Below are 72,089 nucleotides of genomic sequence, written 5' to 3' on the forward strand. Positions count from 1 at the left end.
GTGCTGCTTTCCGCTTTTCTTCTGTACTTCTAATATCCTATTGCATAGTACATTTCTAATGTACTCTGCCCAGTTTAATGAGGGCACCTCAGTAACCACCTTCGTGCAACCCCATAGCCGAATTTTATGCTCAGCCCGTGTAGTTGGAGCTAATAGACATCCACAAGCAAATGCAACAAATAGTCGCTTGAACTCGTCCCCACCGCTCATGCTTACTAACTCTTCGGGCAGCTCTTTCCATTTGTATGTTCGGCGACTTGGTCCAGAATCTCCACCCTCACTGCTATCAGTATCTTCAACTGGTAAGGGGCCATCATTTGGGATTCCAAGGATTAAACTGATGTCTTTTGCTGTTAAGGGTAGCACACCATCTCTATGTAGCTGAAAGCTACTTAGTGTAGGATTAAAATTGTCGATCAGCCAGGTTGCTATGCCGTTCGGAATGGAGCGACACTTTATTTCCAGCAGCCCTCCAAACCCCAAATCTCTGATTTGCTATTTTTTTGTTTCATCAATGTTCGATGCTAACCAAACCATCTGATTTGGTGAACAACGAATGGTGTATTTCGGATTCTATAATTAAGTTCAAGCACAAAAACTAGTTAGATATACACACATTATCACGTAACAACCTATTTCAGCATCCATGCCTTGTGCTTACCTTAATCTGCTGTTTTTCCGGTATAGTCTTTCCAAGACGCGCCATTTCTCTCTTGTACTCCTCTTTCTCTTTTCGATAGTTCTCTTTTCGATTCTGGACTTCTTCCTCGCTCAACTTATCATATGCTGCTTTAACCATTTTATTATACTGCATTGGATGCATATAATCGTGAATCATGTTATATGTAATTCAACATTTTCTAACACAGATTAATATCAGAAACCTCCCCTAATGTTTGTTCTAATCACATGTAGCATCCTCCAAGTTTTCGAAATAACACATAGCATTCCCGACAGTAGGATGTGACAGGTTCTCCTAATCAAAAGGTGAGAAATTATCCAAAAATCACCAACATCTATCCCATGCCACAAACAACCTTAACTCGTTCAGAGGCAAAAAGAAATTCGGATAAGTATTGTTATACCATAACCAAAGTTGAACGGTCATAATTTAAAAATAATCAATGCAGTATACGGAGACCAATACTCCACTACAAGAACTAAGAAGAAAACTGCATACCAAAAAAGATAAAAAAAAATCAAAAAATTCTTTTGACAAACTGCTGATAACTGTTTTGAATTATGTAATATTCCTTGTACAACGTGTAACTCTAATTGAACAATCTGTAAAACTTACCAACACAAGTACGATTATTACATAATGTACCCATATCTACACTAATAACTTATCACACTTGTGTTGCAAGGATGTACAAGAAGTTTATACAAAATTACAAAATGATCAAAAAATGTTACATTATTTAGGGATGATTGATCTAACAACTGTTCTTATCCCCCTCCCTAATATTAATTAGTCATACTGTTTCCAGTAATGTTAACTTTTGGCAATGGACATAGTGCTATTGCCAAAATCGCAATTCCTAACTACATAATAACACAATCTAAATGTAGTTCAAAGATGATGGGAATTCATGAGTATATACCCTAAGCGAGCCATTTCTACTACATAATGGGGTATTGCAATCCATATGTTTCCAAAACACCATCTACAAGCAATAATCTAGACACTGAGGATTGCAATATTAATAACTTACAAACTCCATTCGACTACGATGCAGAAAAAAGCTATTTATACGACCGCATTTTCCCAAATATGGAAGAGCAAGTTTATTTACAACTACAACCACATTCTGAAACTATTGCTGCCATTATGAGAATCCATACTCACATTTTTTATCCCCGTTCGGATCAATGTAACATTTTTTAAATAATGTGTAACTCTACGTGAATTATTTATAAACCTTAATAGCAGACACGCAATCTATTGTAAAGATATACAAGAAACTTACATAAAATTACAGAATGTTCAAAACGTGTTACACTATTCAAGGATGATTGATCTAACACCCTTCCCTACTTCGCATCCCTCCAAACGATACATATCAGCATACTCCATGGTGTATGAAGATATGTAATTGTGTTACAACCCTGATGGTATCTTATTATTTATTAGATAATCATTTACATATACTAAAAAACAAGATTTAGACCTGTTTTGCTACTAGGAAATAAACTCTTTTTGGGCTATGGGTACAGGTGGAACAAAAATAAAGTCTCTATCCTACAATTCATTTTTTTGCTATCATTTTGAAATAGAGAGGCTGACAATGACACCAAAATTGTCATTGCAGGGGTGCTAAGTGTGATTTCGAACACATGGAGGGTGCTAGGTGTGATTAAAAGAAACCTCAAGGGAGGTTTCTGATATTAACCCTTTTCTAATTGTGCTTTTTACTTTTACCGTGCAACAACTATAAACAATTAATGCTTTATTTAGTTCTTAATACATACCTCTGTTATCTTAATGCCTTTCGCTGGAACGGTGCTTTGATACTCCTTCCTACACACATTAAATATTAACCAATTAGCTGTGCATTCTACTCATGATTATTATTTTCAATAAACATCAATATTACCTAAACTTCATCCACGCATTCAACGGTGGAACTGGTTCTCTAACTTCACTTTTACCCGCTGCCTCTATTCCTTCATTTTCGCCTAAACTCTTGTTCCGTCTTTCGCTTCTTATTCGTGCCATCCTATTCATGCATAACAACAAATACAATAAACATATACCACCGAAGTCTCAAATACGACATACGAGTTACACGCTAACATTTCTACTCTGTTTCTTCTATGTACTTGTTAATCCACACCATATAACATTTATCCAACACTGTGTTCATGCACAATAAATAATACAATCTAACATACATCAATGCAGTCCAAAATACGACATTCCAATTTCAATCTAACAATTCTCTTCTCTTTCTCGCCGGTACCTGCTAATCCACACCATGTAACATTTATCCAACACCACGTAACACTTATCCAACACTTTGTTCATGCACAAGAACTAATACCATAAACATACATCAATGCAGTCCCACGTACGACATTCAAATTTCAATCTAACATTTCTCTTCTCTTTCTGCCTAGTATCTGCTAATACACACCATGTAACAGTTATCCAACACCATGTAGCATCTATCCAACATTTTGTTCATGCACAACAACTAATACAATAAACATACATCAATGAAGTCCCAAATACGCCATTCAAATTTCAGTCTTAACATTTCTCTTTTCTTTCTATCCTGTACCTATTAATCTACACCATGTAACAGTTACCCACCAATATGTAAGATTTATCCAACATTGTCTTCATGCACGTGAACTAATAGAACAGATACACTAATGAAAATCACAAAATGAGACATACCAATTTTACACTAACATTTCTACTCTTTGCTTCTCTGTGCCTGTTAGTCCACAACATGTAAGACTTATCCAACATTGTGTTCATGTACATCAACTGATACACTAGACATACACCAATGAAATCTCAAATATAACATACCAATCTCAGACTATCATTTCTAATTTGTCCTTCGCCTCTACCTTTTGTCATTTTCTAGATCTTTTCCTTATACTATGTACTACATCTCACAAGTTTTGACTTTCTTATGTTAATGCTTTACACTTTAACACACCGTATCAATGTTTCTCCATGTCACTTTTTTCCTACATAACATAATTTTTAGCCAACGTGCTATATTACCCTTCATTGCACTGAATTATCTTGTCACTATTTAGTTTCGCAGTGTATGATACACTCAACGCATTGTACTATCTATTTAGCATTTCGTAATTCAGCATGTACAGCCATTTTTTACGCCTACGAAATCCCAAACCCATTCACACATTTTATCAAGCAGTTGTGCCGCAAGATTTCCCCCTCCTTTCCCACTCTCCTGTTTCAACAATCATATACAATTTTACATAACACTTCTATCATGCTGAACTTTTTTACTTACTATACACAAAAGCGTCATAGTGTACACCAAAAACAACCACAAGTAAGGTCCTTCCACTTTGAAATATAAATTACACACATTACTGTATCATCCCAGGTTTCCACATATTTTACCTTTATGATTTGTGGTCTTTCACTACTCAGGATCCCACGCTCTTCAACTTTGTAACTTGGGTTCACGTTTCTTCTTCTTTTACTAAAGCCGATTCATAACAAATGTGAACTTCTGCCACCACTTCTTCCTTCTGCTTCATCTGCTCAGCCTTCAACAATGCCACAGTTCCACAGCTTGACTCCAATGTCACACTGTTCTTGTCAATCTCCTATTTTTCTCTATTATTTCTCCTCTCGTCTATTGCCCTAGTTTTTGACAGTTATTAATTTCGAATTTCAGCAACTGCTTCGTGGGTTTAGGAGAGAGTCTAAGTGGGAACCTTCATTTTCAACCTTTCATTTTGGGCGGGAGGACGCTTACCAACGTTGCTGCCGTTCCGTAACTTGCCGTTACCCCAGATACGGTTTTAGATTTTTGTTTCCCTTCTCAGTTAATAGAACGGCGTCGTTCTTTGCCCTGCTAAGCACTTGCTGACTTGGACCATTTCTCGCCTCACGTTCGGTTTTGTGAGGGGACCGTTCAGGAGCGGTCCTCAGAAGGACCGCTCCTGCCCCGTATCCGAGTTTTTACAGGAATAGTCGAAGGTGACGGGGAATTTGGACAGTCAGCTCATTTTTTGGAGTGGCTGTGACATACAGGAATGGGTTTGGTTTTATATTTATCATCATTTATCTAATTTAGTATACTTATTTACCCTATTTCAGAATCTGAAACATAAGTAAATGTACTTTCAAATTGGATTAATTCCACTTTGTACCCCCAAAATTTGGGCAATAACCCACTTTAGTTCCTAAACTTCAAAATGCGACACTTAAATCCCTAAACTTATAAATACTTCCCAATTGAGGAAAATCATTGATAGAATCGTGAACGCCGTTAGTGGTCGAAGAGCGTGGCAAACACTAGCATTTGATCGAGGGCAACAATGAATTTTCATTGAAAAACCACATATATAGATTAAAAAAAGGTGGTGAACTATGGAGGGAAAGTTTCCCTCGGTGCAACTGGTGCACACATAAGGTAACATACTTGACCCGATCCAAATCATAAAAGGGCATCGATGTTCTCTATGCTGCAAATAGAGACCCAAGTGGTCATTCTGCAAGCCCGAATATAGGAAGAAGAAATGGAGAACCCAAAACTTCATTCAACAAACAAGGAGAGATTGTGAGGACCCGAAAGTTATCACATTTCATTTATTTATTTTTATATTACTTGCCTTAAATTCTTGGTTGCTTTAATGGTTAAGTCATAATTTTTATCCTTTTAACTTATTTAATTTGGTACATGTTGAGTTTTGTAGTGTATTATGCAAGTATGACCAACTAGTAAGGTGTGTGCAATAAATTTAGTAGACAAGAAGGAGTTGCGTGCAAAAGGGATTATGTGACAAGAAGTGTTAAGAATTAATTGGAAGAACATTAGATATTTTGGTGCTTAGAGACAAATAGAGAAACAAAGAGATAGACATTAACCTTGTGACACCGCGTGTCAACCATCTAAGAACCTCTTGACTTTGTATTTGTCAAGTTTTACTTGTATTTCACCACCAAAAATTTTTCTTTTCCTTCTTGTTGTGGCCAACTTTAGAGAGAGAGAAGGGGAGAGTTAAAACCTCAAGTTCTATCCTTGATCTCTGACTTGATTCGTGGGAAATCCAAAAAAATCCCTAATCTACACCATAAATCTTTGAAGCAAGTGCGGAAGGAAGCTTTTGATGAAGTTCTTGGAGGAAGGAAGATCTTGATTTGCTTTGTATCTTAGAATTTTGAGGTAATTTGCTAGGAAACTTCTCTTGCTTCTCTTAACTTTAAGTTTATTCGATGTATGAAGTGATAGAAGCTGAAGGGAGGATGTTTATGGAAGATTTCATGTTTTGTCAAGTTGGATTGCAATTTCCAGCTTTGGTTCAAGATATATGTAACTTAATTTAGAACTTTATATATGTGGAATTTTGATAGATTTCTTTGCCTAGAACATGTACCATACACCCTATGACATGTTATCTTGATTGCTCGTGGTTTTTCCATGAAAGTAGAGCTGAAAGTTCGAGGTTTTCCTAGAGGAACTTGATAGATCTTTGCTCAAGATACTTGAGAAACCCTTTTTCTTCACATATAGGTTGGATTTGAGTCAAAACAAAGCAATTTAAGAGGAAGAAGGTAATTTTGCCCCAAAAATATTTTAAAGCTGGACACTTCCACCTATAAAACATTTTTGGGGCAAATATTACTTTCTTCCTCTTAAATTGCTTTGCTTTGACTCAAATCCAACTTATATGTCAAGAACAAAGGTTTCTCAAGTATCTCGAGCAAAGATATATTAAGATTAGCCTTGTGACGCCCCCACCTCTCCCAAGGGCGAACCCAAGGGTATCCGCGGAATGCCTGCTCAACTCTCGCCAGGACTCGGTATAATTCGAATTCAAACTTAAAGTCTAATACTAACAATGAAAGTCGAGATAAAGGTCCAAAGTCATTTCCATACATAAATATTCAATCTTACATCACAATTTCAAATTTACAATTACTTTTTCTAAAATATACAACCTCTAAAAGTATCTAGTCGATTACAATCAAAACACTAATACAAAAGTGCCTCAAGTCGGCATTTCCTTAACTTCTTCCATTCCGGTTCTTGTTCAGGAAAACAAACTAATGGGATGAACCAATACTCAGTGAGGCCAAGAAAATCATGCAAGCACATAGTCCATGTATCAATAACATTTATACTAAAAATAAAGCGATAAAATCAAGTAATTCACGATTAACAATTAAACACACTTGAGTAGGATACGGGTGCTCTCAGGAGCTAATTTCCACATGCTTTGCCAATGCTCGATCCACTACCTCCACGAGTTGACACTCCGTCAATCGGACAGGTTTTGAAGTCCGTAGAAGCTCTACTTACTATCTTCAGCCAGCATTCCACCCTCTCGGATCCGTAACCAAACACGTACGAAAAAGGCGATACTTGACGAGTATGTCGAACAAGATCTCAAAAGATCAAGTTTTGTTTTGTTATTCTCTTGGTTTATCAAGTTTCTCAACCAAGCCCATGCCGGCTCGAATTGCAAGATTGGCTAAGAGAATTGGGCGTCCCCATAAGTTGAGGAGGTTCACTCCACTCGACAATACGACACGCATGATAACACGACATGCACACATAAATGAGTATATTTTGCCAACGAGATTCACTCCAATCAACTTTGAAAATCAAGTTTAATGCAAGTAAAGTTTGAGTAAAGGAGAGCGAGTGCGATAAAGTACACACTCGTCTCACCAAGTGATATTCACGTATATAAGCAGATAAATCAAGTAAACACAACAAGTCATGCACTTGACACTCACCAATTCAAAAGTAATTGAGCGAGTAAAGTATTTAGTTGTCCCCTCCAGGATTCTCTTCATGACTCGCTTGAGCACCTGAAGAAATAGTGACCATACATCACTCACGTAAACCCACTACCACGTAACACACAAGAAAGAATATCCACTTGTTTAGATTAAACCAAAGTCTCAAAAGAGAACCTATTTTTCTCGAAAATCGAAGTTCAAAAGTGATGGTTTAATAACACAAGAAAAACTTATTTCCTTCATGAAATTGAGTTTAAAGCGATCAATTAACATCAAGAAAGAATAACGAGTTCTCAAAATTTCATTTTTTAAGAAATCGGCAAATTTCAGCTTTGCGCATCAAAATTAGAAAAATCAGATCTTGCACTCAGTACGTCCAAAATTGGAAAACTTAGCACTGTTGGAAACTAGTTTTAAAGTACTAAAAGTTCCTAGAAGACACTCTTCCAAGATTCTAAATGAAGATACTCAAATTTCAGCTTAAAGTGGCTGACTCGCACTACAAGACAGTTTAAATATTGGTTTTTGGCAAAATTTGGAAATTCGGCAAAATTCACAGAAAATGAACTAGCCTCTGAAATTTGTAACTCAATTAGAATTCCAGCAAAGTTTAAAACGCAACAAACGGAACTGAAATCAGAGTTTTGAGCATTGAGATATAACAGCTCAAAGTTGGTCGCATTTTATAAACTGTTCAGTCATTTTCCAGATTTGAAAGGCTATTTTTGAAGTATTATTTGGCCATCGAATTGGCATTGAAAATACACCAAATTTGGTACACTAAATCTTCCATATATGAACTATATCTCTACCAAATTTCACCCAAAAACTCAAGTGAGAAGATAGTTAACAAGACAACTGAAGTTTGTGAAATTTTCAAAACAAATCTGCCAACTCAAGCTTCTCTTCCCTTTTCAAACACTTTGTATCATGAAATCAGTCCAATTTTTGGGTCATTTGTGAAACCAAGGTCTAAGAAACATTTCACAAGCAATTTTTAGTTGGTTGACATCAAAATCTCAAAATAAAACCTGTCACAAGCAACCAAACCAGTCCGCCAGCATGAAAAGAGGGTTTTCCAGATTTGCTGCAGTTTGGGACTTGGACCATAACTCACTCAATACAGGTTGGAATTGGGAATAGTTGGTGGTGTTGAAAACTAAATTCAAAAGACTACAATTCATCAGAACAACTCATTTTGAAATTCAGTTGGCAAGTGAGACAAAACAGAGCCACAAGTTGCAGCTTCTAGCTTTCCCTCGGTTGGACTGACAGAACAGGACAACCAACTTTGATCAATCACTACAGATGACTCGGTTCGAATTAGAAGGTACATGATATACCGTTAGAAAAATACGGATATCTAGTTTTAGATGCTACTGATGGTACTCAATTCCGACATCCGGACAGGGAGATATGCTCGTTCAAAAAACACTACTAGAGGACCACAGTTACACGTTTTCCAGATTTTGTTCTTGCTAAAATTCAATTTTTATCCAACCAATCCAAATGATATTTTGGTAGAAACTTTATACACACCACACACAACATATATACATCAGCTTCAAGGTCAATTGAGCATAAAAAATTCGAAATCAAACCACTGCAAAAATAGGACAGATTCATTCATACCTAACATCAACTTCCATCGGTTTCCTTTTCACTTTCCTACCCAAATATCATCTTGTTTAACATATAATTACCTCAAACAACATTCATTATCACTATATCAGTCTAATATATCCATTGTGGGATTTCATGGAGCCCACTCCAACATTTAAATTCTAACCACAACAATAACCATGAAGCTACAAGTTTCCTAGCAAAAATAATCCCACTAAAGTTAAGATTAAGTGATCGGATGATTACCTCCTACACTTTGGAGTAAAATCAGAAATTTTGCACCTCTAAAGCCCAAGAATAAAAACAGTGAGATGATGTCCTTCTTCTAGCTTAAGTGATCTCCAAGTTGTTTTGAGATTGGATGCAAAGTTTGAGGTGATTTGGAGTAGAATTTGGAGTGAAATGGTGAAGTCTTTTTCTTCCTCTTCCTTGAAGAGTTTCCGCCAGCACTTGAAGTGAAAAGAGAAGGGTTGCTGGTGAATGAAGCTTCCTTGAGAAGCTTGAGGTTTTATGGCTAAGATTCCTTCAAAAGTCATCTCTTAATAGTGCGCGCACACGCGCGTTTTGTGTCCGTTTCTCTCGGGTTTGTTTCACGTGCACTAAACCTCTAATGTACTTCCTTTAACATTATAATTGTTCACTCTTAGTAGTCTAAAATAAGTTTCTTAAATCTCCAATTAACTGCTCCGGCTCGATATACGCGAACTTCCAATTCGCGCGCAATAAAGCGCAACCTAAAAGGAATTATTGTAACGATAATATAAGTAACTGATGCTAGGGTAATTAATTATAAAAATAACTATTTTAAAACTAACGCATGAGTCCTCAAATCTCCAAGGTCTGTACTCTCAGATCGAATATTGCCTCCAAATGCGTATTCATTATTTCTTACTAAACGAGCTTCCGAAAATTAAATTTACTAACGGAACGTTTTAAAAATATATGCAAGTCATAGTTCCATGTAAATGGTTTTAAAATGGTTGAAATAAATTATTCGGAGAAAATGAGTGAATAAATATTTAAATAAGCTAGTAATATACGATAGAATAAGAAAATTTTCGGGTCCTCACATCCTCCTCTCCTTAAAAAGAATTTCCTCCTCGAAATTCACACTTAGGATAATAGTCATACCCCTTAATAGTCACGCTTATCAGATCAATCAATAACTTATACTCTCCAACCCATATCTCACAATTTCTATTCACCCAATTAGCAGTCAAACTTTGATTCTATCTCATGAATCTAGGGTTTTGTAAAAGTGTGTGTCGTACTATGGCCACTTAGAACCTTAACTAAACAATGGAAAGCAAGAATCATATCTTCAATGACCTTAGCGGGATCGGAAACCTGTTGATAGCCTAATGTATAAATCCTAGCCGGCTCTTTAGGTTGACTGCCTCCAGTACTAGATTGTTTAGATATCGACTTGTCTGGCCGTTGAGCACTACCTTCTTCCTTCAGTATACTCGGACAATTCGCGATCTGATGTTCAGTGCTGCCACAATACAAATACTTTCCTGATTTCTTCCAGCACTCATTCTCTATATGGTTAGGTTTACGACAATAACCATAAATAACTTGAGGAGCCACAGCCTGACCACTTGGAGGTTTCCCCTCGGTTGACCTTGTCCATTCCCTATCGGTTGATCTCGTCCATTGTGGCCTCTGTGAGACCCCGGTTGCCCTAAATTGTGATTTTATGTGAAAATAATAAGTTTTAGTGTGATTTTTATTCCAAATAATCCGAAAATCCCTAATTGGGAATTTGAGAAAACCTAATTGCTCAAAAAAATCGAAAATTTTTTTAAGTGAAACCCTAGATAGCCATTTCTATTGCAATTGCATGTTTGAATGTGTATTAGACATGTGTAGGTATGTGTTTGTATAGATTGATATAGGGTTAAGTGGGTTTAAAAGGTTAGAAAATCCTAAACGAGGAGAAACCCTAGTTAACCCTTGGTTTAACGTGTTTAAGTTAGTTTATACTCTAATTTTAGCCTTGACATAAAAGTGATTATTTGGTTGATTTTAAGTGTGATAAAGATTGATTTAGAATAGGTAAGTAAGGTTTAAGGGTGATTAGTGCAATTGCTAAGTGAGATTAGGGCATTTGGATTTAGCTAAGATTAAGTCCTATGGAGTAAAATGATAGAAAATGAAAGTTATTAGGGCAAGAGTGGAGGATTTGGCAAGACAAGGTTGCAAGGACTTAAAGGCAATTCCTATACTATTTTGTGATTGGTTGATGTAGGAAAATATCTTTAGTTGTTGGATGGGTTTGTCTTATAACCCTTAAGTCATAAGACATAAGGAACCATAAGTGTCATAAGCCAAAACAACAAGAGAAAGAAAGAGAGAGTGAGCCGTGAGAGAGACAAGAGAAAAGGAGAAGAAACTTTGCAAAATTCTTGCACTTGGAGCTTTCATCTTTGGTCTTGAAGCTTGCTAGGAGCATCTTGGAGCTTGGTGGAGGTTGTCCTACTCTTGTACTACATCTTAGTTGGAGGTAAGAAACTCCTCTTGAAAGTTGCTTGGAGGATGAAGGATTGTAGCCTTTGAAATTGTTGATTCATGTTGTTTGGCTTGCATTTGGAGTGGTTTATATGGTTTCTATGGTTTAAATAGTTTATGTTAGATTAATGCTTTGGTGGTGAAATTGAGCTTGTAAATGACTTGCTTAAGTTGTTAATTTCGTTTGTTGGGTGAGGTGTGTTGATGTCCGAAATTTGGGTAAGAAACCCTAGGTTGAGGGGCTGATGTTTTGGGTTTGATTAGGGCTTAAATGATTATGCCTTGGTTAGATATGGATTAGCTTTGGTTAGAGATGTTAATGAATGTAGAACTTGCCTTTTTGGTTAGAAAAGGTTAGGGTTTAGGGGCTATTTTCATGAGGTATTTCGGGAGTCTTGATAGGGCAATTAGGGAGTGCTTTATATGTGTTAGAATGGTGTAGCAATGGCTTAGAAACTTGTGTGTGTGGTGCGAATTCGTTTCACGCGATTGCGCGCGTTAGTCCAGAAAAACAGCAAACCAAGACAGTTTACAACTGGAACTTTGGCTTCGAATTTGACCAGGTTACAAGCTGATTGGGCTTATGACCAAAACACCAAACTTATAGCCCTATATCAGAGCTTTCCAACGCCTTTGGAATTTCATGAATTGGATTTATAAAACCTGAGATATAGCCAATCAAACAGGGCCTGTCCGCGAAAATGACCTTAATCTGTCCGAACCTGTTTTGGTCTAGATGACCTATTTATGTTTGGATTCAGGTTTTCCAGCCTTCATGAAAGTTGTTCATCTTGGAATGAACTTTCTAACTGTCAAGTTTCAGATCAATTGGATATGTGTAGCATATAAAACGGCTAGCACCCTTGAAACTGACCATTTGACCTTGGACAGCTTTCGTGACCCAATTTATTTGGTTCGTTTGGTACTGAAGATCCCAGTTTCAGTTCTTAAGGTCTTCACAAAAGTTATAGTGTATCCTCTTAGCTTCGAAACGGCATCTCATACGCCTTAAACCGACACTAGTAGCCCAACTTATGATCAAAATGAAAAGAGGTAGCAAATCTGCCATTTCCGCACTAACGGCCGTTTCCGTTTTCACCGACCGTTTCCGTTTCCGTCTGTCGTTTCCGCGCGCGTGCGTGTCGTTTTTGCCGGTTTGCTTATGATTTGCTATTTGATAACCGTTTATGGTCTAATGTGACGCAATCTTCTATTGCAGACAGTGACGAGCTAGAGGCGGCTGCTGGGGCCCACTAGCGGAGTGGACGATGCTTTTGCTTAGTTGTAGCTCTTTTGTACTTTTGTAAGTATCTAGGGCTATGTGTCTAAGTCAACGCTCTTATGTGTTATGCTTTGAATGAAAGGGACTTTAGGCGAGGGTGTACTTTATCACACTCGACCTAAACCCTAAAATGTACCTGTACTTATACTTGATATGTGTAAATAGCATGCTGTTGGGACTGAACCCCTAGCGTTTGTAGCTCGGGGTGACATTTGTGATATGTGTGACATGTGATATGTGTGGGGCCCGATCTCAGGACCTAGTTGGACTATTCGAGCCGGCAGGGGCTTGGTCGGAGCTAGTCTAACTTAGACTTGAGATCATCAGGTTAACTAAATATGTGAATTGGTTTGTGAACCAAATATGTGAACCTGTGTGCATGAACCAACCTTGCTCGAGCTATTATGTGTGTGTGGGTGACTGGCCAGTGTGGGTGCTAAGGTGGACGGCGGGTTGACAAGTGGAGCTCTACAGACCGTAATTTGCGGTCGACGGAGTGTCGGCAGGTGGTCAATCATGACAAACTACTTGGCTTTGAAGCCAATCTGTATCCTACATCTGTGTTATTATTTTGCTTTTAACTTGGCACTATGTGTCTTTAATTGCTCCTACCATGTGAAATTTATGCTTTTAACCCTGCGTACTTACTAAGTGTTTAGCTTACCCCTTCCCTTTGTTTCCTTATAGGGGTCGATGCGGGGACCGCATTTGGACGTTCGACTAGTTTAGTTAGGTTTAATACCTTTCTTTGGACAATTGAAATGCGTGTAATAGTAATAGTGATAAGTGTTCGGACCCACCTTAGGGTCCACCTTATGGTTATAGTTGTAGTGATAGCATGAAGCAGTAGTCCGGACTTCTACTTTTGAATTGTACATAGAACACTTTTGCTGCTGTATATGATGTACATATTGAACTTTTGAGCATGTATATAATGTGTATAGTAACCGTTTGGGTGTGAATAGTTGTTATTAGTTTTTGATTCCGAATCCTGGCGCCAGCTAGGCAGACGGCCTGCTAAGCCTTTTGGTATGCCTCTGGGTATGGTGTGGTCGTTTCAGCCTCCTCTTGATTGAGTCCTTTTTGGTGTACTAGATGTCTCTATTCCTCCCGTTCCTTTTTCCTTTTAAGAAGGTGGGGCACCCTTATCTGTTTGTCCAGGAGGATGACTAGGAGTGCCCCTTTTTTTGGCAAGAAAATCCTTAACTTGCAACCTTGCACTTTCGACTCTCTGCGCCTTCTCTAGGGTTTCGGTGAAAGTAGAGATTTGGGCTGCTGCTAACCCCTCTTGAATCTCCACGTTAAATCTCTGTACAAATCGCCTTATCCTTCTCCTCTCAGTGGCTTGGTATTCTGGGGCATACCTAGAAATCTTAGTAAATTTTCCCTCATACTCGGCTACACTAGATGCTCCCTGCTTCACTTTTATGAATTCGTCCTCCCGTTTTTCTTGAATCAAGGGTGGGAGAAACTTCTCATTAAACTATCTTAAAAGGTTTTCCTAGGTCCAAGGAGTTTGTACTCTTTCCCATTTTTTCCTTATCATATCCCACCAAGCACGCGCTGCACCCTCAAACTGAAAGATAGCAAGAGTTACTCGTCTCTCCTCCGCATAATCTAGGGTGGCGAAAATATTGGTCATTCTTTCTAACCAATTCTCCGCTAATTCTGGGTCAGGTCCTCTAATAAACTTAGGCGGATTAAATTTCAGAAACCTCTCCAAGGCTCTATCTTCCCCTCTATCCTGTCCCCCAAGTTGGTTAAGTGGTCCTGGACCCTGTCTCTCAGCTAACCGTTCAAGGATATAAGTCATTCTATTAATGGCAGTAGCCACTTGGTTACCCTCTACATTCTCTTGTTCCTGGGTCGGTCCAGTTGTCGATCCTTGTTCATCCCCTTGAGGTTGGTTTTGCCTAGACCCTCGCCCACAGCCTCTACCACTCTTTCTTCCATCCATAATTCTAGTTATGCCTAGTGCAGGAAATAAAAGTAATTACGCAAGAAAATATTTAAAACAAGGACCAATCATGAAAACATTGGAAATAACAATAATTTACATACATTAACACTTTGAAATTCATACAATTAGCAAGTCATGGGGTATTACAAAAATTTAGCACACAGGTGCCATAAAAATACTTTTAGTCACATACGACCAAAGTAAAATCAAGTGCCTCAAAAGTAGGCCACACAGTCAAACAAAAATATAATGGTCTTGGCACTAGCATCACCCCAGCTATTTCTAACCACAAAAGTCAAAAGACTATCACTCTAGGTCTAGTCCACGGTAGGGCTATCAGGTGGAACCTCCTCCTCAGGATCCTCTTCTGGATCCTCCTCAGTGCCCTCAGGGACTAGACTCTGTACAGTATCCATCACCTCATCAATCAGCATGGAGGTGTCAGCTAGAATCCCGGAAGCCCGATCCCGGACCTCCTCGACTATCCTAGTGAGTCGAGCTCTAACCCTCCGAACCTCGTCACGTGCGGCCTCAGTCCTAGCCATCTCATTCACAACAGTCCCCTCTAAATCTGCTATCCTCTCACCCTGAGCGTTTACCGTATGACTCAACTCCTCAATCTCCTGAAGTAGAGATCGGTTGGTATCCACCAACTGGCGTCGCTCATTATCAAGAGCAAGTACGAGATCATTCGGATAGGCGTACGTCGTCCTACAGTGACAACGGGGAATCCTCGAAGACACGAGCTCCCCTACCACGAGTTCGGTAGTAAATAGGCCTAAGGGGTCCCACGTGGCCATTTGCATAACCATTACCATTAGCAGCCGGTCCCCCATTTTCATTCTCCATCCCTGCAAAACAACTACAATTTTCCAGGTCAGAAACTTAAAGTCACTAACACGCACAAACATTGTGAGAACCCGTATTTTTCATTTTCTAGGTTATATATATATTTTTTTCATGGCTTGTTTTCTGCATTTTCGTGATTAGAAAAATTTCTAGATGAATTTAAGGAGCAGATATAATTTTTAGATGTTTTTTCTAGTATCGAATGGATTTTGAGAAATTAAGAGCGTATACCGGACGTGGGACCCACTAGTGCGAAAAGTTCGGAAAAATTCGACCAACTAGGTTAAGTTTTAGATACTAGAGTTAATTTATCGGGTGTTAAGAGATAAGTAGAGGTTGCAATTTGGATTGATATGAGAGAGACAAGTTAGGTAGGTAATTAATAAAAGGTGACAAGTGTCACTTGGCTATTGGTTGGACCATTTGACTACTATTGCATGTCTTACCAATTGACTTAAATATCTTAAAAATTCACCAAAAATCCCTCATTCTTCTCTTCCTCTTGGCCGAATCTCTTAAGCAAGGAAAGAAAGAAAACTCTTCAAGATTTTGGCTTCCATCTTGCTTCAATCAACTTACTCAACCATCCAACCTTGATTTTGCTCCATAAAACCACTTAAGGAAGTGTTGGTGAGTTGTTGTGTGGAATTATTTGGAAAGCTAAGGTGACCAATAGCTCTCTCTCTCTCTTGTTTTAAGGTAAGTTGTGAAGAACCACCCTCCTCCTTTAATTGATGCTTAAATCATGCTTAGTGGTAGTAGAAGATGCAAGTTTATGGATTAATTCTTGATTTGTGGTTGAAATGATCAAGTTTTATTATTTTTGGGGATTTTTCTGTTTTAATATAAGCATGATTGTGTGGCTATCTATGATGATTGGAAATGGTCTATAATGACTTAAGGAGGTGGGAAAAGTGATTAATTGCAACCAATTTCTGGTTTGGAAGAAATTTCAGAAAACTAGGTTTCTTGAGGGAGCATTCTGTCCGAAATTTTAGGTCCTAGATATAGGCCGAATTGGCCTTGGATTAAAACATGAAAGTTGTAGGGAATGACATTTTATAGGTGCCTACAAAATTTCAGGTCAATCGGAGTAGTGTAGAATGAGATAAGTCGAAATTACTATTGCTGTTCTGGTTTTACCCGAATGTAAGAATTGCGCCTGTAATTGGTTGTTTTGGCTGGAATTTCTTCCAAATTGGTTGTTGAGGCCTTCTGATGCAATTTATCCCTGTTTCTTAGCTTTCAGATGGTTTTTGAATTTCTGGATTTGGACTTGTAGAGCCTGAGTTATGATGTTTCCGCTAGAATGCGTTTTGGTGAATCTGTTTTACGTTTTTGATGTAGTATCTTGCATTCTCGACCCGTTTGAACTCAAAACTGGGTTGAGTGACCTTCTGTGATGTTGTAGCCCTGTCTCTTAGCTTCGAAATGGTGGGTCTTGCACCCTCATCCGATAATCGTAGTGAAATTGGTGCCATTACCGCAAAATGAAAACAAAAACTGTTTTTTTTTTCAGGGCCAAAGCTAGTTACATTTCCGAAATTTCTGGTTTCCTTTAATGTTTGTATATGCTTATGGAACCCTATTGGGGTCATGTTTGGCCTTGGTTTATGACTCGTTATCGAGTCTCATGGTATTTGTTTGCATGTTTTAGGACGTGACCGTGGTGCACAACGTTCTTTTGACGGAAGTGCATGAAACCACATTTGCGAGCTGTGAGTGTTCTATATACGTTTTGTTTCTATGACTATGTGGATTGTTGTGACTATGTGGTTATTTGTGAACATTTGATTAAATGTTAATTGTTTTCTACGATTTCTAAAATGATCTTTTGCTAGGTGAGTGTGTACTTTATCGCACTCGACCTAAATAAATATGAGATTTTTGGTGTTTAAATGTTGAAATATTAATTGCGCATGAATGTAAGCCTTTTGGCTGAACTGGGCCCTTGCCTTTGTTACCGATCGACTCGAGCCAGAAGCGGACTCGGTCGGGCGATTTGGTGACCTGGGTGCACATTTGGTATACTCGAGTATTACCTTGTAGTCCGGTCAACGTCCGGATGGGTGGAGTCCGGTCAACGTCCGGATGGGGGGAAAAGCCTGGCCAACGTCCAGGAGGAGGTAAACAAGAATGAACAAACGAACGTCAAAGAAAGAAACGAGGGGCTTTACTTACAAAGATGCAATTTTAAATAATTGGAGGAATAAGGAAATGAATGGGAAACGAACAACGAATTGCTCCTTGTGAGCCTATATCCTTTTAATGAATGTATTATAATTGCTTTATATTGGACATGTTTTCTGGATTATTTGTTATTACATGATTAATGTCCTTGTTCAATTACTTGTTTTTGTATATAGAATCTCACTGAGCTTTTAGCTCACCCCTTTAGTTTGTTTTCCTTAACAGGGGAAGGCGAGCAAGGACGAGAGCTCAGTTTAGACTAGCCTAGACTAGTTTTTGGTTTTGTAATGGTTCTCGCCCTAGTGCTTGGCACGGGCTGGATGTGTGGTGAACTGAGAACCTTTGTATATTCGATGTTTGTACTCCCTTTTGAGATAGTAATGTATATAAGTTTTGCGTTAAGTTTTGGATCGTCGTTATATTTATTCTCGTGATTTATTTCGATTTTTAATTGAGGATTGAAGTGAACGAGTGAGTCCTGGCGAGAGCTGGGCAGGCGGTCCGCCGAACCCTTTGGTACGCCCTAGGGGGAAGTGGGGCTGTCACAAACATCGCTTAAGGAATAACTAAGTTATCTCATTCTTATTGTCAAGGCTAAAGTCTCTAACACATTTCCCCAAATAGATCTCTAAACGTAGGCTTTGAATTTCATCCCTACAAGTAGTCACTTAACTTTTCAACCAGTCCCACAGTCCGACATCCTAAACTTTTAGGCTAAGATACACTACAAAAATCTAAAACCTAGACTCTGATACCAACTGTGACGCCCCCACTACTCCCAAGGGCGAACCCAAGGATATCCGCGGAACGCCTGCCCAACTCTCGCCAAGACTCGGTACAATTCCAATTCAAACTTAAGTCTAATACTAACAATGAAAGTCGGGATAAAGGAACGAAATCATTTCCATACATAAATATTCAATCTTACATCAAAATTTCAAATTTATAATCACTTTTCCCAAAATATACAACCTCTAAAAGTATCTAGTCGATTACAATCAAAACACTAATATAAAAGTGTCTCAAGTCGGCATTTCCTTAACTTCTTCCATTCCGATTCTTGTTAAGGAAAACAAACTAATGGGATGAGCCAATACTCAGTGAGGCCAAGAAAATCATGCAAGCACGTAGTCCATGTATCAATAATATTTATACCACAAATAAAGCGATAAAATCAAATAATTTACGATTAACAATTAAACACACTTGAGTAGGATACGGGTGCTTTCAGGAGCTAATTTCCACATGCTTTGCCAATGCTCGATCCACTACCTCCACGAGTTGACACTCCGTCAATTGGACAGGTTTTGAAGTCCGTAGAAGCTCCACTTACTATCTTCAGCCAACATTCCACCCTCTCGGATCCGTAACCAAACACGCACGAAAAAGGCGATACTTGACGAGTATGTCGAACAAGATCTCAAAAGATCAAGTTTTGTTTTGTTATTCTCTTGGTTTATCAAGTTTCTTGACCAAGCCCATGCCGGCTCGAGTTGCAAGATTGGCTAAGAGAATTGGGCGTCCCCATATAAGTCGAGAAGAGCCTTAGAATTTCTTGTGATTTCAACAGTTTTGTTAGCCCACTTTCTATGCTTATTCATCCATGAAATTTGGTAGAGGAACAACTCTTATATGGTAGTATTATACTACTAAATTTGGTGTTATTCCGAGGCCGTTTCATTGCTCAACTAAACTTCCAAAGTCCATGACTTGATTTTGGAAAAACCCTTGTTTCCCAAGAAAATTTTGGTAATTTTGAATTGTCATATCTTAGTGCTCAAAACTCCGTTTCTTGTTCCGCTTGTTTTGTTGTAAACTTGGATTGAAACTCTAATGGTGTTCCAAATTTTAAAGGCTAGTTCCAATCAAGTGAATTTTGCCAAATTTTCAAAGTTGGCCAAAAACCAACCTAAACCTGTCTTTAGTGCCCCAGAACAACAACTTTGAGCTAATTTTTGGATACCTTATGTTTGGAATCATGGAAAATTGTCTTCTAAGAACTTTTAGTACTTTCTATGAGGTTTCCAACGGTACCAAGTTTTCTAATTTTGGACCTACTGAGTGCAAGATCTGATTTTTCTAAATTTGACGCGCAAAGCTGAAATTTGCCGATTCCTTAGAAAATGAAATTTTGAAAACTCGTTATTCCTTCTTGATGATAATTGGTCGCTTTAAACTTGATTTCATGAAGGAAATCAGTTTTTCTTGTGTTAATAAAACCTCACTTTTGAACCTTTATTTTGAGTGGCTAAGGTTCTTGGTTTGAGGTATTGACTAGTCCAAATGAGCGTAACTCCTTTCTTGATTAATACGTGATTGTGAGTGAAAAATACTTGTTAATTGCTTCAGGTGCTCAAGCGAGTCTTGAAGAGAATCCCGGAGGGGACAACTAAAGATTTTCTTGCTCAATTACTTTTGAATTGGTGAGTGTCAAGTGCATGACTTGTCGTGTTTACTTGATTTACCTGCTTATATAAGTGAATATCACTTGATGAGACGAGTGTGTACTTTATCGCACTCGCTCTCCTTTACTCGAACTTTACTTGCATTAACTTGGTTTTCAAAGTCGATTTGAGTGAATCTCGTCGACTAAAATATACCCATTTTCGTGTGCATGTCGTGTTGCCGTGCGTGTCGTGTATGCCGTGTGTGTCGTGTTGTCGGGTGGAGTGAATCTCCTCGACTTATGGGGACGCCCAATTCTCTTAGCCAATCTTGCAACTCGAGCCAGCATGGGTTTGGTCGAGAAGCTTGATAAACCAAGAGAATAACAAAACACAACTTGATCTTTTGAGATCTTGTTCGGCATATTCGTGAAGTATCACCCTTTTCGTGCGTGTTCAAAAATCAAAACTTGATCTCTTGAGATCTCGTGAGGCATACTCGACGAGTATTGCCTTTTTCGTGCGTGTTTGGTTACAGATCCGAGAGGGTGGAATGTTGGCCGGAGGAAGTAATAAGTGAAGTTTCTATGGATATAATACCCACCCGGATGATGGAGTGTCATCACGAGGGGGTATCGGATCGAGCCATGGCGAAGCAAGAGGAAAATAGCTCCTGAGAGCTCTTATATCCTTGAATTGTTTCTGTTTAATTTTCTCGCTCGTATTGTTATATATTGAAATTTCATTGCTCTACTTGTTAAATTGGGATTGTTACTTGAACAACGTGCTCGCATGTGTGTTTTTGCCTCACGAGCTATTGGCTCACCCTGTAGATTTGTTTTCCTTAATAGGATTGGACATAGAGCGAACTCGGAGAAACCCCGTTTGATGTACTTTTGGCTTAGGGTTTCTAATGTCATTTGGGCTAGACCTCTTGATTGGATGTATTTTGGGATTTTAATGTATGATTGGAATATTTGATGTACCTGGATGTATATATTTTGGGAATTGAAGTTTCCTTGGATATTCTATGTAAGGTTTGGGTAATCATTTAAGTTGTTAAGTTTGAAAGCTTCCGCATTATTTGATTTGCCTTACCTAGTTGTGATGTCTAGTATTGCATTAAGCTTGAATAAAAATTGCTTGAGTCCTGGCGAGAGTTGGGCAAGCGTCCCACGGATACCCTCTGGTTCGCCTTAGGGAGAAGTGGGGGCGTCACAGGGTTGGCTGGTGAATGAAGCTTCTTTGAGAAGCTTGAGGTTTTGTGGTTAAGATTCCTTCAAAAGTCAACTCTTAATAGTGCGTGCACGTGCGCATTTTGTGTCCGTTTTCTCTCGGGTTTGTTTCACGTGCACTAAACCTCTAATATAATTTCTTTAACATTATAATTGTTCACTCTTAGTAGTCTAGAATAAGTTTCTTAAATCTCCAATTAACCGCTCCGGCTCCATATACGCGAACTTCCAATTCGCGCGCGATAAAGCGAAACTTAAAAGTAATTCTTGTAACGATAATATAAGTAACTGATGCTAGGGTAATTAATCATAAAAATAACTATTTTAAGACTAACGCATGAGTCCTAAAATCTCCAAGGTCACTGTACTCTCAGATCGAATGTTGTCTCCAAACGCGTATTCGCTATTTCTTACTAAACGAGTAAATTTTGGACTTATTTTGCAGTCAATGATTTATGAGATATGGTAGAGATAAATTTTGTTCTACCACTATTTGAAAAATTGATGGATACACAAATTAGAAATCACAGAGTTGCAGTTAAACAAAGATCCAAAACACCACCGTTCACGTTCATTTTTCAATGCTATTTTCACAAGGATAATGGCTTATGATTTTATCGAGAATAAACTATTCTCAATTAAAATGAAAAGAAATGATTTACTATGAATTGGTCGGATTTTGACAATTATAAAATGAAACATCATGAAATCAAGAATTTAAATCTTGAAAGAATTCAGAAGGAGATTATTGATAAGTCAGAAGGTATCAAATTTATTCCTGATGTTTATCAAGAGTATAATTTTGCTATTTTTGGATATATAGATTTTGATAATGTGACAAAATTTATAAAGAACTATGCAGAATTTCATATTTTATGTATAGGTTTAAATATCATAGAAGAGTGTTCCACTTCGAACCTATGAGAAGTGTTTCACTTTGAATCTATGAGAAGGTTATTTGGATACATCAAAATAATCATCTTTTATTTCAGGTTTGGCGCAAGAAATCAAAAGAAGTGATTTGTTCCAAGACTAATCTTTCACTTGTATAAAAAGCCAAAAGAAGAAGTTCATTGCAAGGCTAATCATTAGTCGCAAAGATTCTTACAAAAGTCTTGTCCAAAACAAAGTCTAAAGATCTGAGCAGGCAATTCAATGATATCTGTAGCAAAAGTATCAAGGAGGAGTGTTGAGATATACCAACTTTTGCAAATTTTTCTAGATTCATTTGGTACTAGAATAAGTTACTTAATTGTTGAATAAATGTAGTTAATTGGTGAATAAATGTTGCTGTTATGATATTTGTTAACAGAAAATCATGCGAGTAGTTATGGAGATTTGTTAGCTAGAAATTATATCAGTTTATTTCATGTAAACACTATAAATGGTAAGCTCATAAATGAAAAATATAAGGTTATTTTCCAACCTTCAATATGAGTGTTTTTGCAAGCCTTTTTTTTTTTTTGCAACACTTACTAAGGTGTTGTTTTGTAGTCTATACGCTAAAAATCAATAAGCCTTTTGACCAAAACCTGGAACAAAATATTGAATTCCAGAAATACCATCAACTTCATCACCCAAGAAGCATCCTGTGCAACAGCGGGTTTAGGTAATTACAAGTTAAAAAAACAAAAAGAGTAAAAAGAGGATGAAGCATTGCATGTCAAAGAACAAATCTTCATGCTTTGGGCTGAGAAATAGAACAATTAGATAGTTGAGTCTCTTCCAGAAATAACATTTTCCATGGTCAAGTAATGACCGGCATATCCTGGATCACCGAAGTACTGTTTGTGGAGGAGACTCAACTCATGATAATACAACGGCGGATGTAGAGCTACAATATGCAGAGTTAGCACTAGATTCAGAGCAAAAAGCAGATTAATATGTATACACTATCAATTATAGGACAGATTAAAAAAGCATACATACTGCATTTGAAAAAAATGGTTCAGGAATCATTTCAGTGTATAGATTACTGATTGATTAAGAAAAGGGGTTCGGAATTAGTTATATTTGAGCTAGTTGAAGGTAAAAATGAGAGTCTTGCAGTGCATATATTTCATCCTTAATTGCATTTAAGTACAGAAGCTTATTGCACCCAAAAAAAAGAGTTATGACTTTGATTTGAAACTTGTTTGAATGATACAATCTGCGCCTATTCCCAGAGTAAGACATGATGTGAGAATCAACCTGTAAGAGGCGATATTTAAGATCTAGCAATACGAAACCTATGGAAGAGTAGCATTTACAAGAGAAGAAAAAAAAAAACTCACTCAGACTTAGATCAGACTGCAGATCACAAGTGTATGTGGTTTAGGGTATAAAATGACTATCTATTTTCTTGATATAACAGCTCGGTGTCCTCTTGAAACAACTTGTCCAACCAGGGTGGCGACAACATCATCAGCTTCATGTCCCTCAATTTTCGAAATCTGCATATCATGTCTAACAGAACCTAAGTATTCTGCGCATTTGCAGCAATTTAACAGACCTGAGCCTTGTCAAGATTCTATAAATAGAGGAAATTATAACTGTCTGGAAGTGTAAAAGGTCTAATGATGGGCAACCTAACAATATTGCAGAACTCATTATATTTAGCTGTCAATGTGGCTGAATAGATAGGTCTCAGAAGTTCACGAGTTGGAAGGACTTATTTTTTAGGTACAGCATATTTTGCAAAATCATCTGATGAAAATAGGCATGGGGTGGAAATATGAAATCCAGACAAGAAAAAAATGTAAATGTTGGCAGGTGACTGAAACATCAGTTAACCAACTTCGAAGTTGCATTTCGTTGGCAAACAATATTGTAGTAGGATGGATGGGATGGCCATAGTTGGTGGTTTTCTAGAAAAGATTGTGAAGAATACAATCTTCGTATCATGAGAAATGCAAATAAACATGGTTCAGGATACATGATCATTATGTATCTGGAGATTTTTAATTAGCAAATGTGATACATGGTAAACATGGTAGGACATATTCTAATGTTACAGATGCTGTCTATTAGCCAAGACCACAGGAAGGTATCTAATTCTGTTCCACTCTTTGACTTAGAAAAGCACTAGACTGGAGCAGAAAGCCAAAATGGAATCCCTGAGTGGACTGTAGTATTCTCTGATCTTCCATTTCATTCCTAAGTATGCAAGGAGTTAGGGATGATCATTTTCTTTCAGGAAAAATCTTTTGAGTTTCAAGTTTGCCATCGGTATATTAAAAGTTCTATTTTTCTATAAACACGAGGATCATCCTTTTCTTAAATAAATCTATAATATTTAGGATCGGATTACTGAATCTGAGTATCGAAAAAAATATTAATAAGCTGAAAGAGACAATCAAAATTTAGGTACAAAACCTTCACGTTAGGTTAATGGTTTGATGAATACTGTCTCGTATAGCTGCTTGAGTTTTAGATGAGTCAATTGTTCAACAATGCACATTCCTCAAAAGCTGAAAACACATATGCTTTTTCTGAAAGCGACTAAAAATTCAGATATTTAAATTCAAGGAGTCTGAAAGAATCAAAAGACTAACTGACAGGCACATTGCAACCATGAAGAACATCCAAGACGAGCTTATGTGATCTCCCAATATTATTCGTCGGAAATCTTCCTAATGAAGAAAATGCTGTCAAAATTTCCTTCTATTTGCTTTATACAAAGACAACATCTGTTTACAGTACTCATTTCCTCTTTCTCCGTCCACAACCTGCAAAGTAATAATTTCATTCAAGGATCAGAGACGAGTCAATGCTCACAGCAAATTTTTTATTCTCAAAAGCTAGAATCAAAATTTCATGAGGTAAATCGCATGAAATTTTACAGAGAATCTCAACCTCCACCTCCACTCTCCAGAGATGCAAAAAATGTTCAATGCAACACAGAGTATAACCCTGAATGCCGTCAAAATGCTTAAATCGTCGAAGGCTAAAAAATTTTGATTATGTAATTGTCTTTTCAAAACTGAAAAAAAGACAGAATTTAGTTTACACCAAACAAGAGTTACTCTTTGGGGGATACTCTCACTATTTCGCAATACCGGATGTAAATTGAAAGGGACAATATACAGTTGAGCCTAAATGTTTTTAATATGCACGCGCATTGAGTGTGCAGTAACTACTAAACTAAAGATTAACCGAACACATAAAATTAGGAAGCCTATCCTTAATAGAACCCTATCACCTATTCAAACTCAAGAATCAGTTAGCTGATAATCATCATTATACAATCATCATTCGATACCCAGTGAAAAAAGATAGAGAAAACCAAAAAATCAACTAATCAAGATACATTTGAAAGGAATCTTGAACATATCAACAACCTTTCCGAGAAATATACCATTTGGATAGGAATATCGTGAATATTCTCCTACATGCTTGCTAGAGATAGTGTATATATTCAAACAAAAAAGTGAAGCAAGAAACGAAAACTCTTCCTATTTGTCCACTCATTCTTACTTTTTCGTGATCTTAACAACTAAAATTGCCAAGGTCACTTCTCTAGTACTTCAAACCAAGGTAAGATGAAACAGTGAGTCATGATGGAAAAATATGTTCTTCATTTATTTCATTGACTAGTAGTAGAATTATCGTTCTGATGAAATTGAGTTGTACGTACTACTATGAGTTATGATTTACTTAGCAGTTTTTTCACTATGATTCTTATTCACTAATCAAGAAACATTCATGAAATGGTTTACAGAAAGCTAGCTATCTATGCACACCATGTGGTTCCTTACGATCTTCTCTGTGCTACTGCAAATTGTTGAGTTTTCAAATGGAGGTGTGACGAGTAATTATGTGAGAAAACCTGAACCATCAGTGGATATGCCGCTTGACCTATTTCCTCCACCTGCTGGACACAATGCACCCGAGCAGGTAAACCATTAGCTGTCTCCATTTAAAATTATTCTTTAATGGGCAAAAAACCTCAGCGGCTATTAAATTATTGGCGAGATCATGTTTTGGCCATCGAACTATTTTTTGTCAATAATTGGCCACTAAACAATTTAATCTGTTAACCCGTGACCATTTCATCGTTAATTGCTCTTAAGTTCCCAAATTAGCATTACACGTGGCAATGTCCGGGGGCAATTTTGTTCAGTGAGCTTACTGACCCTAAAAGTCCAATACGGCTAATTTCGGAACAATAAAGAGTTGCTGGACCTTCAGCATCTTCTACCGAGTCACCGGCCGAACCCCAAGTTGCATCCCTCAGTGTTCCTTGCACCGCCGCCAGAGGAACCGCCACCACCGCCGGAAGGCCACCGTGATGGTCCAAGAAGATGAATCCAAAACTACTTCACACCCTTCCACCATAACTCGCCGTTCAACCAGAGGACTGCCGGTTGCTGCAGCCGGAGGAGACGTCCTCCAAATTCCGCTCCCGCCTAAGCAAATGAAAGATACGCTTGCCTACTTGCTTCGAAGAAAAGTTGATATCTAATGCTTTCAAGCTGCAAAAGGTGAAGCATCGAAGCAAAGCAAACCAAAATGCCCCAAAATTCCCTAAAAAAGATTCTCGCCACTTATAACTAATCTGATGTACATGAGATATTTGATATATTGTTTGGGAGGGTGTCCTGAAATATTGGAGATTTAATTTTGAGAAGGGAGTCCAAGCTCAAGAGTTCAAGACTCCGACTTTCTCTATTTCTCTCCCATACGGCACTAGCTGTTGCCTGGAACTAGAAGATATGGGCACTTTGAGTACCAGTCCTCTGCTTCCAAAAGACCTAAGGCCTTCTTCACTCTATAGAGAACACCGAAGCTCTGTTCTTGTGTACACAACAAGAAGAAGAAAATCCAAGAGAAGAAAATCCAAGAAAAGCCAATCCTTGAACCCTGTAAGTCTTACCACTATCATGTTCTGGACAAAATTGCCCCGGACATTGCTATGTGTAATTCTAATTTGAGAACTTAAGAGCAATTAACGACGAAATAGTCACAGGTTAACGGATTAAATTATTTAGTGGCCAATTATTGACAAAAATTAGTTCGATGGCCAAAACATGATCCCGCCAATAGTTTAATGGCCGCTAAGGTTTTTTGTCCTTCTTTAATTGGCCCACAACTAAGTCGAACTTAATTTTTGAGATTTTGGTCGAAAAATTACTTGTTTATTATCTAAGCATAGATTTTGGCATAATATTTGTGATTATTGCTATAGCTTAACACTTGTATTTACATCCTTTTTACTGTTGTTCTTTTCTAACTGAAATGTGTCTTTTGGGTAATCTAGGTTCATATAACTCAAGGAGATCATGAAGGAAGAAGTATGATCATCTCATGGGTGACACCTTTAGAACATCATGGCTCCGTGATTTATTGGGAAGCAGAGGGCACCGATCCAACGAAGCACAAAGTTCACTCAAGAAGCACTGCTTATAAATATTATAATTACACTTCTGGGCACATCCACCATGCCACCATAAAAGGATTGAAGGTGTGCTTTTTTCTATTCTCGGTGTTTAATTAGACGCTCCAATTAAATTAGTTAAAATCTAGGACAAGGAAGAAAATTATATATGCTCAATACTATACTCTTTCTTTTCTTTCTTTTTTTTTTTTAAAATCAAGTTCAATATGGTTTATGATTTTTGTCAATATGTACTTTAAGATCCAAATCAATAAGTAAAATTAAAAATTCCTTGTATTATAGATTTGCATTATATATTTATCATGAATGTTTTCTTGGATACGATATCTTGGAGTGTTCTTTTGGAAAAGTAACAAACTAAATTTGTAACTTTTTGTTTAAATTTGGATTTCATAATTTTCTTCTCAGCTTCAGATTCATGTGAAAATAACACTAATTCCATTTTTTGTTCCTTTTTACAGCATGATACAAAGTACATATATCAACTTGGACTGCACTCGGTCGTTAGGAGATTCTCCTTCACTACTCCACCCAAAGTAGGACCTGATGTTCCTTATACCTTTGGTGTCATAGGTGAGTTCCTGTGGAAGTGCATCTCTTTGTGCGTGTGTGATTTTTCTTTATGTATTATGACAAAATGTGTTTTTTTTTTGATGTGTAGGGGATTTGGGACAAACAGTTGACTCAAATCAAACTTTAGAGCATTATATTGCAAACCCAAAAGGCCAAGCTATGTTGATGGTTGGTGATCTTTCATATGCTGATGACCATCCATTGCATGATAACAGAAGGTGGGATACATGGGGTCGTTTTGTTGAGAAGAGTACAGCATACCAACCATGGATTTGGACTGCAGGGAATCATGAAATTGACTATGCCCCTGAAATTGTAAGACCTTTCTGCACAGTTTTTTTTTTGGGGAGGGGGGGGGGGGGGGTGCCCTTCAAGATAATATCATGATCTTAAGCAAAGGCCCCTAAGAAATGTCACATAGCGATATTAGATTCTCTTACATATTGTGTTTATTCAGCTTCAAAACTTAATATGCTGATTTGTACATGTTCTTCTTCCTTTTAGGGTGAAACCACTCCTTTCAAGCCATATTTGCATAGATATGAAGTACCATACAAAGCATCCAAGAGTTCATCTCCCCTTTGGTACTCCATCAAACGAGCATCAACTTACATAATTGTCCTTTCTTCTTATTCTGCCTATGGTAAGTATACTTCCTCAATATACAAACTGCCCAAAAAAAAAAAAAAAACTTATGGTAAGTCTACTTCTTATTCTGGATGGGTGACACATATACCAAAAAAATTAGAAAAATTAAATTTGAATATTGATTATGTGTCACTTATCAAAACTCGCTTGTGTGAAAAAAAAAGGAAAAAACTCATAATGTGAACGTTGGAAAAATTACTAGTTATACAAGACCATAGGTGATTTTTACCAATAATTTAGTCACTTTATTTTCCTTCCTTAACGTACCCAATTGGCTTCCTCATATATTGTCACCATATTGAGAAGTAAAGTTCACTGTAACAAGAAAAAGGACTGAGGTTTGTCATTGGTTTTAACTAGGTAAATACACTCCACAATACGATTGGCTTCAGAAGGAGTTCCCAAAGGTTAACAGGAAAGAGACTCCGTGGCTGATTGTTCTGCTTCATTCTCCATGGTATAACAGCAACAACTACCATTACATGGAAGGAGAAAGCATGAGAGTAATGTTCGAATCCTGGTTTGTGGAAAACAAGGTTGACATCGTGTTTGCAGGACATGTTCACTGTTATGAACGCTCGGTAAGTAGGAGCTTCCAATTTTGAATGATTAATCCGTCGATCATTGTATTTTCAAAAGAAAATCAGTCCATTTTTTTATCTACTCCATAAGTTAAATTGCTAAAACTGAAGTTTAAAGAAACTGTGCATCAAGGATATACACTAAATGCCAAATATGTTAACAGTTATATCAGTTTTTAGATTCCTGGTAATTTAGTAGAAATCTTTGTTCTGTCAAATGCCAACTCAACTGAGCAATTCAGAAGTTTGTATAAAAGTACCAAGATTTTTTTATTTTCGAATTCTCTCGATCTACTGTTTTTCTGTTAACTGCTCTCTAATCCATACTAATTATACGACTAGCACTTATTGAAGTGTATAGTTGTAATATCAATGTTTTGTAATGTGTTTCTATTAATCCATACTTGCGGGACTAACACTTTGGATTAATTGTAATGTTATTAAAAAAGAAAAAGAGTAGCAAGTCAAACATAGTCAATATCCCTCTGTAATGAGGCAAACCCCCCTCCAAAATAAAAAAAAATTAATTAATTAATAAAATAAAAGAAGGTCGAAATGCAGATTTTGACAACAAGTGACTTTTCTTTTTTGTTGTTGGTCATGCACAACAGGAGCGAATATCAAATGTGAGGTACAACATTACCGATGGATTGAGCACTCCTATTAAGGATGCTTCTGCTCCGGTCTACATAACCATTGGGGATGGTGGTAATATTGAAGGCATTGCTAACAAGTAAGAGGATCTTTTCAGGCTTTCTAATTTTTCTCATCTTTCTAACAAAATTCCACCCTTTGAATGCATTCATTACCATTCTGACTGAGTGTTTTCGTTTGATTATTTCACCTGATTTGGGACTGATTAAAAAAGAAAAAAGAAAAAAAAACTCAGTTTTTTAATAAGTTAAAGCTTAAATCGATCCAAGAGAAATTTCATTTGATTCCAATTAATCAGTTTTTTTCACAAAATCTGTCGCAACCCATATCGGTATTGTCATAAATACTTATTGTTTCACACTTTGGTTGGTGCAGTTTCATAGATCCACAGCCAAGTTACTCAGCATATCGTGAAGCAAGTTTTGGGCATGCAATTCTTGAAATAAAGAATCGAACTCATGCATACTACACTTGGCATCGAAACCAAGATAATATGCCAGTTGCAGCTGATTCTATGTGGTTCTATAACAGATACTGGTACCCAGAAGAAGAGCAGAGCCCCCATACTTAATTGAATTAAGGGTCCTAGCTTCTTGAGTTTGGTCCTCTAATCAATTTTACTCCATTTACTCTCTTTTTCTTTTACTATTTATCTAGTTCTAGCTTTTGAGAACTTTTTCTTCTTTCTTTTTACTCTCTTTTTCTTTTACTATCTATCTAGCTCTAGCTTTTGAGAACTCGTTCTTTTTCTTTTGACAATTTTGCGTTAGCGATGACAAGGGTTGTAAGTTGTATCTTCTTGCCCAATCTCAATAAAGTTTAGAATAATATTTGGTATTTGTGTTGGAAATGAATTAATACATACATGATGGTATTCCATGGAGAAATAAATTAATACATAATTGCATTAAATTGTAAATCTTGTTTACACACGTCACAAATAAGAATAAGCAAAAGGGATAATTTCATAAACCTCCCTTGACGTTTCAAACTGTGACGATCCCACTTCCCCCTTTGGCAGATCGCCTGCCCAACTCTCTGTGACAGCCCCATTTCCCCCTAAGGCGAACCAAAGGATTCGACGGACGTCTGCCCAACTCTCGCCAGGACTCGTTCGATCTTTTCAAGCAAAATAAGATATAACCTCGAGGATAAGAGAACTAACCATTTCCAAACTAGCACATATACTTACATTCATTTCTATCTCAACCAGTAATATAGGCCCAAATATAACAAAAGTGCTTCGTGCCCAATACATTCAACCCTATTCAAGCGCTAGCGCGAGAACAATAAAAAAATAAAATTTCAAAAACTAGTCCAGGTTAGTCTGCACAAATCTCACGCCCTCGCTCGCATCCCCTGTAAGGAAAACAAAACTAACGGAATGAGCTAAAAGCCCAGTGAGGTTCCATACACATAGTCAAGTAATTGACAAGGACATTAATCATGTAATAACAAGTAATCCAGAAAACATTTACAATATAAAACAATGATAACACACTCATTAAAAGGGTACATGCTCACGTGGAGCCCTTCGTTCATTCATTCCACCAATCATTTCCTTATTCCTTCAGTCATTAAAAATTATATTTGTAAGTGAAAACCCCTCCATTGTTCTTGCCATTCATTCATTCATTTCATTTTCCCCCTACTGGACATTAACCAGTCTCCACCAATCTTCGTGGTCATACTCGAGTATACCAAACATTAACCCAGGATCACCAATCGCCCGACTGAGTCCGCTTCTGGCTCGAGTCGACCGGCAACGAAGGGCAAGGGCCCAGTTCAGCCAAACGGCTTACATTCATGCAAAAGTAGCATTTAATCATTGTAAATTCCACATTCATTTAGGTCGAGTGCGGTAAAGTACACACTCGCCTAGTAAAATTTATTTTTAGAAATCATTGAAAATATTTAACATTTAATCAAATATTCACCAATAGTCACATAGTCACAGCAATCCACATAGTCATAGAAAACATAACGTACAAAGAACACTCGCCTATTTAAGCAAAGTAATGTTCAAAGTTTTCTTCCGGATAATACCCTCAATCACCAAGAAACCCTAAGAGTAACCAAGAAAACACATTATGCTTCACCCATCAAAATTTTAGGTGAATCAAAGAAAATTCGAATACCTACTAGTACAATGTATAAATATGATTTTTGAAGTGAAAAGAGTACATTTGGATCAAAGACCATGAGTAACTAAGAGGTTCCCAAACCCAACACAAAACTATACTCAAAAGGTTTTTAGAAAATTCCATCGGAAAACAAATGAAACAGTGCCACGTCAGAATCTGGCCAGAACCTGGCCGGATATGAAAAATAGTTTTGTTCAATTTTTCGTAAAGCTATTTGTTTGGCTCAAAACTAACACATATGCAAAGAAACAACGTATAACAAGTGTTTTGAGTAAAATCATATGAAAAGAAAGATAAACAAACCCTAAATTCACACCCAAAGCCTCGCTTGATAAAATTAGATTTTGCGGCTGAGAAACCCTATGCAACTTTTCTTTGCTTTGGAAAGGAAATGAGTAAACATTTGAAGTTCAAAACTAGACATTTGCAACTAAGTATCATGTTTAAAACAGTCGTCACATTCACCATGTGAAAATGTATAAGTTCAAGTAAACTTTAACTCATCTAACACCACTAGAGTGGACCTAAGTATGTCTAAGAAAAGTAAGTCCAATGCATCACAAAAATCACATTTCCAATATCACTTTTACTCACTCAAATTACAAGAAAATAAATGGACAATATTTCCCCTTAATTTCTTCACTTTCCACCCTACAATCAAACACCAAATCTAATCTCAAACCAACCACAATTTCACATACAAATCATAGATAAAACACACCTTTCGGCATAACAACCACAACTGAAGCTACACTTATCGGATTGAAACGAATCTTATGGTGTTTCGAAGCCAAGACATCTACCTACATTCCTTATGAAGACCTCCAAAGCCAAATCATGCATTTTCATGGTCAAAAATAGAAATCTCAGAGAAAACAGAAAACTGTCCGTGAAACAAGGCTTGTGGGCAGTTCAGGGTATTTCGGTCATTTCACAAGCTATAGTCTCTGATTGAGCTGAAATTTTATAGACAGTTCTAAAACATTATTTTCTACAACTTTCATGTTTTAACCTAAGCCCAATTCGGCCTCCATCATGGCCGAATGAAACTGGTCAGAACAGGGTAATACAAAAACTTAAAGCTGGAATTGTGCACATAAGCTGAAAAATTTCTTTAGGCAAATGAAACTAATACTAAATCACTAGAATTTTCACATATCAAAGCTAGTAAATCAAGGCCAACCATCAATCATCACATGAGGGCAGGAAATTCTCTAAGAAAACTGAAAATTCCTCAATCATTACTTCAAATCACAATATTCCTCATAAAACTACATATTTCTCATTTCTAAACCACTAATATGCAATTACTAGAAGTAAAGAAGGATTTTCTTGACAATATACCTTATGACCACAAGGAAAAATGGTAGCTTAGACCTTCTTCCTCCAAAATAACTCCACCAAAACCTTTAAACCTCCTTAGTGAGCATTTGTATGGAGTAGTTTCCAATTTGGTTGACTAGAACTCAAGATTCAAGCAAGGTTGGAAGCTAGAAATTGAAGTAGTCTCTCTTGTTTTTTCTCTCTAGAGGGCCGGCCAAGAACAAGGAAAAATGGAAAGAAATTGGTCAAAATTTGATATTTAGTAAAGGTAAGAATTAGGTCAAAGTCCAACTTCCAATCGGTTCGCGACACGTGGCACCTTGAATGTTTTAAACTTATCTTCCTTCTCCCAATGGTTAGTCTATCTAGCTAACCTCTTATCATCTCCTAGCACCTTATAAAATAATATCGCTTTACACAAAAATCACTTAGTCACCAAAATGTTATCGCACTAGCGGGTCCCACGTCTATAATGCACTTCAAATTTAACGTACACTAACTTATACTAGGAAAATGATTTAAAACTGTACTTACTTATAAAATGCATAGAATATTTAATATTTAAAAAGGGCAATATAAAAATGTAGGCAAGGAATAAAATAATGCTTAGAAAATGTGAAAATTTTCGGGTTCTCACACTCTCTCCCCCTTAAGAAATTTCATCATCGAATTTTTTTTTTCCAAAAGGTGATTTAGTATGTAAGTATTGAAATGCCACAAGCCAAATACATACAGTAACAATACAGGGGCAAAACAAGAAGAAATCGTGACATGCCGTTCCACACTCGATTAAAATTTTCCCCCGTCCGATCTCTCACTTCTATTACTATCCGAACTAGACGTCCATAGACCCCTTTGCACTTGCTCTCACCAAACGTTAGCCCATTCCTGCTCTCCACAATAAAGATCGCAAGTCTTTAGTATTGCCCTCAACTCCCGCGTACTCGGGTACAAGAATCCGAGATAATTCACCACTCGAGCTGGCCAGTCCTAAGAGTAAATTATCTACAATCGAGCAACTAAGACTATGCCTTCTCCAACTTCCACTCTCACATTCTCTCCCCTGTAAGGAAAACAAATTAATGGAATGAGTTTTCACCTAGTGAGGTTCCAGGAAAACATGCAAGTAAACTAGCAGGAATGATACAATTCACATAATTTCAAGAAGCAGGTCATGTCCAGATAGATCATAACATAATATGCAGTAAAGCAAGTAATCAGATAGATCATGCAATAATGTACAGTAAAGAACACATTCATATCCAAGGATATAGTCTGCTTTTAGAAGCAGGTTTCACAGCAGCTTGTCTGGGATCCGTTGACACTCCGTCAACCATGGAATTATAATGTCTGTAGATCATCACCAAACACCAATCTCTGTCCACCGATCATCCCTCTACCGGGCCCGAACGCCAATCAAGTATTCAAGATTCGTCAATCTCCTCAACCAAACCCTTGCCGATTCGATTCGATTCGATCAACTAGCCATGGGTTGGGCTTACAGCCCCAAATATTCAAGTATTCATGATCTGAGTTTAAAGCTCCAAGTATTCAAGTATTCACGAGTGAAGTCGTTGGCTGTCACCCAACGCCCACTCAAGTAATGATTGGAGCCATTAGCTGTCAGCTACCGCTCCGTATCAAGCATGTCACGAGTTCAAGTCATGAGTAAACAGGTTAGAAAATTCTTACAGCTTACTCGACTGCTCTAAAGCTGGTCTCAAGTAAGAGTTCCAATGAACGGCCCAGTTCAACCGTTACTAGCTTACATTTACGCATATGCATGAGCAACTCAAGACTGTCTAGCTTACCCGACGTCTTGGATAAGGGTACCAGCAAAGAGCCCAGCTCAGCCGCTGCAAGGAGACATACAGCAGGCCTACAATCATGCACATGTACATGCAAGTCCACATGCAGCATCATGTAATTCATTTTACAATGTTCGAGTGCGATAAAGTACACACTCGCTTATGAAATAACAATTCGGAATCCCTAACAATTTCTAGCAACAAGTCATATTTGATCAAGTAACATGAAACATATAGTTGGAACACTCACCAATTGATCATAATATTTCCACTTCAAATGTGAGGACCTGAAAATTGCTTTAACTTTTCTCCTACTTTTGAAATCTTAATTTATATTTCCCTCCTATTTTACTTTACTTACCTATTTACTAGCCATAAATTGATGGTGATTTTAAAGGTTAAGATTTTTCTCATTTCCCTTTTTCAATTTTGGTGCATGTTAAGTTTCGTAAGAATAATACGGTAGTGTGGCCGATTTGTGAGGTATGCGTATTATATTTGGTAGACGAGAACGGGTGTGGTGCTAGAGGAATTATGTGATTGGAGGTGTTAGCAACTAGTTGGAGAAACCCTAGATATCTTAGAGATTAGAGACAAACAATAGAAGAAATAAAAAGATAGACTTGAACCAACTCGCACCACTTGTCTCCGGTCAAAGCTAGTACTTGACCAATACTTTTCTTTCTTACTTTCTTCATTCTTTTTCCCTTGATTATTATTTCTTCCTTGTCTTTAAGATGCTGGCTGAAATTGGAAAGAAAAGAAAGAAAACAAGAAAAAAATAACAAGTTGATGGATGCCAAGTATTGGCACTTAAGGCCAACTTTGACTAAGACTTTCTTACCACTTATCTTCCATTTTCAACCAAGCAAATCACTCCATTTCTGCTGGTAGAGGCTGAGAGAGAGAAGAGAGAAAAGAGAGAACACTTCCTTAAGTTTCATCTTGATTTCCTTGCTTGATTTGTGAAGAAACCAAGGATCAACCTTAATCCACTCCATAAAACTTTGAGTTAAGCTTGGAGGAAAGCTTTTGGTGGAGTTACTTGAGAAAGAAAGCTGTAGTTTGCTGCTCACCTTGAGGATTGAAGGTATTCTTGGTTGAGAATTACTTTATCTCTTTAATCTTGCATTTGGATGGAGTTATAGATCGATTATAGTAGGTTTTGTAGCTGATTTTGTAGTTTTAGGTTGTGGGCTGTTATTTCCAGCTTTTATTGATTATTTTCAGCTTTTGTTGAGTATTTCCAGCCTTGGTACATTAATTTCAGCTTTGATATGGAATTGTAAACCTGCCATAATGATATTTCCAGCTTATACATGTGATTTAGGTAGATGACTTGAGGAAAATTTCTGTTTTGAAAGCTTCTTGCTGGTCAAAACTTTTGAGTACTGTTAGCCTTATTTTTTTTCAAAACTTTTGGGGGAATCTTGCTCCACAAATGTTGTTAGACATTAAACTTTGATTGTGAGTAGGATTTGAACAAAAAATGATGAGCTTAAGTGGGAAGGTTAAGTTAAGTGTTGCTCAAAATTTTTCCCGCAGGAGACTCTGAGCAGTCTTGGGAAATCTGTTATATCTTGGTGTAGAAAAATCTGAATTGAGTTCTATTTGTTACATTTGAAACTAGACTCATAGCTCTTTTAACCGTGTAAAATTCATGGTTTGTTTCACTTTCTATAAATACCAGCAAATTTTCAAAGTGGGCTAAAAATCCAAGACTGTCCTGTTTTTGCACTTAGTTGAGTAGTGAATTGAGGCTGAGATTTGACTAATTTATGGACTGAATTTTATGAAGGTGTCTTCTAGAGAGTTGTAGAATTTTGAGTCTATTTTCTAACAGTATAATATTTACGATTTTTGGACTTACGAAACTCAAGTTATGACTTTTCAAAGAGAGTTACAAAAACTGGAATTTTTCTGATCAAATGACAAAAAAAACTTGGAAGGGTCTTGGAAACATTTTCTGGTTTTTAAACTTAACTTTCTCGATTACTTGCACTCTATTTCATACTTGTATCATGGATTTATTATGTATATAAGTTTTTCAGCTTTCACATTGGACTTTCTAGCTTTGATATAACATAGTAAGCTATGAAATGTGATTTTTTTAACTTGGGTGTAGAAATTTCTAGCTTTCATTCTAAATTTCAGCCTAGGGTTTAATTTTTTCAACTTGAGTATATGATGGTTATATGCTATGTATATGCTTAAGTTAGTGACCTAAGATAAGAACTCTATGTTACCTATAACTTATAAACTTGATTTGGGGCTAGTTGGTGATGAAATTGTAGCCTTGAAAATGGGTGGAAATTAGGAAAAAAGCAGGGGAGGCGCTGCTGTCCGTTTTTTTGTCTTGTGGTTCAGGCGAGTGAAATTGATATTGAAGCTGCGATTTTAGGTCGATTTGGACTTAGTTTGCTTAGGGATGCTTGAGTTCACTTTGGTAGTGACACCTAAGCTGAAATTTTGTTAAAATCCATACATCTTGCATGGTGAAAGTGATGACCATTTTAAACATGATTTTTAGCCGTGTATGTCACATTTTAAACTTAAAAGTTCCGATCGTTTTCTTTCCAAAACAAAAGCAAGTGTGCATGTATTTTACCTAGGGTTACTAAGCTCATGAAATATATATATATAAATTCTATTCACATGATCTCCTTGTGATATTCACAAGTGAAGGTTGGATTTGGAAACCCTACTTGATTGTATTTTGTTATTAAACATTTGGTCGCAGATTTAGAATCCGGCCAAGGAGTTAGGCCTGGACCTAATTTTCCTAAACACTAATCGTTGGTGAGTGTTCTTTGCATGTTTGTGGTTTAAATGACTATGTGAAATGTTTTTTTGAATGTTAAATGCTTTCCAATGATTGTTAAAAGGATTTTCAATGGCGAGTGTGTACTTTATCACACTCGACCCAAGTGAAAGTGAATTTTCAATGATTGAATGTTACTTGTTCATGGATGTAAGACTTTGGCTGAATTGGGCCCTTGCCCTTCGTTGCCAATTGACTTGAGCCGGTAACGGACTCGGTCGGGCGGCTGGTGATCCTGGGACAATATTTTGGTATACTTGAGTATTACCACGAAATCTGGTGGAGAACTGGCCAGTGAATTCAATGCAAAGAAATCAATGAATGACATGACATGAACACTAAAGGAGTTTTCACTTGCAAATGTTTTCTAATGTCGGAGGAATAAGGAAAATGGTTGGCGAATGAATGAATGAATGGCTCCAAGTGAGCACGTATCCTTTCAATGATTGAATGATTGGTTGTTTATTTCGTGAATGACTGTTTATTACTATGCAAAGTGTGCAAATTGTTAAATGTAATACTTACATGTTTTATCTACCTGATTGCCTGTTTGGGAACCTCATTGAGCTTTTAGCTCATTCTGTTAGTTTGTTTTCCTTACAGGGGTAGAGCTCGGAGCGAGTAGGCATGAACTAGTATATATAATCTCTAGTACTTGTACTTTTGTAGATGATATGTATTTGGAATCTTTAGAAATGTAATCCTATGTTTTACTTTTGGATTGTAATTTAAGTTTGAATTGTTGATTGGAAATAGAACTTTTATGTTAATTTCGAGGCTTGAAAGGCTATTTCAAGAACGTTAGTGAGTGAGTCTATGACAACCCCACATTCTCCTAAAGCATACCTTAGAAGTTAGCGGACCGCCTGCCTAGCTCTCGCCAGGGTTCATTAACTAACATTAACTTCAGAGATAACATTTCTCATTAATCATCCAAACATTCGTTCTTAATACTTCTTAGTAAGACAAAAGCTTTGTCCACTACAAATTATAAAAGTAAATCATCCAAATGTTCATTCTTTAGTACATCACCCAAGTACATCACCAACTAGTGTAAAATATAAATCTATCCATTAATAGATACAAAATGCAGGTCTTAACATCAATATATAACATTAGACCTTCCAAAACACTCTAACTCTACTTGATCGTCCTTCAAACTTCAACTCCTGTAAGGAAAACAAAGATAAACGGTTGAGCTAAAGCTCAATGAGGTTTTCACTGTATAGTGTGACGCCCCTACTTCTCCCTAAGTCGAACCAAAGAGTATCGGCGGGACGCCTGCCTAGCTCTCGCCAGGACTCGATATGAATCCAATTCAAACTTAAGAATAAATAACCAAATAATAAAAGTCGAAGTGAAGAAAAGTGACTTCCTTGATGGAACATTCAAATCTTACATCATAAGTTACCAAAAGTACATCAACTTTCCCCAAAATACAACCACTAAAAGTCAACTAATCAATTACATTCCAAGATTCTAACCAAAAGTAATCAAGTCGGCTACTTCAAAATTCTTTCCATTCCGAGCTCCTATTAAGGAAAACAAACTAATGGGGTGAGCGAACGCTCAGTGAGGCCAAGAAAAACATGCAAACACATAGTTCAAGTAACAATTACACTTGTACAAGAATTAAAGCTATAAAGTTCAAGTAATTCACAATTAGCAATAAAACACACTCAATAAGGGTACGAAAGCTCTCAGGAGCTAGATTCCACTTGCTTTGCCGAGACTCGATCCAATACCTCCACGTGATGATACTCCGTCAACCGGGTAGGTATTAAGTTCGTAGAACTCCACTTACTTCACACTCCCGTTCACCGTTACACCCCCTGTTCCGGGGCCCGCACTTCTTTAATATATGGCGATACTACTCGAGTATGCCAAACGAGATCTCTCAAATAGATCAAGTTTATGAGTTTTCTCATGGCTCACAAAGCTTCACGACTAAGCCAATGCCAGCTCGAGTCACAAGGTCGGCCAATGAATTTGGGCGTCCCCCACTATTATAAGTAGAAGTCGATGAGTTTCATTCCAATCGACATTGATCCAAACATAAGTATAACTCACTATTGTAACACTTCACTTAATTCACTTAGCAAATTCACTTCACACAATTCAATTATAAATTCACTTAAAAGAGAACGAGTGCGATAAAGTACACACTCGCCTCGACAATTCCAAAATACTCAATTAATGAGGAACAATTTAAGCATTTAGCAACACTTCATACACTTGACACTCACCAATTCAAAATAAGTGAGTAAAGAAAGTCTTTAGTGATCTGCTCCAAGATTCTCCTCAAGACCCTCTTGAGCGCCTGATGAAAAATGACCAACAATCACTCTCATACATTCACAACCTCTTATCAATCAGGGAAGAATGTACACTCGCTTAAAATTAAGACAGTGTCTTAAAAGTGCTTCACTCTATTGAAATTCAAGATTCAAAAGTGAGAGTTTAAAGTCACAAGGAAGAACTCGTATCCTCCATGAAATCGGATTTAAAACGAACTATCAATATCAAAAGGAAATGAAAGTTCTTGAAAACTCATTTCCTAAGAAATCAAGAATTTCAGCTTTGCGCGACAAACTTGGTAAAATCAAATCTTGAGTTTGGTATGTCCAAAAATTGGAAAATTTATACCGTTGGAAACTAGATCCAAAGTACTAAAAGTTCCCAGAAGACACTTTATCATGGTTCCAAACAGAAAGCATTCATTTTTCAGCTCAAAGTTGCTGATTCAAGAAGGCAAGATAGAACCAGTCTTGGTTTTCAGCGATGTTTGAAAATTCGGCAAAATTCACAGGAAATGAATCAGTCTCTAAAATTTATAACACAATAAGGGTCCCAATTAAAGTTTCAAATGAAACAAGAGGAACTAAATTTGGAGTTTTGAGTAACAAGATATAATAGTTTAAAGTCGGTTGATTTTCACGACCGAAGCAGTGAATTTGCAGATTTGAAGAGCAATCTTTGGAGCATCATTTAGGTATCGAAATGGTATTGAAATTACACCAAATTTGGTACACTTAAACTTCCATATATAGACTACCTCTCTATAAAAAAATTAGGGAAAAAATCGTACGGGAAGGCAGTTAACAAAATGATCAAAGTTTGTGAAATCTTTCAAAGCGAATCTGCCATCCTATTTCTCTTTCTTTTCCAAAAGTTTTGTCCAACGAAATCAGCCCCAATTCACTCCATTTTTGAAACCAAGATTCTAGAAACATTTAATAAGAAATTTATGGTTAAATGACACTAAAATTTTTGAAATATAACATCCCAAAATAGACTGGCCATTCGATCAACAGAAAAGGGAAAATTTCCCAGTTTCCAGCTTTAGTGCAGTTTCGAAATCAAACCATATCTAACTCTATACAACTCCAAGTTGAAAATGGTTTATGGCGTTGGAAACTAGGTTCAAAATACTACAATTTATCAGAAGACATCATTTTGAAAATTGTTTCACAAGTGGGACGAAATCGAGCCACAAGATGCAGCTTCCTAGTTTCATTCGAACACATAGGCAAAGCAGAACAGCCGATTTTGCCGATTCGCTACGGGTCACTCAAAACGAACTAGCAGGGGATTTTTATACTGTTGGAAAGCTCTGAATGTCTAGTTTTGAATGCCACTAACGGCACTCAAATTTGAACTTATCACAGAAAATTATGTTCGGACAAAGGACCACTGTCCGGGTACGCTGCTAGGCATTTTCCAGATTTGAACTTTTAGCAAAACTCAAGTTTTGTGCAACCATTCGATACGATTTTTGAAAGGTACTTTGTACACACAATATACAACATATATCCATCAATTTAACAATCAACCAAGCATCAAAATTTTGAAACTAAAATAGAACAACATGACCAGAATTTCGGCCAGCTTCCTTTCGCAATTTTCCTTCGATTTCTCTCCACTTTCTAACCATAATCATCTCATTCATCACATAAACAACCATAATCAAACAATCAAGCCTCAATTCAGCTACCTAGAGGCCTCATCAAGACATCTAGCCTATGATTTAAAGCGAGATAAATGGTTCCTCAAGTCCGCTAGCCTATAAACACGATTAGGGTTTCAAACCCATGAAGATTAACCGTTAAATGTTGGATAATTGGAAAGATTAAAGAGGTGAAGTGATTACCCTTTAAACCCTAGATGAAGACCAGATTTTTCCACCAAAGTTTCTCCAAGAAAATCCACAAGATTGCTTCTTTCTCCTAGATGGAATTTGTGAGAACCCTGAAAATATATATACAAATATCATTGCATATTTTATTTGCACTTCTAATTCTTTAATAAATTTTAGCATTTAATCTAATTGTTTTTAAATAAGTACGTAAGAATAATTTTCATGTGCAAAATAATATAATTTGTGCTAAACTATTAAATTCCTTGGCTTTATTATATTAAATTAATATTTCGAAGGTAAAATTATTTGGTTTAGTTAACAATTAATTCTTCCAAATTCCGATAGCTAAACTTTAATCGTTAATAATGATAAAGGTTAATAGAAACCTTAGTATTAAGATGCAATCAACAAATTATAGATAAACATGACACAAGTTACTAAACATACTTAAGACATGAAATTACGATAATTGAAGCCTTGCAAGATTAGTGTATTATTAGGAGCTTAATTTATATTCGAAATAAATTTTTGGAGTTAAGTTAGAATTAAGGACTTAAGTGGGTATCAGGAAGAGAAGTGCAAAGACTAAACTACCCTCACAACCTCACAAAAACTACCATGCAAAACAAGAACCAATTTCCGGACAACATCATTCCTCACCACTCTTTCGGCCAATGCACAACTTCACCATCTAAACACTCAACCCTCACAAACACTCAACCTCCCTCTCAAAACCGCGGCATCCATCCTTCTTCCTCTTCATTTCTTTATCACAAACCACCACCGCATTCCACCTTCACCCGTGAGTATCGACAGAGAGAGAGAGTGTGAGCGGGAGGGTGAGCAGCAGCTTCATCCGAGAGCTGCAATCCGAGAGCTGCAGCGACTCTGCTGCTGTCCGTAAGTCTGAGGAAGGAAAGGAAAAGCTGTGCGTAAGTCCCACCCATTCTGCACTTCCATTTCTACCAGCTGCAATCAATTTTCCAGCCGCGACAACCACCAGTTCCACCGTCTGCCACAGCCAAGCGAACCAACACCCTAGTCGCGCGCGAGCCGAGGGCGAAAATTTCAGTTCCATTGTACGTAAGCTAAGCCTGCTGTTGAGGTAAATTTCGGATCTAGAACACCTGATTAGAGGTTGATTGAGCTAATTAGGAGCATGCATGTTGAATTTATGCGTTGGATGATGATCTAGAAAAGAAAAGAAACCTGATGTGTGCTGAATGTGGGTTTGCCGAGACTGTTTTGGATTAATGCCGAGCTAATCTGTATAACTCTGGATAATCTGAGTTTGCATTGTTGATTAAGTAACTAATCACTAACTAATTAAACTGTTTAAAGCTTTGCATATTGACCTTAGACCATCGGATGCTGAATTTAGAGAAGAAGAAAAAAAATTTTCTGATGTGCGCACATTTGGACTGCCGAGACTGATTAAGAAATGCTGTGCTTAATTTGTTTAATTTCGACAATCTGAGGTTATAATCCTAATTATCCAAGTGAAGATAAAATGTTCAAGGACATGCATGTTGAGTTATGCGATTGGACGATGGAATTAGGAACTTGGGAAAATTCTGATTTAGTGAAATGGAATTTTTGTGAACCAGAAATCTGAAATGCAGTTGTAATCTGCTTAAATTTGATAATCTGAGCATGTATTGGTGATTATCCGACTAATCACTAGGTGATTAACCTGGCTATGGCTTGCATGTTAGTTTTGAGTACAAAATACAAAGATTTAGCCGAGGAAAAATCCAGATTAATGACCAACCAAGTGCTGGAATTTTGGATATACAAATTTTGATAAGAGGTTGCTGGAAATTTCTCAGCTTCATCCGAGAACAATAAATGAAGAACTACCAGCTTCCTATTGTGAATTTTAGTTATAAAATTCTGTACTAAGCTGTAAAATATTGTATAATGTCTTGATTTCATCCTGCATGAAAGACTTGTATTTAATCTGAGGGCATTATTGGAGAAAAGTTGTGTTTTAAAACTGGTTGCTGTTAGAGTTGAAAACATGGCTGAGGGAGAGGATTAGAACCTGGACCAGCTTTGCCCTTCGACTTCCTTGGCCGTAAACTTTATATATCACTGCTAAAGATACTCTGTAGCTTAATAACCATCCTCTGCATGTCAATTTAGTGTTAACAAAGGAGAAATTAAGGAAGTAATCGTACGTTGAATTGCCAATTGATGACCGTCATACTTAGCTGATGACAGATTAGTATATATATGATTTCTTGGCTGAACCATTTACTGGAATTAAGCGTTATTTGCCTTGGTAGATGCTGGTATGAATGTCATACTTAGATGTATGGATGGCTTGAATAAAAGTTTTATGGTTTAAAAGAGAAAAAGGAGTTTTTCACAGTTGAAAAATGAGTTTCCAGATTTTCGGAGTTCACTGACCAGTCTCAGCAAAATGCTTATATCTTGGTGTAGAAAAAATCCGATTGAGGTGCCATCAGTGGCATTTGAAACTAGAATCATGGGCCTTTGTTCTGTAAAAATTTCATATTTTTCCTCCATGTGTACTGCTGTCCGTGACTCCTCAAAGTAGGCTGTCTTGCTTGAATGTCCTGTTTCTTCAGGGAAATGAATTTTGACTTGGAGCGAATATTTGGCCTATTTGTGATTTGAATTTCTGAATTTCAAGTGAAGCTTACATGCTAAAATTGTCTTGTGTGTGAATGACATTGAGCCTAGTAAAAGGCTATTGTGGTAATCTGAATTTCTAGAGTTATTTAAGAGTTAAGTTAGCCGTGACTTTCCTCTTTGTTTCGAGTTGAATTTCTGGTTGAATTGTGGTTGGAAGTGATTGATTGTTGTCAAGAGCTAATGATTGATGAAGCTCTTGGCCATTTGAGTAGTTTTTGCAAGAATTTAATCTTTGGTGAATTTGTTCAAGTGGTTGGCTCAAATGTACTTGGAAGGTCCATGGTTTGTGATTTGGAATTTGTTTGGATACCTTGGACTTCCTTTGCAGAATTTTGTTTGGAATAAATCTGTTGAGACCTAGGGCTAATGATTGATGAATCCCTAGCGAGATTTATATTTGAATTGTGTTTTAGCTATATTGGCAACTTGAAGTACAATGTGCAAATGAATTGGAATATGAAGTCCGTTTTAATCTTTTGAATTCAAGTACCTTTAAAACAAGCCTTGTGGGTATATTTTGTCTTAATATCAAATTATATATATTGAGTTTAATACGTTAATATTAAAATTTAGATATCGGGACTTTTAAAATCTTGCCGACTAATTAATGCTTTTCTTGCTTAAACTGGTTTTATTACCTTTAGGGAATAATTGCATTAATTTCCAAACTTTAAATTTTTCATAAAAATTACCTTGACTAGTTGTTTTAGAGGAAATTTGTTAAAAAAACCACTAGATTTAAATAATTTCAAATAAAAGATATAGAAAACGTGTTCGGCAAGAAAACTTGTACAAATTGATTTGGCTCTAGTTTGCCCTATAGAAGAAAAGTGTTACAAAGAAAGCCATATGAAACAATTCACTACTTTTACTAAGTTTTATCCTAAGTGGATTGTCGAATTATTTCGAGGAAATAAACTAGTAATATACCAGATAACCTTTTATATTTATATATACCTAGAATTTGAACAGAAAACTTATAGTGCTTAAAAACTTGGTTTTCTAGGGTATAGCAAGGACGTGGAATTTTGAATCCCAGCTTGACCTTTGAACTTCACTCGTGGTGAGTGTCCCTGCTTGTTCTACGCCTACTTGATTAAAGTGCTTTCTTGACTTGATATGTGATAATCGGAAAATGGTTTTTCTGATCCATCGAAGTGGGCAGTGTGTACTTTATCGCACTAGTTCTTTCGAGTGGTGACTTGCTTGAAATACTTTCGTGAAATATCTTGCTTGCACTTGCTAAGCATTGAGTAGGGGAATGTACCACACCTGAGGGTGGGAGGGCCTCTTATCCCATCTCAAGTGCTAAAACCTTGGAATACTTGCTAAGTAATGAGTAGGGGAATGTACCACACCTGAGGGTGGGAGGGCCTCTTATTGTGACGCCCCGAAAGAATAAGAGTGAGAACCCGGAAATTTTCTAATTTTCTAGGGTTTATTTTATTTAATCGCCCGCCTTTTCTACAGTTTCTTTATTAGAAAAATTCCCCAGATAAAGTTTATGAGCAAATATAGTTTTAAAATGGTGGGGCCAAGTGATGTCATGGTCCTGCTTTTGGTGAAAGTGTTTAAAGGTATAAGTGCTCTTTTGAGCGTAAGCTATGAACTGTGCATGTCATAAGTGTAAGGATCATTAACACGGGACATGAGGAAGTTAAGTATGTATGTCGGGTAGGAATCTTTAATAAGGATGATTTACGCTTGGGACCGGCCGGCTCGAGTTGTGAATTATCTTAGATGGGATTCTTGCGCCCGGATACGAAAGATATGAGGGCCTAGGTTAGAAAGGATTTGGTGAACTAGAAAGGCCATTCCTCAGTGGATCGTCTATGTTTGTACTTGACTTAACTGGCTGTATATATGTGTGTGGCTTAATTTTGACCGGCTTGTATATATATGTTTTGATCTTGTTTGGAATGTATAAATGTGTGTTATTAGAAAAGTTTTGAGTGTTACTCACATGCATCGTGCTTATTTGGGTTTAGTATTATTGCCTAGACCAATTAAAACTCATGGAAGGTACATGGAGTGGTCGGGGACGTGGGCACGGAACTAGACAACCCACACCGGTTAGGGGTACAGGGGAAATCTCTACTGGACCCAATCTGGAACCGCAAGTAAACCCTAATGTGCAAATAGCTGCTGCTATGCAGCAAATGACAAACTTACTAGCACAAGTAGTGCAACAACAAGGCCAGAACCCAAACCCTAACCCTGGAAAGCCTGGTAACCATATCGAGAGCGAAGACAGAGCTCTCGAACGATTTCAAAAGTTCGCTCCGCCAAAGTTTGTTGGGGGACCCGACCCAGACGTTGCCGAAAGATGGCTTGAAAAGATGGTGGATATAATTGCAGCCCTACACTACCCTGACGAATGGCAGGTGACTTTTGCCGTGTTCCAGCTTGAGGGGGCAGCCCGTTCCTGGAGTATTAAAATTTTTGTATCCCAGAGTAGCCAATGATAAGGAATTTCGAGGGCGAAATTCTTTTAAGGGGGAGAGAGTGTGAGAACCCGTAAATTTCTCTTAATAATTTTCCTAGGGTTTATTTCCTTTAATGGCATGTTTTCTGCATTTTCTGGCTTGGGAAAATTTTCTTGGTGAATTTTATGAGTAATTATAGTTTTTAGATGATTTTTCAAGCATTGGAGAGTTTTTGAAAAATTACGGATATATAATGGACGTGGGACCCACTAGTGCGAAAAGTTCGGAAAAATTCGGCCAAGTAGGTTGAGTTTCGGATACTGAGTGAAATTTATCGGGTGTTAAGAGATAAGTAGAGGATGAGATGTGATTGATGTGAGAGAGACTTAAAGGATAGAAATGCTTTAAATGTAGTGACAAGTGTCACTTGGTGAATGGTGGCACTTGTAGGACAACTATTCATTTTCTTGACTTTTGACCAATTGCTTAAATATCTCAAAAATCACACAAAATTCATTCTTGTCTTCAACTTCTTGGCCGGCTCTCTCTCTAGGAAAAGAAAGAAAACTTCTCCAATTTTCAAGCTTCCATCTAGTGCAAATCATCCAAACCAATTGCTTAAATTTGTTTCTACTCCATAAAATCCCTCCATTTGGTGCTAGTAAGTGATTTTGTGGAAGTGTTCAAGGAAGCTAAGGTGTCCTACAACTCTCCCTCTCTTGTGTTCTAGGTAAGTGGTGATTGAACTTCCTCCTACGCCTAATGAAGCTTAAGTTGTGCTTAGTGGTAGCTAAAGTGCTGAAATTTGTGGTTTATTTCTTGGTTTGAGATGAATTGGTGAAGTTTTCAATTTATTGATGAATTTTCTGGTTTCATATGAATGTGATGTTGTGGCTATCCTTGATGATGGGAATCGATGTTTAATGACTCTAGTAGGTGTATATGATAGATAATTGTAACCAATTTTGGGTTTGGAAGGAATTTGAGAAAGTTAGGGTTTTATATCCCCAATTCTGTCCGGTTTTGTATCTCATGGTTAGGGGCCGAATTGGCCTTGGCTTAAAACATGAAAGTTGTAGGTATTGATGTTTTAAGGGTGCCTGTAAAATTTCAGGTTAATTGGAGTAGTGTAGAATGAGATAAGCCGAATTTACTATTGCTGTTCTGGGTTCATCAGGATGTTAGAACTGCGTCTGAAATGGGTTGTTTTGACTGGAATTGTTTTGGATTTGGGTGTTGAGGTCTTCTGATGAAATGTAGCTTGATGTCCTAGCTACCATATTCCTTTGGAAGTTCTGCATTTGGACCTGTTTAGACTGAGTTGTACTGATTACAGCATAGTGTAATTTGTAAACCTGCAATTACGGTTCTGGTTTGTTATTTGGCATATTGGACTTAGTTGTGCTGGGATTTGGACTGAGTGACCTTCTACATTGTTGTAGCCCTGGTTCTTAGCTTCGAAATGGTGGGTCTTACACCCTAATTCGATAATCGTAGTGCAATTTGTGGCATTACCGTAAAATGAGGACAAAACTATTTTTTTTGTTAGGGCCACATTAGTTACATTTCCGAAATTTCTGGTTTGCTACAATGCTTGTATATGTTTATAAAACCCTATTGGGGTTGTGATTGACATTGCTTTATGACTCGTTATCGAGTCTCATTGTACTTGTTTGCGTGTTCTAGGGCGTGACGGTGGTTCACGAAATACTTTTGACGGACGTGCATGAAACAACACTTACTTGATTGGTGAGTATACTACTCACTTGAATGTTACAATGTGGCTTTGCTATATGTGATTTTGATGCCTTGAAGGCTTATTTGGCTATTGGAATTGATTGAGGTGAGGGTGTACTTGACCGCCCTCACCCCTTGTGATACCGTTAATGACTGTTTACCGCTTCACTGATATACTGCACTTGCTATATGAGATATTGAATTCACTTCATGAAAAACTGATTTGGTGTCGTTTGGACGAGTATCCAACGGCCTTACTGTACTACTGAGCTCAACCCCGTTGGTAGTCAATTGAATCGAGCCGGCGGGGGCTTGGTCGTGAAAATTGACATGCCACGGGGACTGTACTGGGGAATCTTGTAGTAATGAGACTCTTGATTCCGGTAAACTCGAGTATTACCAAAAGCTACTGATTGGAGTGCGGGCCCGGTTGGGGTATGTTTGGTGGAAGGGATGGGAGTGAAGTGGGTTCTACGGTTGGTACTCATAAACGTTGACGGAGAGTCAATGAGATTGGATCAAGAATGTAAGCGTGGAAATGGGCTATTGAGAGCCGTCCGTATCCTTTTACCGACTTGTTTTATTCTTTAATTGTGTACTTGAAATGAAAGGTTATGCTATATGCTCTTTGTTGCTTATGTGGTAGTAACTCACTGGGCTTAAGCTCATTCCATTCCATTTGTTTTCCTTACATGAAAATGACCACTTTTGGAAAGGTTATACTTGTTGGTTATCAAGTTGAGCTCATGTAAATGTATCTTTTGGATAGCTCTTTGAATGAAACCCTAATGTGTATTGGGTTCACTTTCTTTTGATTGGCAAACCGAATATGTATATTCGTAATGAATGGTTTTTGATATGCCGCTTTGGCTTGTAAATGTTACATTTCAATGTATGTATGTTTGGTTGATATTTGGTTGAATTTCGGATCAACTCGTATTTCAAATGGCAAAAGAAAAATTTTGGCTACTCTCGGCCTAGTACCTGGATTCTGACGTGGCCGGTACTGTTCATCATCGGCTTCGATTTTCGTTTTTTTTATTTTGTGATTTTGACTTGTTTATGCGCGTGGGTATGTTCCGGAACGTATTAGATCGACGTGAACTGATCCGTAGTCCTGGCGAGAGCTGGGCAGGCAGTCCGCTAACCCCTTTGGTTCGCCTTAGGGGAAAGTGGGGCTGTTACAAGTGGTATCAGGAGCCAAATTCCCATTCGCTTCACCGAAACTTGATCGAAATAACAGTTGACACTCCGTCAACGTTACAGAAGTAACCAATACCGTAGACTCCACTTTCTTCGACTCCTTCCACCTCACATACCCCCCACCGGGCCCGAAATCCAATCAGATCAGAATGGGTAATACTCGAGTATACCAGAATCAAGGGGTCTCAATACCCAAAGATCCCAAAACAGACTACCGTGGTTCGTTATCTAATCGACCAGGCCCTTGCCGGCCCGACTCGAGTAACTGGCCACAGGTGTTGAGCTCGGAGGTCACAGAAAGGTCGTTGGATACAAGTTTCCAAATGACGTCAGAACAGATACAGATCCAGATACAGATAACAGATACAGATACAGATAGCAGATTCAGATACGCGTTCAAAATTGGCATATGAACAGACAAGAGAACGAGTGTGATAAAGTACACCCTCGCCTCCCTTTTATCAAAATAGTATTTGGCTCCAACAGTCATAAATCAAGTATTTCAGATATTCAGATATTTCACATAACGGGTAGCAGGTAGTGGAACACTCACCGGGGTCAGTACAGATACCTCCCAAAAGAGAGCTTTAATCACCAAGAAACCCTAAAATAATCCAAGGAAAACAATTGAAGGTTCCACTTTCAAAAATCGAGTATATGTGTGAGGCTCGACTACCAGTCGTATGCCTCGCCAAATAATTACTAAAGCAAGGGTGCAAAACATGATTTTTGGAAACGAAAAGGTAACATGAAGACCTAGGCTCAAACAACCCAAAAGCCCTTCGCTCAAATCACAAGTAAATCCAACTAGCCTTCAAGTAAAATTTCGGCAGCATATCCCTTGTGTTTACCTATTTTCCAGCCATCATGGCTTCATTATTTCCTCAAATCAGTCCCAACATCTCGTACAAAAATAATCTCATTCCCAAAAGCCGTTCACTAGGCTTAATGGCATTCAAGTACAAAATTTAGCTAGGAAATGACCGGCTATGAAAGTCAAGCCCTAAACTATTCAAATAAACACAATAAGACTCGATTAAAAATCATAAACCAATGCCAAATACTACCAAAATAGGGTTCCATAAGCACACACAAGCAATAGAGGAAACCAGAAAAATCCGGAAATGGAACTAGCTTTAACCCTGAAAAAAACAGTTTTTGACGTCATTTTACGGTAATGGCACCAAAGGCACTACGATTATCAGATGAAGGTCCAAGACCCACTGTTTCGAAGCTAATAGATAGGGCTACAATATTACAGAAGGTCAATCAACCCAGTTTCGAGTGTAACTAGGTCAAAAATGCAATCTACTACATCAGAACCGTAAAAACAGATTCACAGAACGCATTCTAGTACAAACATCATAAACCAGCCTACATAAGTCCAAATTCAGAAATTCCAAAGCCATCTGAAAGCTAAGAAACAGGGTTACATTTCATTAGAAGACCTCAACAACCAATTCGGAAGCATTCCTAACCAAAATAACCAATTACAGAAGCAATTCCCAAATTCGGGTAAAACCAGGACAGCAAGGGTAATTTCGACTTTTCTCAAGTTACGCTACTCCGATTGACCTAAAAGTTTGTAGGCACCACTAAAATATCATTCCCTACAACTTTCATGTTTTAATTCAAGGCCAATTCGGCCTCTAACTATGAGCTACAAAACCCGGCAGAATGAAGAACAATGAAACCCTAAGTTTTCAATTTCTTTCCAAAACAGCAATTGCTTGCAATTAACCACTTTTTCCACCTCCCAGGTCCCTTACATACCATTTCCAATCATCATACATAGCCACACAATCATATTCATATTAAAACAGAAAAATCCACTAAAATTATAAAACTTCATCAATTCAACCAAAAATCAAGATATAAACCATAAAATTGCATCTTATACTATCACTAATCATGGATTAAACATCATTAGAGGGAGGAGAGGGGTCCTTATCAACTTACCTTAGCATGACAAGAAAGAGAGCAACTAGTTCTCTTAGCTTTCCAAGTAACTCCACAAAACACCTCAAGACCACTTAGCAAAGAGATTTTATGGAATGATTTGGAGTTTTATTGGTTGGATTTGAAGATTGGAGCAAGATTATGAAGTAGGAAGTTGGAAGATTTTTTTCCTTCTTTGAGCAAGAGAATTCGGCCAAGAGGAAGAAGAAAATGGGGAATTTTTGGTAAGTTTTTGATTTATTTAGTCAAATGTTAAGAAAATGAATAGTAGTCTTACAAGTCCCTCCAATCAAATGGTGACACTTGTCACTTATTTAATGCAAGTCTATCACTTTGTTTCCTCTCACACCAATCCAAATTGCAATCTCTACTTATCTCTTAACACCCGGTAAATTAATTCCAGTATCCAAACCTTAACCTAGTTGGCCGAATTTTTCCGAACTTTCCGCACTAGTGGGTCCCACGTCCGATATACGCTCTTAATTTCTCAAAACCTAACCGATACTAGAAAACTCATCTAAAAACTCTATTTACTCATAAAAATTATCCAGAAAATTTTTCGGATACAGAAAGTGCAGAAAACAAGCCATTGAATATAATAAAACCCTAAAATGGAAAAATTACGGGCTCTCACACTCTCTCCCCCTTAAAAGAATTTCGTCCTCGAAATTTTCTTATCAACGGAATCTATCAACATCTAAGGTACCCAACGGACCATACCTTCTACGTCCTCAGACGAGTCAGGATCCTGATGGTGTTCTAAAGAGTACACCTGAGCCGGTACCTTGGATCCAGTCCCTTCTTTTTCCGACTGTCCAGGGTTAGTCTTAGTTGGTTACGGGGTCCCTTTTCATTTTCGCAATCGAATTGGGCAGTCGGCAATCCGATGATCGGCACTTCCGCAGCGCAGACATTTTTCCTCTTTCTTCCAACAATTTGCCTCCGTATGACTTGGCCCTCCGCAATATCCGCAAGGACCACGAGTAGCAGAGACCGGTCCCCCCTGAGAGACATCACGCGACACCCCTGATTGTCGTACTCCTCCGTTTCCCTTTCCAATCTTAGGGGGCGTACTTGTACCTTCTTGCTCAGAGCTACTCCCAGGAAAGCCCCTTTTCTTGGCTTGAAAGTTTTTCACCTGCAGCCTAGCATTTTCTACTTGTTGCGCCTTCTCTACGGCCTCGCTAAAAGCATTAATCTGGGCCACCGCGAGGTCCTTCTGAATTTCTACGTTCAAGCCCTGGATAAAATGCCTTATTCGCCGCTGCTCGGTCATGATGAGTTCGGGCGCAAATTTGGATAGGCGGGTGAATTGGGTCTCGTACTCCGCTACAGATTGGGTCCCCTGACGAAGCCGAATAAATTCATCTTCCTTCCGCTCCTGAACTAGAGGAGGGAAGAATTTCGCGTTGAACTCCCGCATAAAATTCACCCAAGTCCTGGGCGTTTGTTCCCGTTCCCATTTTTGCCGAATAACGTTCCACCAGGAACGGGCCGCCCCTTCTAGTTGGAAGACTGCAAAAGTCACCTACCTTTCTTCGGTGTAATGCAGGGCCGCAAAGATATCCACCATCTTCTCGAGCCACCTTTCGGCGACATCTGGGTCGGGTTCCCCAATAAATTTCGGTGGTGCGAACTTCTGGAACCTTTCAAGTGCCCTATCGTCACCTTCGACATGATTGCCCGGGTTTCCAGGATTAAGGTTTGGGTTTTGGCCTTGTTGCTGCACCACTTGTGCCAGCAGGTTGGTCATTTGCTGCATAGCAGCGGCTATTTGCACGTTGGGATCAACCCGCAGTTCAGGATTAGGTCCAAATGAGGTTTCCCTAGCACCCCTATCCAGCGTGGGTTGCCTACGCCCGCGCCCACGTCCCCGGCCACTACGTGTGCCCTCCATTAATCTTAGTCAATCTAGGGGTGCAAAGATAATGGTAAAGATAATTATAAGCATGAGGTACACACAGATCAAAAACATATATACACACAACTGGACCGAACCAATCACACAGTAGCAGTCAATCAGATACAAATATGAGAGATCCATGAAAGTAGCGGAATCATCCGAACTTACTATAGACAGACTAGGTCACGAGTACAAAAATAACTCACGAAGAGCTTTTCCCCTCTAGAGCTGCATCCATCATCCACGACAATAACACCATCTATATCTTAATCAAAGTTGATCACGCTTAACCACACCCGAACAGACCATATGAAGTTCCATAGAATCGCCTTTCTAGTTCGCCTATGTCCTTTCAAAACCTAGGCTCTCATTGAGTTAGTAGCCGGGCACGAGAATCCCAAATAAGATAATTCACAACTCGAGCCGGCCGGTCCCAAGAGCAAATCATCCATATTAAAGATTCCTACCCGACATACATACCTAGCTTCCTCAAGTCCCATGATAATGATCCTTACACTTATAATATGCACAGTTCATAGCTTACGCTCCAAAAGCACTTATACCTTTCGACGCTTTCACGAAAGCAGGACCATAACACCTAATGAGGAGGGGCTCAAGGCTGCTCAAACTTCTAGTGCTCAGGTCATGCAAATACCCAGTGGTCCAATTACAAGAGCGCGTGCTAGGAGAATTCAAGAATCACTTCAAGCTCTTGTTTGCACGATTCAAGAACGAGTTGGTGATGACTTGAGGACCATTGAAGGATTACATAATGGAGAAACTACTCTATACACTTTCCTTCAAATGGAGGAACCAAGTGAAGACTAGTTCACGGAGCACTAGCTTGCTAATTAGGGTTTTGGTTACCATTATTAGTTGTTTGTCAGCATTAATAATTTCGGTCAATTTTCACTTCACTTTGGCCGAATTCATAGTCTTAATTTTAGTCAATTAGTTGTTAGATATTTTCACCCTTAATGAAGGGCAAGATCGTCCATTGGACATTCTAGGGTTTGAGTCCTGTAAGGCTATATATAGCCTAGGTTTTCCTTCGTTAGGGGACAATTCAGATTTTATAAAATATATGTGAGTTATTTCACTCTCTCTTGCCTCAAGAGAATTTCCTTTGAATACTTGAGAATCAATCTCAAGCTGTTCATTGAACTTATCAATCAAGTAGTCTCCTTGGTTGTGGCGTTCTTCTAACTATACTTTTGGTTCACTAAATTCGCTAGTCTTGGGTTAAGGATTATCCTTAGTTCGTGACTTGTGATTCTAGAAGGGTCAGAGTTCCGCATATCGATTCAACTTGGTGTTCGTCTAGATCCGTCGCGCATCAGTTGGTATCCAGAGCTAGTCGACGACATCAAGTATATCCCGTTGAGTTTGTTCGTAAGCTTTCTAGTAAATTTTATCTTGCAAAACTGGTCGTGTCTCTCTTTGTGTCAAGTCCGATTATTATTACAAAAAAAAAAAATTCTGTCCGCCTTTGTTTGTTCTTGTTGCGTCGCTCTTTGGTTTCTTTTGCTTCGCGTCCACTTCGTGCATTACTTGTTGCGTGATTCTGTCTTGAAGCCTGCCTTCAAGTGTAACCGAGTTGTGTGCCTTGCATATTCTGTTTGAATATTAAAAAAAAAAAAAAAATTTCCGCGACGGCTAGGGTTTTCACTTGCAACTAGGGTTTCCTTGGGCGCAAGTTTCTTGCCAAATCTGTCCAAACTTTAGTTTATTCCACCAAGTTGTTTTCATTAATTTCCTAAACTGATTTTTGTGGTTAAACTTGTTTGGGGTTGGAATCTTGAAGAGGGACTACAATAATCTAGGGTTTCTTGAGTTTCTTGAAACTAATCTTGAAGTCTCGAAACTTTGATAAATGTCTTGATAGTTATTGGAGGATATTGAAAATGAATTAATAAAAAGAGAGTGGTCTCCTTTTATAGAGTTCCTTGATGGAACTTGAGTTTCTTCTTGAACTGTATCAAGTATTTTGCTTGGATACTTGTGGTGTTCAAGGCAAGATGATTACGTCATCTTGTTCTTTCAAGCCAATAGCCAATCCACTAGGTTTCTAGAGACGGGTTCTCTTTAGGTCTAGCAAGGTAGTTATTGTTCCTTAACCAATAACCAATCCACTAGGTTTCTAGAGACGGGTTCTCGTTAGGTCTAGCAAGGTAGTTATTGTTCCATAACCTGATCAAGATAGATCCTTCCGCTGCCTGATCGACTTGGTTCTTCAAGACAGATTCTTGCTGGGTCGAGTTCGTATCATCTGGTATCAAGTGATATAAGCACTTGAGTGAAACACTTAAGGGAGCAAGTGAGGCATTTTTCTACTAACAATTTGTCAAGTTTTGCAGGTTTCACCATGTCTCAGGAAAATGAACTTACCATTGCTCAGTTATCACGTAAAATGGATGATATGTGGAAGGAAATGCAGAGGAGATTTGACCAAAGGCTGGAAACAATCCATGAGCAGATTGATCAACTAAGTTCATCTAGGGTTTCTTCTCGGAAATCTAGGGGAAAATCCACCCTGGAGGAATCTAGTGACTCCAATGCCGATTCTGAACATGAGGCATACGAGCAAGGAAGACCGAAGCGAAACACAAGAGCAATCGGTGATGCAATCAAGGGGATTAAGATGAAGATTCCTCCTTTCCAAGGCAAATCTGATCCGGATACATACCTTGAATGGGAGAGTCGAGTAGAGCTAGTATTCGATTGTAATGACTACACCGATGCACAAAAATTGAGACTTGCCGTAGTAGAATTCACCGACTATGCCATAGTTTGGTGGGAACAAGTGGCTACAAGCAGGAGAAGGTGTGGAGAACCATCTATAACCACTTGGACTGAGCTCAAGAGACTGATGAAGAAGCGATTTGTACCAAGTCACTACCATAGAGACTTGTACCAAAAACTTCAAACCTTGACACAAGGTCAACGCTCAGTTGAGGACTACTACAAGGACATGGAAATCTCCATGTTGAGAGCTGATATTCAAGAAGATCGAGAGGCTACAATGGCAAGATTTCTCAGTGGTCTGAGGGTTGAAATAGCCGATCAACTTGAGCTTCAATACTATGTGGAGATAGAAGATATGGTGGAAAAGGCTATCAAGATTGAGCAAAGGCTCAAGCAGAGGGGTACCACCAGAAATTATAACCCTAATCCGCAACCATTTACTCGACCATTCCAGCCCAAAAGGGAGGAGAGAGGTCCGAACGCTTGGAACCCTCCAAAGCCGAAGCAAGATCACGGGTCAAGCTCACGGCCACCTTTTACCAAAACCGACTCCAAGGTTGTTTCCAAGCCAACAATTGAAACTCCAAAACCTAGGAATCGTGACACCAAATGTTGGAGGTGTCAAGGAGTTGGGCATATTGCAAGCCAATGTCCAAACCCAAGGACCATGCTTGTCCTACCAAATGGAGACATTGTCACTGATGATGAAGAGAAGGATTACAAAGACATGCCTCCCTTAGTTGAAGAGGAAGATGAGATAGAGGAAGTTCCAACTCAAGACAAAGTTGGTTTGGTAACAAGAAGGGCCCTAGCTACTCAAGCTAGTAAAGATGAGCTTCAACGTGACAACATCTTTTACACTAGGTGCCATGTGACCTGTGACAGCCGCACCTCTCCCTAGGGCAAACCCTAGGGTATCAGCGGACTGCCTGCCCAGCTCTCGCCAGGACTCAGTCGTTCAAAGTACTAATATCATCAATGAAACGAATGTAACATTTGACAATGCAGGGGATTGAAACACTAACTCAAACATAATCACTAATTCAACAATTCAGCTTAGTACATATATCATCGCATGCCAACTTACCACGCTTCACTCAAAATTACATAATATAAATCACCCTTAAGAATTTAAGCTTACAAGTCTGCTTAAACGAAAGTTACAACCTCAAAACGCAAGAACGGCAAAATAAAGCTAAGAAAGCCCTCGATCAAATCCCTTCCCGATCTGTTAAGGAAAACAAAGGGAATGGGGTGAGCTAAAGCCCAGTGAGGTTCCAGGTAAACAAGTAAACACATAGCCACATAAAATCACAAAATAGCCAACTAAACACCGTACAGTAAAATAACAGTTTAATCACAGTTCAATTCAAGGATACGGGTGGCTTTCAAAAGCCAAAGGTCCACTTGAGCTTGATCATAATTGCCTCCTGTTGACACTCCGTCAACACTTGTAACAGTATATAGGTCCGTAGAACACCACTTTCACCAGTCTCCGTCCACCAAACAACCCCCCACCGGGCCCGCACTCCATAAACAGTAGTTTGGTAATACTCGAGTATACCAGGAATCCGAGTTTCCAATGCTCAAGGATTCCAATGAAACAGTATCAAGCCGAGGATTTTATCACTGGTGGTGCTGGACAACACAACAAGCAAGCACAACGGCTATGCTTCACCAGGGACCTCCAAGCAAGATTCAATTTCCAGTGAACAGTAAATAGTCCTCAAGGTTTATCGGCCTTCTCGACCAAGCCCTTGCTGGCTCGATACAACCGACTCACCTATGAGGTTGGGTACCCAAACAGTAACAGTAGTTGGTGGAATGTCATCCACGCAACTTAAGCACAGTCATGTATAGCAATATCTCATTTCATGTTAATTCATTCAGTAAGTAGAGCCTCAGTGAAAAGAAAAAATAAGAAAGGTCGAGTGCGATAAAGTACACACTCGCCTCAATTTTAATTAAAACAGTGTTGGCTCAAACAATAACAATTCAATACTTTCAAGTACACGAATATTTCACATAACAAGTAGCAGGTAGTGGAACACTCACCTGTCAAGCAAAAGTAATAATCGACGTCAAACGTCTCAGTTACGATCACCGTCGTTGCCCAAACCTAGGTCAACGAGTGAAAACATTAATAATTGGATTCGTTCCCTACTAAAGTACAGGTTCATTAAGAGGCCAAGTGAGTAGCTTAAGCTACTTAATCCGGCATGCAAATAGGGTCTAAACCACGGTGAAAGTTCATGGAAAACAAGTCTAGTATGTACATGAAAGTTTGGCAAAAGAAAAGTTTCACTACAGCTCAAAGGCTTCATTACGGGTTAAACTGTCTCGCCCGGCCAGCCTCGGGAAAACGGTCATTGCTCATTGTGGGAAAGTCAGAATTAGGTTCCATCAGTTGAATTGGAAACTAGGTTCATAAGGCTAAATTTGTCTAGAAGAAACCATTTCCAAAATCCCAACATAAGTGGCTCAAAATTAAGAAACCAAATGAACTTTCTGGACTGTCTCGGATGAACAGTACTTCCTGGACAGCCAACTTTCCAGACTCGCCACGGATCGTTCGGGATGAACCAGAAATTGAGCTTTGTACCGTTTTAAATCCCTAAGAGTCTACTTTCAATTGCCACAAATGGCACTCAATTCCAATCAGTGAGTAACACGTTATGACCTTAACAAGATGGCTGGACAGAAAATTTCTGTAGACAAATTGGCTAATTTTTTTGTAGACAACCTCCACACACATAACCCAACATATAATACTCACATTTGTAGCCAAAATGTGCATGAAAATATCAAGGAAAAACCGGGCAGCAAGCTTAAAAAGTTTTGGTCAGCACACTTTAAAAATTTCTAACTTCTACTCTTCTTGTTATTTTCATTCCTTGCACATAAAAAGTATTAGATCCAACTAAATAGGGGTTTAAAACATATCAATACTTCATAAACACACATGAATAAGGGTTAGACATTTCATCAAACACTTGGTATGCATATTAGTAAACCTAACCATTACTTGATTAACTCAAGAAACTAACCCCAAATTCAACCATAACAAGTTGTTTTCACCATTTCAACCTCAAGTAGATGATATAACATCATAAACCCAAATTCTAAAGATTACATATCTTACTTACAAGTTGCTTTGGTCACCAAACAAACCACCACAATAGAAGCTTTAGGCTTGAAACAACCTCAAAGATTGAAGGAAATTTTCTCACAAACTCTAGATTTTTCTCTTTTGGTTTTTGTTCAAGATCAAACTAAGGTTGTCATAGCAAGAAGATGGAGTTTTCTTCCTTCCCTTGGAAGCCCTTAAGGTGGACGAAATTTTGGAGGAAAATGAAGCAAAGTTGGTTTAAAATTCCTCTAATCCTTTGGTCAAACAAGATACATGGCTAGGGTTTTGCCACATGGCTCCATTATTGTCCTAACCTTTCTTAATCTTTGACTAATGCCATTCTTAACCTTTCCAAATGCACCAATAATTATTCAACACCTCTAATCTCTCACATAAAGTCTCTACCACTAATAAAAGAACACTTGGACAATTACAAGTGGTGAATTATTTACAACCTAGCTCAAGGAAATATTTTACTTCAAGTAAAATGAATTGAAATGAAATGCATGGAAATTATTATAACACATAGAAAATAATTTGTAAGGGCATATATTAAATGGTCTAGATCTTATAATAAGGCATGTAAGTAAGAAAATTGTGTTTTAAAGTGAGGGTCAATACAAGGGATTTGTTGTAACACATTGTGAAATATAATGTTAGGGCATATAAGAGGTGGTTTAAATCTTGGTGCAAGGCATGTAGTTTGGGGAAATTGTATTTTAAAAATGAGGGTTCTCACATGACCAACAAGGTATGCAGCTTGGTGATTGACCCCGGAAGTTGTACTAATGTTGCTAGTGCATTGATGGTGGAGAAACTAAACTTGCCAACTAGTGAGCACCCCCGTCCCTACAAGCTTCAGTGGTTAAACAACAGTGGAGAGGTACGTGTTCATAAACAAGTTTTGGTTACTTTTTGCATTGGTAGGTATGAAGATGATGTTATGTGTGATGTAGTACCAATGCAAGCTGCACATATACTCTTAGGGCGTCCTTGGCAATTTGACAAAAGAGTCACTTTTGATGGTTTCTTGAACAAATACTCTTTCATACATAATTGTAAAAAGATTACACTTGCACCTCTTACACCTCAACAAGTGCATGAGGATCAAGTTAGTCAACAAAAAGAGTATGACTTGCATACTACCACCAAGAAGGACAACGCCAAAGCTAAGAAATTAGTGACGGCCGACCCTTCTTCAAGCAAGTTGGATCACTCTCATTCGGCCTTAGAGCCCACACAGGAGAGAAAACCCAGCATGCTTGCCAAGGTGAAAAATGTGAGACAGGCCTTGCATTCTAATCAGATTTTATTTATTTTATTTGGCAAGGAATCCTTACTCACTAATGCTCTTGATGCTTCTTTGCCTAGTATTATTACTAACCTCTTACAGGAGTATCAAGACGTCTTTCCTGAGGATATACCTACTGGTTTGCCTCCATTAAGGGGAATTGAACATCAAATTGATTTCATTCCTGGATCTTCCCTTCCAAACAAGGCACCATATAGGACCAATCCTGAGGAAACCAAGGAGCAACAACGACAAGTGGAGGAGTTGCTTAGTAAGGGTTGGATTCAGGAGAGTTTAAGCCCTTGTGCTGTACCAGTTCTACTTGTTCCAAAGAAAGATGGAGGATGGAGAATGTGCACTGATTGTAGGGCAATTAATGCCATCACGGTAAAGTACCGCCATCCCATACCTCGTTTGGATGACATGCTTGATGAATTACATGGTGCTATCATTTTTACTAAGATTGATTTGAAAAGTGGTTACCATCAAATTCGCATGAAAGAAGGAGATGAATGGAAAACTGCATTTAAGACAAAACATGGACTTTTTGAGTGGTTGGTCATGCCTTTTGGGCTAACCAATGCACCAAGTACTTTTATGAGACTCATGAATCATGTTTTACGCTCTTTCATTGGTAAATTTGTGGTCGTTTACTTTGATGACATTTTGATCTATAGTAAGACTCTAGATGAGCATGTTGTGCATTTACAAATGGTCATCGACGCACTTCGCAAGGCAAGCCTCTACGCTAACCTTAAGAAGTGTACCTTTTGCACAAATCAATTGGTTTTCCTAGGATATGTTGTTAGTGAGCAGGGAATTCATGTTGATCAAGAAAAGGTGAAGGCTATTAGTGAATGGCCAACCCCTACCAATGTAAGTGAGGTGCGAAGTTTCCATGGCTTGGCAAGCTTCTATAGGCGTTTTGTCAAGGACTTTAGCACAATTGCTGCCCCACTTACGTCGATTGTCAAGAAAGATGTGCAATTTCATTGGGGAGAGGAACAAGCTAAGTCTTTCCAATTACTTAAACACAAGCTCACACATGCACTTGTTCTTAGTTTACCTAATTTTGACAAAGCTTTTGAAGTAGAGTGTGATGCTTCTGGTATAGGTATTGGAGCTGTTTTACTCCAAGAGGGTCGCCCGGTTGCCTACTTTAGCGAGAAGTTGAATGGAGCTGCTCTAAATTACTCAACCTATGACAAGGAACTAATGGCCTTAGTGCGAGCTCTACAAACATGGCAACATTACCTTCGCCCTCGTGAGTTTGTCTTGCACACAGATCATGAGTCGCTCAAGCATATCAAGTCTCAAGACAAGTTAAGTAAGCGACATGCACGATGGATTACCTTCATTGACAGTTTTACCTTTGTGATCAAATACAAGACAGGTAAGACGAATGTAGTGGCTGATGCACTCTCGCGAAGGCATACACTTATCACTACATTAGATGCTAAGTTGCTTGGTTTTGAATTTCTTAAAGAACTTTATGCAACTGACTCAGATTTTGGTGAGATTTTTTCATCCTTGCCACGACACTCTCGTGAGCATTATTTCATCTCTCAAGGGTTCTTGTACTACAAGGACAGGCTTTGCATTCCTAAGAGCTCCATGCGCACACTCCTAGTACGAGAATCTCATGGAGGAGGGCTAATGGGACACTTCGGCATTGCCAAGACCTTAATGATTCTCCAAGAACATTTCTTCTGGCCACGCATGAGGAGTGACGTGGAACGACACATCGAAAGGTGCGTGACTTGTCACCAAGCAAAATCAAAGGTACACCCTTATGGTCTCTATACACCTTTGCCAATTCCACAGGAACCATGGGTTGATCTGTCAATGGATTTTGTGCTTGGACTACCTAGAACTAGAAAAGGACATGATTCAATCTATGTGGTAGTTGACCGCTTCTCCAAAATGGCCCATTTTATTCCTTGTCTTAAAACAGATGATGCTAAGCATGTTGCAGATTTATTCTTTCGTGAGATAGTTAGATTACATGGCATGCCACGCACTATTGTTTCTGATAGGGACGCCAAATTCCTTAGCTATTTTTGGAAAACTTTGTTGTGTAAACTAGGTACTAAATTGCTATTTTCTACTTCTAGCCACCCACAAATTGATGGTCAAACTGAAGTGGTTAATAGGACTTTATCTACCCTATTGTGCGCAGTTATTAAAAAGAACATTAAATCTTGGGAAGATTGCTTACCACATGTGGAATTTGCATACAATCGCACTGTCCATTCTGCTACACGTTATTCGCCGTTTGAAATTGTGTATGGTTTTAACCCTCTTACACCTTTGGATTTAACTCCTTTACCTGTTCATGAGAGAGTTAACTTGGATGGTAAGACCAAGGCTGCATATGTACGTGAGTTACACACTAAGGTGCGAGCCAACATCGAGAAGCGTACACTTCAATACATCCAAAGTGCCAACAAGGGGCGCCGCAAGATGGTTTTTGAGCCTGGCGATTGGGTATGGATACACATGCACAAAGAGAGGTTTCCAGTCAAACGGCGTAGTAAGCTACTTCCACGGGGAGATGGTCCATTCCAAGTCCTGGAGCGTATAAATGACAATGCCTACAAACTTGAACTTCCAGGTGAGTATGGGGTACATGCTACTTTTAATGTATCTGACTTGAGTCCTTTTCATGCAGACGATGAGTTTGATTTGGGGACAAATCGCCTTCAAGAGGAGGGGACTAATGAGGAGGGGCTCAAGGCTGCTCAAACTTCTAGTGCTCAGGTCATGCAAATACCCAGTGGTCCAATTACAAGAGCGCGTGCTAGGAGAATTCAAGAATCACTTCAAGCTCTTGTTTGCACGATTCAAGAACGAGTTGGTGATGACTTGAGGACCATTGAAGGATTACATAATGGAGAAACTACTCTATACACTTTCCTTCAAATGGAGGAACCAAGTGAAGACTAGTTCACGGAGCACTAGCTTGCTAATTAGGGTTTTGGTTACCATTATTAGTTGTTTGTTATCATTAATAATTTTGGTTAATTTTCACTTCACTTTGGCCGAATTCAGAGTCTTAATTTTAGTCAATTAGTTGTTAGATATTTTCACCCTTAATGAAGGGCAAGATCTTCTATTGGACATTCTAGGGTTTGAGTCCTGTAAGGCTATATATAGCCTAGGTTTTCATTCGTTAGGGGACAATTCAGATTTTATAAAATATATGTGAGTTATTTCACTCTCTCTTGCCTCAAGAGAATTTCCTTTGAATACTTGAGAATCAATCTCAAGCTGTTCATTGAACTTATCAATCAAGTAGTCTCATTGGTTGTGGCGTTCTTCTAACTATACTTTTGGTTCACTAAATTCGCTAGTCTTGGGTTAAGGATTATCCTTAGTTCGTGACTTGTGATTCTAGAAGGGTCAGAGTTCCGCATATCGATTCAACTTGGTGTTCGTCTAGATCCGTCGCGCATCAACACCACTTGGCCCCAAGCTTACTCCGCGCAGAGACCACGCGAAGTGGCTCTGATACCACCTGTGACAGCCCCACCTCACCCTAAGGCGAACCAAAGGGTTTGGCGGACCGCCTGCCCAGCTCTCGCCGGGACTCAGTCGTTCAGTTTAGAGCGATCTAATACGTTTCGGGACATACAAACGCGCATAACCAAGTCAAAATGTCAAAATAAAAAATCGAAACCGGAGTCGGTCATGAATAGTAACCGACACGTCAAAACCCAACCAAACATCAAGCAAATATTTACATGTTAAAATTTAGCAGATACAATCCAAAGTGGCATACCAAAGTGATTCAAAAGTGGATACAAGTATGGTTTGCCAAATCAAAAGAGAAACGGACCCAAAAATACATTTAGGGTTTCAATCAATAAGCTATACAAAAGATATGTCCAACTAGCTCAATTCGGCAACCAATTGTCAAATTCAGTCCAAAAGTATTTATTTTCCTGTAAGGAAAACAAAAAGGAACGGAAAGGGGTGAGCTTGCGCTCAATGAGGTACCAGACATATAGCAGTAAGAAACATGGAACTTCATATTCAATTAATCACATATGTGCATCAAATAAAGAAGTGAACAAACACCATAGACAGAAAGGATACGGGTGGCTCTCAGGAGCCAAATTCCCATTCGCTTCACCGAAACTTGATCGAAATAACAGTTGACACTCCGTCAACGTTACAGAAGTAACCAATACCGTAGACTCCACTTTCTTCGACTCCTTCCACCTCACATACCCCCACCGGGCCCGAAATCCAATCAGATCAGAATTGGTAATACTCGAGTATACCGGAATCAAGGGGTCTCAATACCCAAAGATCCCAAAACAGACTACCGTGGTTCGTTATCTAATCGACCAGGCCCTTGCCGGCCCGACTCGAGTAACTGGCCACAGGTGTTGAGCTCAGAGGTCACAGAAAGGTCGTTGGATACAAGCTTCCAAACGACGTCAGAACAGATACAGATCCAGATACAGATAACAGATACAGATACAGATAGCAGATTCAGATACGCGTTCAAAATTGGCATATGAACAGACAAGAGAACGAGTGTGATAAAGTACACCCTCGCCTCCCTTTTATCAAAACAGTATTTGGCTCCAACAGTCATAAATCAAGTATTTCAGATATTCAGATATTTCACATAACGGGTAGCAGGTAGTGGAACACTCACCGGGGTCAGTACAGATACCTCCCAAAAGAGAGCTTTAATCACCAAGAAACCCTAAAATAATCCAAGGAAAACAATTGAAGGTTCCACTTTCAAAAATCGAGTATATGTGAGGCTCGACTACCAGTCGTATGCCTCGCCAAATAATTACTAAAGCAAGGGTGCAAAACATGATTTTTGGAAATGAAAAGGTAACATGAAGACCTAGGCTCAAACAACCCAAAAGCCCTTCGCTCAAATCACAAGTAAATCCAACTAGCCTTCAAGTAAAATTTCGGCAGCATATCCCTTGTGTTTACCTATTTTCCAGCCATCATGGCTTCATTATTTCCTCAAATCAGTCCCAACATCTCGTACAAAAATAATCTCATTCCCAAAAGCCGTTCACTAGGCTTAATGGCATTCAAGTACAAAATTTAGCTAGGAAATGACCGGCTATGAAAGTCAAGCCCTAAACTATTCAAATAAACACAATAAGACTCGATTAAAAATCATAAACCAATGCCAAATACTACCAAAATAGGGTTCCATAAGCACACACAAGCAATAGAGGAAACCAGAAAAATCCGGAAATGGAACTAGCTTTAACCCTGAAAAAAACAGTTTTTGACGTCATTTTACGGTAATGGCACCAAAGGCACTACGATTATCAGATGAAGGTCCAAGACCCACTGTTTCGAAGCTAAGAGATAGGGCTACAATATTACAGAAGGTCACTCAACCCAGTTTCGAGTGTAACAGGTCAAAAATGCAATCTACTACACCAGAACCGTAAAAACAGATTCACAGAACGCATTCTAGCACAAACATCATAAAACAGCCTACATAAGTCCAAATTCAGAAATTCCAAATCCATCTGAAAGCTAAGAAACAGGGTTACATTTCATTAGAAGACCTCAACAACCAATTCGGAAGCATTCCTAACCAAAATAACCAATTACAGAAGCAATTCCCAAATTCGGGTAAAACCAGGACAGCAAGGGTAATTTCGACTTTTCTCAAGTTACGCTACTCCGATTGACCTGAAAGTTTGTAGGCACCTCTAAAATATCATTCCCTACAACTTTTATGTTTTAATCCAAGGCCAATTCGGCCTCTAACTATGACCTACAAAACCCGGCAGAATGAAGAACAATGAAACCCTAAGTTTTCAATTTCTTTCCAAAACAGCAATTGCTTGCAATTAACCACTTTTTCCACCTCCTAGGTCCCTTACATACCATTTCCAATCATCATACATAGCCACACAATCATATTCATATTAAAACAGAAAAATCCCCAAAAATTATAAAACTTCATCAATTCAACCAAAAATCAATATATAAACCATAAAATTGCATCTTATACTATCACTAATCATGGATTAAACATCATTAGAGGGAGGAGAGGGGTCCTTCTCAACTTACCTTAGCAAGACAAGAGAGAGAGCAACTAGTTCTCTTAGCTCTCCAAGTAACTCCACAAAACACCTCAAGACCACTTAGCAAAGAGATTTTATGGAATGATTTGGAGTTTTATTGGTTGGATTTGAAGATTGGAAGATTTTTTTCCTTCTTTGAGCAAGAGAATTCGGCCAAGAGGAAGAAGAAAATGGGGAATTTTTGGTAAGTTTTTGATTTATTTACTCAAATGGTAAGAAAATGAATAGTAGTCTTACAAGTCCCTCCAATCAAATGGTGACACTTGTCACTTATTTAATGCAAGTCTATCACTTTGTTTCCTCTCACACCAATCCAAATTGCAACCTCTACTTATCTCTTAACACCCGGTAAATTAATTTCAGTATCCAAACCTTAACCTAGTTGGCCGAATTTTTCCGAACTTTCCGCACTAGTGGGTCCCACGTCCGATATACGCTCTTAATTTCTCAAAACCTAACCGATACTAGAAAACTCATCTAAAAACTCTATTTACTCATAAAAATTATCTAGAAAATTTTCCGGATACAGAAAGTGCAGAAAACAAGCCATTGAATATAATAAAACCCTAAAATGGAAAATTACGGGCTCTCACAAGTCCTCTTTGTGAAGCCCCACATCACCCTAAGGCGGACCAAAGGGTATCCGCGGACGCCTGCCCAGCTCTCGCCAGGACTCAAGCAAATCCATTCACTTTAGAACCGAACTAAACACTTCAAAGAGAGTAACATGAATACAATAATGCGGAAGCGTTCAAGCTTAACAAGTCACATAACGAGTAACCATTACATCAGTAATCGTAATACGACTTAAATTCAAAATACACGTCAGGGCCCAAACTATTCAAATCTACAATTTCCAAAAGTATAACCCAAACCAGGGCCTAGTCAAAATATATAGCAGGAGTCTTAACAAGAGTACAACGGATGGTTTCTCCATACTTTTCCAAGGTTCGGTCCTGTTAAGGAAAACAAAACTATAGGGTGAGCTAAACGCTCATGAGGCCAAGAACACACATGCAAGCACTTTGTTCAATTAGCAATCCCAAATCTAATAAATAAACCGTGTCCCTTCAATAAACAATCATTCAAACAGGAAAAGAAATCAGAAACAATTCAAGGATACAATAGCTCTCAAGAGCTAAGTTCCACTCGCTCTGCCGAAGTCATTCGTATACCTTCCCGCATTGACCCTCCTGTCAACCGGGTCGGTATTTCCATTTCCGTATATCACCACTTACTTCCCTCCGTCCACCGTACACCCCAAGGGCCCACAATGTCCATTATTGGGCGATACTCAACGAGTATGCCAAGCAAGACCTCTTATTAGGTCGAGCTTATATGTATCTCATGGCTCGCCCAAATCCCCGACCAAGCCCATTGCTGGCTCAAGTCTAAGGACGGCCTATGAGTTTGGGCGTCCCCCATTCATTTGAAAGTCGAGGAGGTTCACTCCAGCGACACAAGCATTCATAACATAACATTGCATTTCATTCATTCATTCAATACATTTCATTCATTCATTCGAAATTAGAACGAGTACGATAAAGTACGCACCCGCCCTTATTTTTAAAACTTTCAACAAATACCACAATAAGCAAGTATCAAATTTCACACACTTGACACTCACCGAGCAATTCAATAAGAATTATTTTCTGGGAGTTCAAGTGTCCACGGTGAGATCCTCTTGAAGGTCTCCTTGTGCGCCTGGCAATTAACAGTGGATAATCACACAATTAATCCACTTATCAAGAAGATTGTACACTAGTACAATCTAAGGATTATTTTGCAAAAAGGAACCTCAATTACACGTAAATCGAGGCTCAACTTTTCTTTTATTATGTACAATATTATTTGAGTTTTTATCATGAAAATCGTGAGCAAAACGTTTAAAAATATTAAAAGAATAAAGAGTTCTTGAGAAAACTCTATTTCTTTGAGATTGGAAAATTTTCAGTTTTACGATGAATCTTTGAAAAATCGTAACTCGCTCGGTATAAGTCGAGAATTGGAAAACTTTATACCGTTGGAAACCTTTTAGAAAGTACTATAAGTTCCTAGAAGACACTTTTCCATGAATCGAAGTGAAAAGTGGTCAAAAATGAGCTTGAAGACGCAGGGTTGGTTTTCATGGCAGAATTAAGTTGGATTTCGGCCAACTTTGGAAATTCGGCACGATTCACACGTTGCAAACCGGCCTCTGAAATTTGCAGCCCAATTAGTTTTGCAAGTGAGGTTTATAACAAAACAAGCGGATCAAGAATCGGAATTTCGAGTACCGAGATACGGTAGCCCGAAGTTTGGGAAATTCAAGACTGGAGAAGAATTTCCAGATTTGAACCTCCAACATGAGGAATTTAATTGGGTATCGAAACGAACTTGGATTGGTACCAAAATTGGCAGTATTTTACTCCCATATGAAAGGTACCACTCTATAAAATTTCAGGGAAAAATACTTTCGGTAAGATAGTTAATTAGTCAACCAAAGTTCAGGAAAATTATAAGGCAATCTGCCTTGAGACTTTCATTACCCATTTCAAAACGTTTAATCAAGCAAACTATAAAATCATGGTTCATTTGTGAGATAAAGGCCTAAAAAACATCCATAATGCCTTTGGTAAGTGTTTAGTATCAAGAACATCAATTAACAAGTTCACTCCAATATCTTGTTCCAAACCAGTCCAACATTAGGGTTTTTCCAAAACAGAGCAGTCCACTTGTTTCAGTCACAACTCAGTCAATTTAACTCGAAATCGAGCATGGCTTACGCCGTTGGAAAATACGTTCATAGGGGTAAAATATCACAGAAGAAATCATTTCCAAATTCGGCACCAATCTGGTTCAAAATCGGGCATCAAGTTGCTGCCTGAACACTTCATTCCAGATGAACAGAGCAACAGGACAGCGAACTTAAAACATTTGGTTCGGCTTGCTCACAAAGAATCAGAACGTGCATTATATACCAAATTAAAGCCAGGAATGTCTAGTTTCCAACGCCATCAACTGTACATGATTTCGACATCCGAGGACAGAGTCATAGCCAAAATACTACCACTGGTCAGAATCATACGCGAACAGTTTTCCAGAATGCTAGTTTCTCAAGAAAAATTCATTTGCTCAATCAAACCTCAATATTTTTCAATGAAATTTTTCACACATCTAATACATCCTATAAACATCCAATTCAAGCCGTTAGACCATTAAAAATTGGCCTGGAAATGGCCGAACATGGCAGGGGCAAAATCGGGAATTTTAGCTTCTTACACCCAATGATGTTTCTACTAATTTCCCACCACTAATGCATCATTATAACCACTAAACCAACAATATAATCACCATCAATCATCACATCAGCAACAATAACTCAAGTGTGGGAATTCCAAGAGCCCACTAGAACATTTTACAACCATATCAAGCTAACCAAAAGCATGCATGAACTTAACAAGGTAAGATAGCTTCCAAACTTCAAGTTTTCAAGAGGGGATCATCACTTACTTTGGGTTGATGTTCAGCACAATTTTCGGCCCTCTATTACCCCAGAAAAACCGTGCTTTCCAGCCCTTGTTTGCAGCTCAAAATGATCCTCAAGTGTCAAGCTAGGTGTGGTGCACGTTTGGTTAAATTTGGAGATGATTTGGAGTGGTTTTGAGTGAGATTAGTGAGCAGAAATTTTGTTGCAAATGAGTTAGAGAGAGGAGGGAGCTGGTCGGCAATGAGGAGAGAGAAGGTGGAGGGAAATCTGATTTCCTTTAGCTTCCAAGAGAAGGTGAAATAAGTGGTGGTAATTTACCCAAAAGTCAACTCTCATTAGGGGCCGTTTGGTGCGATTACGGCTCGATTTTCTCGCGCGTTTGGTTCACTAGTACACTAAACCTCTAATGCATATATATTCATGTAAATATTCTTCACTCTTAATTGTCTCGAAATAAGGGTCTAAAGTCCCTCAAATGAAGTCGTGCGTGTGAAAACGCGTACCGTCAATTTTACCGCTATAACGCGAAACTTCCGAGAAATTCTTATAACGATAGCACTATTAACTATCACTTGAGTTTTTATTCATAAGATTACCTATTTTAGGACCATAGTACGAGTCTCCAATATTCCAAGCTTATTGTACTACTACGCGGATAAAATCTCCAAGTACTATTCGCTATTTTTACTAAACGCGCCCTAGGAAATTATTTTTTTTGAACGAGTCACTTTAAAAATATAACGAAATTATATTACCATGTATTTAGGTCTAATATGACTAGAAAATATTCCTTGGGATAAAAATCCAATTAAATAATTTATTAAGCCAAAAATTAGGCATAAAATAATAGTTTTTACGGGTCCTCACATCCTCTCCTCCTTAAGAAAATTTCGTCCTCGAAATTTACCTTG

General features: G+C 38.3%; 1 protein-coding gene across 1 annotated transcript; it reads left to right on the plus strand.

Moving 5' to 3' along the window:
• The first annotated feature begins 26,311 nt into the window (after nt 1-26,311).
• Nucleotides 26,312-30,947, plus strand: LOC113756242 (purple acid phosphatase 25-like). Its single transcript, XM_027299999.1, has 8 exons — nt 26,312-26,377; nt 27,741-27,944; nt 28,340-28,451; nt 28,540-28,766; nt 28,956-29,094; nt 29,460-29,680; nt 30,292-30,413; nt 30,710-30,947. The coding sequence occupies exons 1-8, from the start codon at nt 26,327-26,329 to the stop codon at nt 30,903-30,905; spliced, it is 1,272 nt and encodes a 423-aa protein (XP_027155800.1). The 5' UTR covers nt 26,312-26,326; the 3' UTR covers nt 30,906-30,947.
• Nucleotides 30,948-72,089: the final 41,142 nt, after the last annotated feature.

The sequence above is a fragment of the Coffea eugenioides genome, unplaced genomic scaffold (genome assembly GCF_003713205.1).
Source record: "Coffea eugenioides isolate CCC68of unplaced genomic scaffold, Ceug_1.0 ScVebR1_2115;HRSCAF=3082, whole genome shotgun sequence".
Taxonomy (NCBI): Eukaryota; Viridiplantae; Streptophyta; class Magnoliopsida; order Gentianales; family Rubiaceae; genus Coffea; species Coffea eugenioides.

Bases quoted from the DNA above. Each gene is read 5' to 3' on its own strand.
- LOC113756242 (XM_027299999.1), top strand. From the start codon at position 26,327: ATGCCGCTTGACCTATTTCCTCCACCTGCTGGACACAATGCACCCGAG. The intron at 26,378-27,740 runs GTAAACCATTAG...TGGGTAATCTAG, and splicing joins GACACAATGCACCCGAGCAG to GTTCATATAACTCAAGGAGA. The intron at 27,945-28,339 runs GTGTGCTTTTTT...TCCTTTTTACAG, and splicing joins CCACCATAAAAGGATTGAAG to CATGATACAAAGTACATATA.